This window comes from Bubalus bubalis, chromosome 18, assembly GCF_019923935.1.
Source record: "Bubalus bubalis isolate 160015118507 breed Murrah chromosome 18, NDDB_SH_1, whole genome shotgun sequence".
NCBI lineage: Eukaryota > Metazoa > Chordata > Mammalia > Artiodactyla > Bovidae > Bubalus > Bubalus bubalis.
This window is the reverse complement of record NC_059174.1, coordinates 56,365,246-56,425,503: the sequence shown is the minus strand read 5'-3', so window position 1 is coordinate 56,425,503 and position 60,258 is coordinate 56,365,246. Positions and strand designations below refer to the sequence as shown.

The 60,258-nt window shown below is 50.1% G+C and overlaps 3 protein-coding genes and 1 non-coding gene across 10 annotated transcripts; all 4 read left to right on the top strand.

Annotated features, from left to right (window-relative positions):
- The first annotated feature begins 226 nt into the window (after window positions 1-226).
- KLK6 (kallikrein related peptidase 6) lies at window positions 227-8,814 on the top strand. Of its 5 annotated transcripts, none has more exons than XM_006080020.4 (7): window positions 227-364; window positions 1,050-1,200; window positions 1,557-1,604; window positions 2,228-2,396; window positions 5,210-5,457; window positions 6,898-7,034; window positions 8,162-8,814. In XM_006080020.4, the coding sequence occupies exons 3-7, from the start codon at window positions 1,559-1,561 to the stop codon at window positions 8,312-8,314; spliced, it is 753 nt and encodes a 250-aa protein (XP_006080082.3). In that variant the 5' UTR covers window positions 227-364; window positions 1,050-1,200; window positions 1,557-1,558; the 3' UTR covers window positions 8,315-8,814. The 5 variants fall into 5 exon arrangements, with proteins under 5 accessions (XP_006080082.3, XP_006080079.3, XP_006080078.3 ...); XM_006080017.4 differs by having other exon boundaries at window positions 245-364; window positions 1,030-1,200; window positions 2,240-2,396; XM_006080016.4 differs by having other exon boundaries at window positions 245-364; window positions 1,030-1,200.
- Window positions 8,815-11,472: 2,658 nt separating this feature from the next.
- KLK5 (kallikrein related peptidase 5) lies at window positions 11,473-21,721 on the top strand. 2 transcript variants are annotated; one of them, XM_044931379.1, is made up of 7 exons: window positions 11,473-11,636; window positions 11,782-11,916; window positions 12,209-12,292; window positions 14,873-15,134; window positions 16,561-16,817; window positions 16,994-17,127; window positions 19,880-19,998. In XM_044931379.1, the coding sequence occupies exons 3-7, from the start codon at window positions 12,220-12,222 to the stop codon at window positions 19,943-19,945; spliced, it is 792 nt and encodes a 263-aa protein (XP_044787314.1). In that variant the 5' UTR covers window positions 11,473-11,636; window positions 11,782-11,916; window positions 12,209-12,219; the 3' UTR covers window positions 19,946-19,998. The 2 variants fall into 2 exon arrangements, with proteins under 2 accessions (XP_044787314.1, XP_025125863.1); XM_025270078.2 differs by lacking the exon at window positions 19,880-19,998 and adding an exon at window positions 21,224-21,721 and having other exon boundaries at window positions 11,484-11,636.
- A 19,426-nt stretch (window positions 21,722-41,147) lies between these two features.
- On the top strand, window positions 41,148-41,219 carry TRNAQ-UUG. The gene has a single exon. It is a non-coding gene; the product is annotated as a tRNA-Gln (tRNA).
- A 6,259-nt stretch (window positions 41,220-47,478) lies between these two features.
- Window positions 47,479-52,154, top strand: KLK4 (kallikrein related peptidase 4). Of its 2 annotated transcripts, XM_006080023.4 has the most exons (6): window positions 47,479-47,617; window positions 48,149-48,219; window positions 49,736-49,898; window positions 50,355-50,608; window positions 50,695-50,831; window positions 51,699-52,154. In XM_006080023.4, the coding sequence occupies exons 2-6, from the start codon at window positions 48,159-48,161 to the stop codon at window positions 51,849-51,851; spliced, it is 768 nt and encodes a 255-aa protein (XP_006080085.3). In that variant the 5' UTR covers window positions 47,479-47,617; window positions 48,149-48,158; the 3' UTR covers window positions 51,852-52,154. The 2 variants fall into 2 exon arrangements, with proteins under 2 accessions (XP_006080085.3, XP_044787334.2); XM_044931399.2 differs by lacking the exon at window positions 47,479-47,617 and having other exon boundaries at window positions 48,136-48,219.
- The last annotated feature ends 8,104 nt before the right edge of the window (window positions 52,155-60,258 follow it).

The window sequence follows — 60,258 nt, the reverse complement described above, 5'->3', positions numbered from 1 at the left end:
AGATGGACAGAGACATGGAAGAGGGGGACCAGGAGGGTCAAGAGCCCTGGTATCCGGCCAGAGGTGGACGGACAATCAAAGCACAGTCGGAGAGGGACAAAGGGAAGTTATTGATGAAGCCGCTGTTCGCCTGCCCGGAAGAGAGCTTGAGAAATGGAGGTGCCAGGAGCATGGCACAGGGTGCTGGGGGCGGACAAAGCCCGATTGTTCGAAGGCCGTTTCCCCATAGCGCCTGGCTCTGCACCCCAGCCTGGGGCCGGGGTGGGGACCGGCTTGGTGACACATGCTCTCTTGCTGGTCGGCTTGCTCTGTCTTGCGGGGACACGGAGGCTCTTGAACACCCACAGAGGCAACTTAAGGACAGGTGGGTGAATCACCCCAACCCCACTGAACCCTTGCCGCCTGGTGGCCCGTGCCCCGGGTACTGATGGCCCGCAGGCCCCAGAGTGCTCACAGGAGTGGTGGGAGGCCTGAAGGCCGGGGGTACTGCGTGCCTGCCAGGGACACAGGCCTTCTGGGGTCCTCCCAACCTGTCGTGCTAGAGGACCTAGAAGTCTAGGAACTGAGGACAAGCTCCTGCCCTTCCTGCCTTTAGATCCAGGTGTGCAGACTTCCAGCCCCTTTCTCCCTGGAGGTCCAGAATTCTCAGCCCCCAGCCCCTCCTCCCTCAGACCCGGGGGTCCAGCCCCCCAGCCCCTCCTTCCTTGACCTGGGAGTCGGGGAGTCGCCCCCCTGGTGCACTCAGGCACCTGCACCCCCTCCCTTGAACCGGGGACCAGGGGTCAGCAGGAGCAGTGCAGTGGGGGTGGGAGGAATGCGTGTGGGAGGCCCGGAGGAGGAGGCAAGGGCGGGGCCGCCTCCTGCTCCAGGGGCCCGGGGCGGCAGGGGTTAAAAGGAAGCATGGGAGCATCTGAGGACAGGACAGGCCTCTTCCAGGCAGGCCAGGGCACTGGGGTGTCTGTCCGCCAGGCCCTGGGCGCCCACATTCTCTGCTTTCGGCCCTCTATCTCTGCCTGCCTCTGCTTTCAGCGTGCCTTCTCTCTGCCCAGCTCCCTGCACTTCTGACTCTCTCGTCTCCCTGTCCATCCATCCGTTCGGGACACCTCCTGTCCCTGCCCCAACCCAAGAACCAGCCCATCCCACCCCCTGCCCCCTGCAGCTGGCCCCAGCAGAAGCCCCAGGTGTGGAGGCAAGTGACAGGTAAGCTCAGAGCCAAGGGGAGGGGGAGAAACCCCAGGGCAAGGGAAGAGCTTCAGGGGCCCTCCGTCCTGTTACTGAGCAGGCGAACCAGAGCCAAGAGGAGAAACAGAATGAGTGTAGAAACATAAGGAGAAGGGCAGGGTGAGCAGCAGGTCCTGGGCCCTCGCTGGCATCCCCGCCTTCGTGGGACCCTCAGATGGAAGGCATGGGTTGGGAAGATAAGAAACTGGGAGGCTAAATGGGAAGGATGGAAGCCAAGGATCAGGAGAGCATGGCCAGCCAGGGAGGATGGGGAGGGAGGAGCCTGGGTGAACCCTGAGGCTGGGACTAATGCAGGATTTGGCTTCCCTTCTCAGGAATGGCCGTGAAGATGCTGGTCATAGCAGTGGTTCTGGTCGCTGCAGGTGGGCAAAAGGGCGGTGGTGTGCGGGAGTCAGTTTGGGTGGGGGGTGGGGGGTGGTTGATGGGGAAGAGATTGGAATTGGGAATGGGGACACATACGGGTATGCCGGGGAGGGGGTTTAGAATGAGGAAGACATTGGGGAGTTTAAGTTAGGGATGAGGGATGCAGGTGGGGAAGGGGTGGGAGGTGGGCTTCAAGGTGGGGAAGAGGTTGAGGTTGGTTTGGGACATGGGGAAACTGGTCAGAGGTGGGTTTAAAGATGGGCTTCCCAGGTGGCCGCTAGTGGTAGAGAACCTGCCTGCCAATGCAGAAGACATAAGAGACACAGCTTTGGTCCCTGGGTCAGGAAGACCCCCTGGAAGAGGGCGGGGCAACCCACTCCAGTATTCTTGCCTGGAGAATCCCAAGGACAGAGGAGCCTGGTGAGCTATATATAGTCCATGGGGTTGCAAAGAGAGACAGGACTGAAGCGGCTTAGCAGGCATGCACAGGTTTAAAGACAGGAAAGTTTAAGGATGGGTTTGGCTCTGGCGCTGGGGATGGAGATGAAGTTGATGATCAAGGCAGCAATGGGGTTCAGCTTGGGGGGTGTAGCCGACACCTCCAGACCTCCCCTCTCACTAGACCCTCCCTCAGCCCAAGCGGAGGAGAAGGACAAGGTGCTCCACGGTGGGCCCTGTGAGCAGACGTCTCACCCCTACCAAGCTGCCCTCTACATGGCGGGCCACCTGCTCTGCGGAGGCGTCCTCATTCACCCGCTGTGGGTCCTCACCGCTGCCCACTGCAAAAAACCGTGAGTGTCCCCGCTGACGCTAGGCCCTGCGGGTTTCGTGCAGAAATGCATGGCTCTCACATCATGACACCGTCTGATAACCAGGCTCAACTGGACAGTATTTAATTGAGTACCATATCTGTGCCAGGCAGCGTTTGGGGCTCTGTGGGGTGCAGAGCGGTGAGGAAAACAAGCAAAACTGCTGCTTTAGTAAACCGACCTTCTAAATGGGGAAGGAGGACCTTACCAGGCCCTGTAGGGAGGGGTGGCTTTAACTCCAATTGCAGGGAGAAGCCTCGTAGGGTTTTCATCAGCGAAGCAGCAAGTTCCAGTTTACATTTTTAAGAGCACTCTGGAAAGGGCTTCCCAGGTGGCGCTAGTGGTAAAGAACCCTCCTGCCAGTGCAGGAGATGTAAGAGACATGGGTTCGATCCCTGACTCGGAAACATTACCTGGAGAAGGAAGCGTAAACCCGTTCCAGCATTCATTCCTGGAGAATCCCATGGATGGAGGAGCCTGGAGGGCTACAGTCTGTGGAGTCGCAAGAGTCAGACACGACTTAGCAACTAAACAACCACAGGTCCAGGACCAATCCTCAGGGCGCTAATAACCAGTAGCTGCAGGAACAACAGCCTCCATTTTTTTTCAGTGCTAACTATGGGCCATGTGTCTAGTTAGGCACCTGGAATCCCTCACAGTGAAAGAAAGCAAAGTCGTTCAGTCGTGTCCGACTCTTTACGACCCCATGGACTGTAGCCTACCAGGCTCCTCTGTCCACGGAATTTTCCAGGCAAGAATACTGGAGTGGGTTGCCATTTCCTTCTCCAGGGGATCTTCCCGACCCAGGGATCACACCTGGGTCTCCCGCATTGCAGCAGATGCTTTACCATCTAAGCCATCAGGGAAGCCCAGTAACAGACTTTTTAGACCCATTTTGCAGATGTCGAAGCTGAAGCTCAGAGAAGTAACAAGTGATAAACCAAGAGGTGTCACGCCCCAGTGGCATCAGGGGAAGACCTCAGCAGAGGTCTCCCCTTGCAGGGTCAAGGACTCAAGGACCTCCAGGGTGGTCTCCCCCAAACACAGGGAAACCTGGCATCACTCTCACCATCCTCATTCATTCATTCAGTGCTCATTGACCAAGGGCGCCCATGAATGGTAGATTTGAGCTGGGCCGTGGGGACTCAGCAAAGACGCAGCGAGCTGCCCAGAGTCTCTGCCCTTTGGAACGCAGGAGTAGACAGGCACCGGAAGACAGCTGTTGAATCCTTGGAGGGGGCGGGCGGGGGTGGGGGGTGGCGGGGAGAAATATATAATCACAAATTACTCTAAGTCCAATGAAAGGGAAAAACAGGGGTGGCTCCATGAGAGAAAAGAGCAGAAGTACCTGCTTTAGACTGAAGACGGTATCTGGAAGGACTTTCTGATGAGATGAAATTTAAGCTAAGGCCCGGAAAATGAATGAGAAAGGGGAACCAAATGAAGAAGCAGGCTGAGCATCCAGGGCAGAGGAAATAGAAGGCCCAAAGACCCGAGGTGGCAACAGTCTGAAGAGTTCTAAGGAAAACGACTGGTTCACTGAGGGTCAGAGAATAGTGGGATTAGGCACGTGAGCTTTATTCCGAGGGTAATAGGGAACTACAGAAAGTTTCTGAGCAAGGGAGCAACGCTTTGATCCATTTCACAAATATTTATTCAATGTCTGTCATAGGCCAGACACTGGTCTAGGTGCTAAGGAGGATATATCTGACTAAAACAAAAATCTCATCTTTTTTTTAAATAATATATATTTTTTATTTTTGGCCATACTGAGTCCTCATTGCTACGCAAGTGAGAGCTACTTTCTAGCTGCGGTGGGAAGGCTTCTCACTGATATCATTTCTGTTGTTGCAGAGCACAGGCTGTAGCGCGTGAGGGCTTCAGATGCTTCAGATGTTAGTTGTGGCTATGGGCTCAGTAGTTGTGGTGCATGGGCTTGGTTGCTCCGCAGCATGTAGGATCTTCCCAGACCAGGGATCGAACCTGTGTCCCCTGCACTGGCAGATGAATTGCTAACCACTGGACCACCAGGGAAGCCTGAATATTTGCACTGTGATTGAGTTTCCAGGGAAGGCCGCACTGAGAAGGTGACATTTGAAGGAGGTGAGGGAGTGAAGCATGCAGGTATCTGGGAGAAAGAGCTGCTAGCAGGTCGAACAACCAGTGCAAATGTCCTGGGGTGAGAGGATGACTATTGTGTTCAAGGAAAGGCCGGGAAGCTTGTGTGGCTGGAGCAGAAAGAGAAGGAGAGTGGGACACGGCTGACGGATAATGGGGACAGATTGTGCAGAGCTTTATGGACCACAGTGGGAATTTTGGACTTTACTCTGAGCAAGATGGGAGTCATGGGAGGGTGCTGAGCACAGGAAGTACACGGCTGGCTTGTATTGTTAAAATAGCCCTGGCTGCTTTGTAGAAGACAGAGAGGACTAAAGGTAGAAACCAGGAGTTCAGTGAGGCTGCAGTCCAGGTAAGAGATTACTGTGGCTCAGACCGAAATGGTAGCAATGGGGGAGGAGAGAAGTGGTCAGATTCTGGATATGCTTCGGAGAGACAAAAGGATTTCTGGACAGCTTGGATATGAAGCAACACATAAAGGGTCACGAATAGCCTTCGGGGTTATTCTGAAAGGATGGAGTTGTCATTTGCTGAGCTGGGAAGACCACGAGGCAAGCAGCAGGCCAGATGTTTCATGGTGCACCAGGCTACCCCATCTCCCACCGTAGTCCCCGACCCCGGAGTCTCAGCTGCAGTCCAAAGGCCTCCAGGTGAGACCCCGCCCTTTCCTTTCCCAGGAATCTGCAGGTCTACCTGGGGAAGCACAACCTTCAGCAAAGGGAGTTTTTCCAGGAGGAGAGCTCTGTCGTCCGGACCGTGGCCCACCCGGGCTACAATGCCGCCACCCACGACCAGGACATCATGCTGCTGCGTCTGTCACGGCCGGCCAGGCTCTCCGACCACATCCAGCCTCTGACCCTGGAAAGAGACTGCTCAGCCAACCACGCCAGCTGCCACATCCTAGGCTGGGGCAAGATGGCAGACGGTCAGTAGTGGGAGAATGATGCGGTGATCCGTCATCACTGGGTGATGGGTCATAGTGGGCGGAGGTGGTTCACGGTGAGAGTCAGTGGGAGAGTGAATTAGTGGGTCAAAGTTCAATGGGGAGGGAGGGCAAATACGAGAGCTGGGCTAACAAGTGAACAGCCAGAGAAGAGCGCAGACCAACAGTTGGTTGAAACGGAGTTGTGGGACATGACATGAAGGGTCAATGAGGAGGGAAGGTCACTGCAGAGATATCAATCAGGAAGGGGGCCAATTGTCAAAAAGGACTGATCAGGATGATCAAGAAAGGATAAACGGAGGAGGGACTAATGGAAGAAGAGAGATCAATAAAGCAGGGAAGCCAGCTGAAGGATGTGGATCAAGAAAGCGAACAGTGTAGAGAAAGCTGATAGTGGAGGAACCAATTGAGAAGAGTCAAAGGTCAATAGGGGTCAGTAGATAAAGGTCTAGAGGCAGAAAGAAACCCAATAGATCAGCAGGAACCGTGGAGGGTGGGCCTGTGAGTGAAGAGCCAAAAAAGAAGGGGGAATCAACAGGGGAACACGAGGCCATTTAGGAAACAACCAATGAGGGAGCACAACTTTGGATGAAGGGCCAATAGGAAGGGAGAACCAATGAGGAAAGAAGGGACCAGTTAGGAAAGGCACACAGTCAAGTGGTGACCAATCAGGATGAGCCAATGGGAAAACAGGTCCAGTGAAGGAGGACGGGATATAACAGAGGAGCGACTAATAGAGGAAGAGAATACTGAAGAAGGTGGGACCAGTGGAAAAGTGACAAGTGGAGGCAGGACCTAAGAGAAAGGAAAAACCAATAGGAAATGAAGACTGAACTGTAGTGCTGGAGAAGACTCTTAAGAATACCTTGGGCTGCAAGGAGATCAAACCAGTCAATTCTAAAGGCAATCAATCCTGAACATTCATTGGAAGGACTGATGCTGAAGCTGAAGCTCCCATACTTTCGCCACCTGATGCGAAGAACTGACTCACTGAAAAAGACCCTGATGCTGGGAAAGACTGAAGGCAGGAGGAGAAGGGGACTACAGAGGATGAGATGGTTGGATGGCATCACTGGCTCAATGCACATGAGTTTAAGCATGCTCCGGGAGTTGGTGATGGACAGGGAAGCCTGGCGTGCTGCCGTCTATGGGGTTGCAAATAGTCAGACATGACTGAGCGACTAACCTGACTGAGAGAAGGGGTAATTAATGAGGAAGACAGGCCAATGGGAAGGAAGAGTGATGGGAAGAAGGACCAATCAGGAGTCAGGCAGTGGAAGTGGGTGTTGAGAATGAGTGACAAACAGGAATAATGGAACCAGTGGGAAATAGGAATCATTAGGGGAGGGAGGATTTATAGATGTTGGAGGATCAATGAGAAGGGTGGACTGTGAAGTGATCATGGCCCATCTCTCTTTGCAGGTGAATACCCCGACACCATCCAGTGTGCGTACGTCCACCTGGTGTCCCGTGAGAAGTGTGATCATGCCTACCCTGGCCAGATCACCCAAAACATGGTGTGTGCCGGGGATGAGAAGCATGGGAAGGACTCCTGCCAGGTGAGGACGCCGGGACCCATTGGCTACATGGCCAAGGACGTAGACAGGCAGGAAGAGACAGACACATAGACCAAATGGAAGGGACAGGCACACATAGAGCCAGGTTGGGTGAGAATCAGAGGCATGAAAAGAGAGAGAGATTCAGTTCCATACACAGAAACACAGACAGGGACAGGCAGAGACAAAGAGCCAATTAGCAGAGACAGGAAGTGCAGAGACAAGGATGGAGATGAAGAGATCAAGAACCAGAGAGACACAGTCAGGAGGCAGATGGTGCCAGGAGACTGTCCCTCCTCTAACAGAGCCCCCACCGTCCTGCTTGGAAATAGCCAAGCTGTGCAGAAGGGAGACCCTAGCCAGGGAGCAAAGGGGCCCCATCCTCTCTTCCAAATACCTTTAACTTGGATTCCTGCCACGTCGTCCATTGGATCTCCCCTTCCAATGCCCAAACTGACCCCTCTGCATTGGAGGATCTGCAGAGACCAGCCAAGAGGGAGAAGGAGACAAAGCTAGAGAAAGGTGATGCCCAGTGAGTTGGATGCAAGGAAAGGGCAGGAAGAGAAGCTGCATTTCTGAGACTGTCCATCCTCCCTTTAGAGATGTCTGTGTTTCTGAGTCTCCCTCAGTCTCTATTCCCCTGACTGTGACTTTGTGTCTGTCTGTCTCTCTTTGTATATGAGTCATTCTCTCCATCTGAGTATCTTCACCTCCTCTCTACATGTCTCTCTGTCTCCTTCTGTCTGTTTTTCTTTTTTTTTTTTTTAGAGTAGGTTTTTAAAGTTATTTATTTGTTTATGGTTGCCCTGGGTCTTCGTTGGGGCTTTCTCTAGTTGCGGTGAGCGGGGGCTGCTCTCTCGTTGTGGATGGGCTTTTTATTGCGGTGGCTTCTCTCATTGTGGAGCACGGACTCTGGGCACGCGGGCTTCAGGAGTTGCGGCACTCAGGCTCACTAGTGGCAGCAGAACCTTAGCGGCTCTGTGGCACATGGACTCTTGCCAGAACAGGGATTGCACCCACCTCCCCTGCACAGGCGGATTCCCGGTCCACTGTACCCCCAGGGAAGTCGCCGTCTCTTTTTCTTTCTCCTGCAGGTCTGTGTCTGACTCTCTCCCCCTCTTCACCCACAGGGCGACTCCGGGGGTCCACTGGTATGTGGCGACCGCCTCCGAGGCCTCGTGTCGTGGGGTAACGTCCCCTGCGGCTCCAAGGAGAAGCCGGGTGTCTACACTGACGTCTGCAGATACGGTCACTGGATCCAAAAAGTCATTCAGGCCAACTGATCCTGACCTGTGACCTCCACCTCTTGACCTCTTCCCCTCCTCCTGCCTACACCTAACCCTAATGCTTAATAAAAAGCCGTGACACCACAGTGCAGACCCTTCCTGGTTCTACCCCAGCCCCACCCTCTCATCGCTAGGTGTGACGGTGGACACGGGCTTAGGTCTTACCCCCGCCACTAACAGAATACAAACAATTCCCTTCCAGTGATCTCTCCCTCCCTTGATGACCCCATGGGCTCAATTTCTTCCTACAGAGAAGTGGTCTCTTGTCTGGCCAGAGTCGAGTTGGGGGGTCCCACCTCCCCCACTTGCTAGCCATGTACCCACAGGAACTGCCCTCCTTCACTGTGTAGGTTTTCTCCTCTGTAAAAATGAAGATAAGAATCATACATGCCTCATAAGGCAGTGGCTGTGGTGGGGGAGATTGAAGGTTGTAAAAGTGTGAAACACAAGCAACAGTGCCTGGCACACCCACGTGAACAATAAAAGAGTGAATTTTATTATTTGTGGTGCTTTTTGCTTTTATCCTTCATCTGCCTCTCTGAAGCTCGGATATCCTTAGTCCTCTTTCACAACCCAACTTGATCTTCCTCCCCCTCAGGGAAGATGCCCTTGATTCCTCCACCTTGTACCAGCCCTGCCTGAAGGTGGATTTCTCCACTAAACTCCCCTTGTAACAGCATCAGCAGGGAGATGAGAGGGCTGGGAGGCCACTGTGAGTGGGTAAGACTGATGGGAGAGAAGAGGGAAGGAGAGCTCAGGGACCAGATCCTAAAGGACCCCAGACCCCAGGTTGGGAGTCTGGGGCTTCTCCTGAGGTAGTGCGGAGCCATGGAAAGAGTGTGAGTACGAACAGCTCTGGGACCACGTGCAGGATGGACCAGAAGGGAGAGATGATGTGAGGTGAGCAGGGGCTGGGGCTGGGAGGGCTGGAGAAGGGGGGCTGAATCTGAGTACACCGTATGAAAGTAATTGGGTCGGGAGCATTCTCAGGATGCTAATGACCTGTAGAAAAATCTGCGGGCGGGGGGTGGTGAGAACTTCCGATGTGTCCTCGACATGGTAAATTATCAAGGATGGTGGGGGCTAGGGTTTGAGGCTGGAGAAGTGGGTGATGGGGCTGGGAATGTAGGTCAGTGGAAGATGACGCTGGGTCCTGAGTGCCAGGCCGAAGAACTTGACCTTGATCCTGAGGGCCTTGAGAAAAGGACGGACAGGATCGGAGGCAGATATGTGAAAGATCGCGCTGCAGTCCAGTTGAGGGGAGAGGAGGGGGATGGGCATGGAAGTGGAGAGACCAGAGACACTCCCCCCAAATGAGGGGAGCAGACAGGCAGAACTGGGTAAAGACCCAGGCTTGCATGTGCCTGCTAGGCTTCTTCCACCCACATGCACTGCGCACTACCCTACGCCCTGTCCTCAGAAAGACCTTCCTCACTTAGTCCCACTGCACGAGCTCTGAGACAAAAGGCCATCTAAGCCAGCAATCCTCCCGGGAAGCTGAACGGAGCAGTAAGCGGGTCCCCAGAGAAAGGGAGATGAGGGTCCAACACGGGAGCTGAAGTTTGGAGCAGAAGTTAGGATCAGAGGGAGGGTCAGAGACCACGGTCTATTTGCTTCACCAACATGAATGGCAACCTTAGTTTTGCCCTGCAGAGTAGAATGATGTCAGAAATCATCACAGAGGGTCCATTCAGACTGTCTCTAGATCCTAAAGATCTTTAGAGCTGAGAAAAAACACACTTAGATGTCTCAAGAACCAAAGGAAGGTGAAATTTTATCAAGGCAAAATTTGAAATTAGCACAACATGGTAAATCAACTCTACTTCAATAATAAATTAAAATGCAAAAAAGAAGTCCCCGCAAACCAAAGCAAACAAGAAAAAAACCTTTCTGGAATTTGGAATTAAAAAAGGTGAGTGAGCTAAGCTTAAGAGACTAAGAAAGAAGTAGGATGCAGGGTTTGTCACATTAATGCATGAAATATTCATTGCAATAGGCAAAATAAGCCTCAGACTTATGCTTTGACTTTTTTTTTTTTCCCCTACACACTAAAACCAACCTCAGGGCTTTAAATCCTCCCAGTCAACGGGTTCTGGATTATAGAGGTGAACAAGACAGCTTGGGTTTTGCCCTCAAGGAACATGAGCTCTGCAAAAGCAGCATCTCCAGACGTCCTTGTCTGTTTTTGTTCACAGAGAGACCTGAGTTGGTACACAGTAGGTGCTCAGAAAGTAGGTGTCGGATGAGTCCTTGGCTCTTACATCCTAGCAGAGACAGAGACTTGGAGACACAGTTAAAGACAGATGCAGAGAGCTGGGGGGCAGACCGAAAGAAGAGCCTGGATGGTAAGAGGTCAGGAGAGGCAGCCCCAGATGGCCCGGAAGTAGGGAGGAAGTAGGCACCCTTTGGGTCCCCACCCAGCGCCCCATTTCCTGAGGGGCCAGGAGCCACCCACCCCTTCTCCCAGCCTCTTGGCTTCCTTCCCCATTGGCAGGTGGCCCTGCCCAATTCTCGCCCACACCTGGCTGTGCACAGCAGTCTGTGGAAGTCACCTGCGGGGGCCTCTAGACCAGATCCCTGCCCCTTTCTGCCCCCAAAGCACCAGGTCCTGGATGTGGGTCAGGAGGAGGCAGTGAGGGGGTCCCTCGGCAACGTAGCCAGAATTTTTCTGGCCCCAAATGGACAGCAAGGGAGACAGAGGGTCAGAGAGATGCGGAGATGCACGCACTCAATGATAGAGAGAGAGAGGGAAGGAGGAAGAAGGGGAAGAAGATGAAGAAGATGCAGAGACAGAAATAGAGATAAGAGACAGGGAAGGGTAGAGTCAGAAAAGAGAGAGGTAACAGAAAAGATACAGAAAGAGACCCAGGGTGTGGAGAAAGAGAGGTTAATTGAGAAGCACAGAAACATACAAAAGGGCATGAACAAATTTTGGAGGTGATGGATACATTTGTTATCCTGGTTGGGGTGGTGGTTGGATGAACGTGGGTCAGAACGCATCACGTTGTACATATTGAACATGAGCATTTTATTGTAGCCCAGTCATACCTCAATAAAGCTGTACGAAATAAAGCAGAAAGAGACACCGGTTAGGCGCCGTAATACTGAAAGAGACTCAGAAGGATTCCAAGGCCAGCGGAACACAGAGAGAAGCCTAGAGCAGAGGGAGGCGGGCAGGGGAAGCCGAACGAGATAAGGCACAGGGAAGACGGAAAACCGAGCCCAGCGCGCCTCCGAGCGTGCGAGGCGCTGGATTTGAGGCTGGAGAGGCCCCGCGGCCAGAACTCTGGAGACCCCTCCCCATCCCGGGGCCAGGGAGGTAGGGAGTGGCTTTCGGGACTGGGTGGGGGGATACTTTGGGGGCGGAGGTGGGGGGAAGGCCGGAGGAGTGGTTGCTAAAGCCCGGTAGGGCGCCTCACTACCCGGGAATGCGCCCCGGGGATCAGTGGGTGGTTATAACCCAGGCCGGTGCCGGGAGCCGAGGAGGAGGAGGAGGTGGCTGCTGCAGGATCGCGGCGGCGGCGGCGGCGGCGGCGGCCTGAGAGTCTGCGGCTGAGCCGGGACCCGGGTCCCCACCCGCCACCTGGGGGACGCGACAGGTGAGCCCTGGGGAGGGGCGAAGGGACGGAGAGACGGCTTCGCGTGGGCTCTGGTCTGGGAAGGATGCGTCCGGGTCCTCCATCCCATGTCCATCCTCGCTCGGAGACCGGAGATGGGAGGATGCTCCGAAGTCTAGAACTTCCCCCTTGTCTCAACTCAGCACTCTGGGTGGACCACGTGCTCATGGCCCCTCTCTGCTCTGAGCAACAGGATGTGGAAGGAGATGGGAGGTGGGATAAGTGGTCCCAGAATCACCCGCCCATCCTCTTCTCACCCACCCACCTCCATCAGGTGCAAAGACCATGGCCGCAGCAGGAGCCCCCTGGTCCTGGATGGTCCATGCCCTAATCGCAGCCCTGATTCTGGGGGCGACAGGTAACCAGGACCTCAGTGTGTGCACACAGGCCAACCGTGCTGGGGTGGGAGGAGAGGGCTGGGGAGCTGTCAGGGACTCTGTGATCCAGGGGGACCCCATGTGACCAGTTATGGCCACCAGGGTCGGGTGACTGCGAATCTGCATTTGTGATTGTGTGTGGTGGTGGGACTGCTACGTATGTGAGCGTGTGTGTGTGTGTGTGTGAGTGTAAGTGTGTGTGTGGTGCCTTTTCCCATATCAAGTGACTATCTTTGACAGGTAGGACTACCCTTTGAGACTGTACATGTGGTCGTGTGACTGAGTGTGTGTGCATCTAAGATGATGTGTGTGTCTCAATGATTGTGTGGGTGGCTGTGTGTGTGCTGTGAGTGCTACTGCATGTATGGCTGTGTGTGGCTGTTTGGCTGTGTGTATGGATGCCAGCTGGTTTCTGTCCCTGCATCACAGGATTGTGTCTGACAAAAGTGCTTGGCGCCGTGAAAATGTGTGGCTAGGTGCCTTCACATAGCAATCTGTGATTGTGTGATTGTGGCTGGGTGAGAGGTTATGGGTGGTTATGGGTGGCTCTCTTTGTGACAGCTACATGTATTGCTCACTGGTTTGACAGCATGGAGATCAAACCAATCGATCTTAAGGGAAATCAACCCTGAAACACTCATTGGAAGGACTGATGTTGAAACTGAAGCTCCAGTATTTTGGTCACCTGATGTGAAGAGCCAACTCATTGGAAAAGACACTGATGCTGGGAAAGATTGAGGGCAGGAGGAGAAGGGGATGACAGAGGACGAGATGGCATCACTGATGCAATGGACATGAACTTGGGCAAACTTCAGGAGAGGGTGAGAGACAGGGAGGCCTGGCATGCTGCAGCCCATAGGGTTGCAAAGAGTCAGACACAATTGAGTGACTGAACAACAACAACTTCGTGTGGTTGATTAAGGCTCTATGTATGAGTGACTGTATATGGCCATGTGTTTGTAGGATCTAGCTCCCTGACCATGGATCGAACCTGGGCCCCCTGCATTGGGAGCTTGGAGTCTTAGCCACTACTGGACCACCAGGGAAGTCCCATGACTGCGTGTTTGTAGGGGTTGTATAAGTGACCACGCAGTGGTGTGTGTGGAGTTCCCATCCCTCCTGTAACAGACCAAGTGTGCAGAAGAGGCTGTCACCATGAGACAGTGGCTGTGTGACAGTGAATGAGGCTAGGTGACTTGCCCTGTGTCATGCTTGGTCCACAGAGTCTATCTAACCTTGTCACTATGCTATCGTGCTGTGTGCAGAAGTGAGGGGCAGTCTCTACATGTCTGTGCACAGGGTATATATATATATATATATATATATATATATATATACACACACACACACAGGTCACTAAGATGCTGTGTGTGGGTGAGTGAGATCGTGTCAGTTCAGTCACTCAGTTGTGTCTGACTCTTTGCAATCCCATGGACTGCAGCACACCTGGCCTCCCTGTCCATCACCAATTCCCGGAGCTTACTCAAACTCATGTCCATCAAGTCGGTGACACCATCCAACCATCTCATCCTCTGTCGTCCCCTTCTCCTCCCACCTTCAATCTTTCCCAGCATCAGGATCTATTCCAATAAGTCAGTTCTTTGCAACAGGTGGCCAATGTATTGGAGCTTCAGCTTCAGCATGAATATTCAGCTCCTGTGAATATTCAGGACTGATCTCCTTTAGGATGGACTGGTTGGATCTCCTTGCAGTCCAAGGGCCTCTCAAGAGTCTTCTCCAACACCTCAGTTCAAAAGCATTGATTCTTCGGCACCCAGCTTTCTTTATAGTCCAACTCTCACATCCATACATGACCACTGGGAAAATGTCAGCCGCCCCCGAATGAGTGTACTTGGGGAGCGTCTGCACCCCGAGGCAGAGCTGCGTGTGGGGATGATTCATGTCGCTGTGTGTGTGCGTGTCTGTGACAGCCGTCACAGACAGGCGATGAACAGGCGATGGGAGAACCGGTGATGGAATAAGGTATCTGGGTCCCTTCGTGCAGGTTCGTGTGAGGAAGAAGGGTGCACATTTGTGTTTTTGAATTCACAAAACAACTCTGCTCCCCACCACCCCACTCCGATGAACCCCTTCCCCCTGCCCTAGTCTGAGCACTTTTCCTAGCTCTGTCTCTTTTCTTCAACCATACCCCTGGTTCAGACTTTTCTACACTCCGGGGTCCTTGGGCTGTGCCCCTCCACCACGAAAGGCCCCAGCTTCTTTGGGTTTACCTCCTTGAGCCAGGTTCTACCTCCGGTCCCGGCCACAGTTCCTAGAACCCAGCCCTGGCCTCTTCCTCCAACTCAGGGCTCTTTATAGAATCACTCCTCCCCGTGACCCTGGCCTTGGCCTCGTCCAGATCGATTTCAAGCCCCACCCATATCTCAGGCCCTGCCCACACAAGCCCAGACCCAGCTCTTTAGAAGGCTTGATTTCCTCACTTTTGGAAACTAGGCCCCACCCCTTAGGGCCCTAGCCCCGCCCCTCATCCACCGACTGGCCCCGCCCCCTGAGTTCAAGCCCCGCCCCCGAGCGCCATCCCGCCCACTTTCTGCCCCTAGACCCAGTTCTTGCAAACGATGTGGCTTCCTGCGACGACCCGTCTGCCTTCGGGCCCTCTGGGAGCACCCCGGACCTCAGGCCTGGGGCGACGGAGGACACCCGGGCGGATGAGAGCAGCAGCCGCATTGTGAATGGGACCGACTGCGAGAGGAACAGCCAGCCGTGGCAGGCTGCGCTGTTGTTGAGATACAACAAGCTCTACTGTGGGGCCGTGCTGGTGGACCCGCAGTGGCTGCTCACGGCTGCCCACTGCCGCAAGCAGTGAGTGGGGGCTCCAAGAGGAGGGCTGGGGGAGGGGCATGGGAGGTCTGGTGAGGATGGGATGGGGTCGAGGGAGCAGGAGGTGGCAGAGTTGGGGGCGGAATTTAGAATGGAGCTGGGGAGGAGAGTGGGGCGGGGATGACGTTAGACTGGGAGGGGGTTGTGGTAGGGGATGGGAGTTAGGGATGAGCTGGATTTGAGGCTGGAAATGCAAGCGCTGGATGGTTACGAATGCAAGGCAGGAGACACAGGAAACGCGGGTTCGATCCCCGGGTAGGGAAAATCCCCTGGAGGAGGAAATGGCAACCCACTGTCAGTATTCTTGCCTGGAGAATCCCATGGACAGAGGAGCCTGGAGGGCTACGGTCATGTCCAAAGGGCCGCGAAGAGCGGGATACGCCTGAACACGCCTTCTTTAAAGGATTAGGCCTGGGTGAGGGCTGGTTTGGGGTCGAGAATGGGTTGGGTTTGGGTTTGAGCATGCATATGCTGATGCTTTGGAATGGAGATAGTATTAGGTTTGGCTCTGGAATTAGAGCTCTGGATTTTGGCTCTGGTGAAGATGGGGATGCAGTGGAGACAAAAATGGAATTCAGATATGGTGGGGCTTGGGACTAGATGTAGGACTGAAAATGGAGCTGGGATTAGAGCTATGGGTGGGGTTGGAGATGTTCAGATTTGAGGTTGGACATGGTTAGATTGGGCTTCCCAGGTGGCACTAGTGGTAAAGAACCTGCCTGCCAATGAAGGAGACGTAAGAGACATGGGTTTGATCCCTGGGTGGGGAAGATCCCCTGGAGGAAGACATGGCAACCCACTCCAGTATTCTTGTCTGAAGACTCCCATGGACAGAGGAGCCTGGTGGGCTACAGTCCATGAGGTTGCAAATAGTTGGACACAACTGAAGCGACTTAGCATGCATGGTTAGATGTGAGATTGAGGATGGCTGTATTTGGGGTTGAGAATGAATTTGTTCATGGTTTTTGTGGGGGGCTTCCATTGTGGCTCAACTGGTAAAGAATCCGCCTGCAATGCGGGAGACCTGGGTTTGATCCCTGTGTTGGGAAGACCCCCTGAAGAAGGGAAAGGCCACCCATTCCCGTATTCTGGCCTGGAGAATCTCATCGACGGGAGCATGTTGGGCTACAGTCCATGGGGTCGCAAAGAGTCGGACATGACTGAGCGACTTTCACTTCACTTTCTGTGGGGAAAGGATTAGAGTTGGCGCTGGGGACAGGCTAGAGACGCGTTTGCCATTGTGACTGGGGTGGGGTTAGGCAAAGGGTTGGAGGCAAAGATGGTGTCGGGGATGGGTTTGAGGATGGGGGTGAAATTGGGGTTAGGGGTAGGTTTGGCATGGGAGTTGGCATTGCATATGGGTGTCGGGATCAGAGTCGGTGGGGTGATCAGCACCCACCTTCCTCAGATTTTTCAGAGTCCGTCTTGGCCACCACTCGCTGTCACCCATGTATGAGTCCGGGCAGCAGCTGTTCAAGGGCATCAAATCCATCCCCCACCCTGGCTACTCCCACCCCGGCCACTCCAACGACCTCATGCTCATCAAACTGAACAAAAGGATCCGCGAGACTCCGTATGTCAGGCCCATCAACATCGCCTCCCGTTGTCCCTCTGCTGGGACCAGCTGCCTGGTGTCTGGCTGGGGAACAACCAGCAGTCCCCAGGGTGAGTGTTCGGGTCTCTCTCTCGATGCCCACCTATGTCTGCCTTCTCTCCTTCGTCTCTGAGCACTCTGCCTTTCCCCCGTCTCTCCGCCCCGCCCCCGCCCTCCACCCGCCCTCCGGCAGCTCTTCCTCCATCACTCACCGCCTACCCCGCTCTGCGGTCTCTCTGTTCGACAGTTACCTTCCCCAAAGCCCTCCAGTGCCTGAACATCAGGGTGCTGAGTGACGACCAGTGCAAGAAGGCCTATCCAAATCAAATAGATAACACCATGTTCTGCGCTGGGGACCAGGCGGGCAGAGACTCTTGCCAGGTAAGGCTGGAGACTTCTCCATTCATTCCAGGGGACATGGGTTTGATCCCTGATTCAGGAAATAAACTCTCACATGCCGAGGGACAACTAAGCCCACTTGCTGCAATGAAGACCCAGCAAATAATAACAATGATAATGATGATAATAATAATAATGGTGGCTCAGTGGTAAAGAATGCGCCTGTCAGTGAGGAGACAAAAGTTTGATCCCTGAGTGGGGAAGATCCCCTGGAGAAGGAAATGGCAACCCACTCCAGTATTCCTGCCTGGAGAATCCCATGGACAGAGGAGCCTGGTGGGCCACGTGCAGTAATAATATACCCTATTTAATCCCACCATTAGTACCACCATTTCAAATGTAATTAATATGTAAGAATTAGGAATGAGGTGTTTTACATCCTTTGAGTCTCATAGTAAGTCTTTGAAAGCTAGTGTGGATGTTTTTCAATGGTTTTTCTTTTTCCTGTTTTTTTTTTCTTGTTTGTTTTTTTGTTTGTGCTAGTGTGTCCTTTTCCATTGACAGTATATCTCAGATGGGGCTAGCCGTGTCTCAAGTGCTCAAGAACACCGTGTAGCTAGTAGCCACTGCGTCAGACAGCACTCATCTCAAGGGAGAGATCAAGCCTGTGTTATATGGACAGGCAGGGTGTGCCCTGAAAAAAGATCCCACATCTAAGGGGCCACCCTTCGTACCACGTACATCACATGTGTTCAGTTGCTCAGTCATGTCTGACTCTTCGTGACCCCATGGACTGTAGCCCACCAGGCTCCTCTGTCCATGGGATTTCCCAGACAAGAATCCTAGAGTGGGTTGCCACGCCTTCCTCCAGGGGATCTTCCCCACCCAGGGATCAAACCCAGGTTACCTGCATGGCAGGCAGATTCTTTACCATCTGAGCCACCAGAGAAGCCCCGATAAACATCACAGGTTTGTCTTATTTATTTTGGCACTTTTCAGGCAAGTGTAGTCTTAAGAATCTTATCCCCACAAAATCTGTCGTAGGAATGTTTTCTGACAAATGCTTGTAAAACATCTCAAAAAAGGAAAACAGGAACTAGGGGTACTTTTTAAAAGGCAGTATTTAATAGACAAGATTGATCACAAAGTTATTGGTGTAGTAAATAAATTAAAAAAAAAATCCTATGGTCAAGAAACTGCATAAACAGTTTCAGAAAGTGGTAAGGACCATGAAGAAAATAAAATGTAGTTTTATAATAGCAAGTGATGGGGGAGCAACATACGGAAGGGTGGTTGGAAGGACCTTGAAGAGGTGACATCTGAGCAGAGATTGAATGACACACAGGAGCCAGCCTTGCAGAAGTTAAGAGCAAGAAAAGCATGTGCAAAGGCCCTGAGGCAGGAAGGAGTTCCACTGATTCAAAGAATAAAAAAAAAGAGCCAGCATGTTTAGGGGACAGAGGTTGAGAGTGGAAGGATGAGTGGAACCCAGTGTTCAGCAAATACTTCTTGATTCCCAGGACACAGCTTCTTTATGTTCTCATGGCCTCTTTATTTGTTGAGGATGACAGAAATTAATGTTATAGCTCAGGACCCTTCCCTGTAGTCAGGTCTGGATGCGTGCTAAGTTGCTTCAGTCTAGTCTGACTCTTTGTGATCACATGGATTGTAGCCCGCCAGGCTTCTCTATCCATGGGACTCTCCAGGCCGAGAATAATGGAGTGGCTTGCCATTTCCTTCTCTAGGGTATCTTCCAAACCCAGGGATCAAACCTGGATCTCTTTTGTCTCCTGCATTTGGCAGGTGGGTTCTTTACCACTAGCGCTACCTGGGAAACCCCCCTCCCTCCAAAGGAACCCTTTTCCCTCTAAAGGAATGTAAATTAACAAGCTCTCTGCTGGCAGGATGTATGTTCAGTAATACTGGTGTTTAGTAAGCTGTGGGCTCAGACAGCACTCCAGACCCATTCTGATGTCTTGGGAAAGCTCCCCTACCCCAGAAATCTTACAAATGTAACAAATGCAAAACCTTCCCAGGTCCACCCGCTTAATCTCTGTTCCCAGTTAACACTGGAAGCACACACATCTGGATGGAGGGATTTTTATGAGAAGAAAGCAATCTGATTCAGATACCAAAATCTTAAAAAAAAAAAAAAAAAGCTTTAAATTTTGTATTGGGGTGGAGCCAATTAACAATGTTGTGACAGTTTCAGGCGAACAGCAAAGGGACCCAGTCACACACATACATGTATCCATTCTCCCCCCACACTCCCCTCCCATCCAGGATTCCACATGACGCTGAGTTCTGCATTCTCTACTGTAGGTCCTTATTGGTTATCCGTTTGCACTAGAGCAGCATGTACATGTCCATCCCGAACTCCCTAACTATCCGTTCCCCTTGGCACGCGTAAATTGGTCTCTAAGCCTGTGAGTCTCTTTCTGCTTTGTAAATAAGATCATGTGTATCATTTCTTTTTAGACTCCACATAAAAGAGATGTTTCTCCTTCTCTGTCTGTCTTACTTCACTTAGTGTCCGGATGTCAACATCGTAAAATACGTAGCCTTTCTGTAGCCAAGGGTAGTACCTTGGTTTTTTTTTTTCCTAAACCTCAAGTGGCTTTTTCATACCCGAATGCTGTCTGGGTGTGGCCACTAAAAGCAAGAAGTAATAACAATCATACTAATACTATAATAATAATAGGAGCTAATTAATTGCCAGACACTCTTTTTAAGTGGTTCAGAAGCATCAGCTCAATTAACCCATTTAACCATTATTATTAACTCTGTTTTACAGACAAGGAGCCAAGGGTCAGAGCAGTTAACTCACTGCCGAGCGAAAGGAACTCTGCAGGGATATTAAACAACAGCGAACAAAAAAGGAGAGAAATTAAACCACAATAAAGTGGAAATTTAGCAATTGGGGCAGCAGAGCTTTTTTTGCCTGGAAAACAGCATCTGCATTATAATATGAGAAGAAGCCAGGTTGGAGGGATTTTGCATAAACATAAACAAGAAGTGACAGGAAAAATGCAGAGTATTATTATAGGAAGGGTAATTACAGGGAGCTAAGGGAATTAAGCACAGGCAACCCAAATTAGTCCTCGAGAGCGATCCTCAATTCTGAACCCCCGGGGGACATGTGACAATGACTGAAGATGTTTTTGGTTGTCTCAATGTGTCTGGGGAGGGAGGGAGAGCCTGGTGTGTAGTGGCTGGAGGGCTGCTGCTAAAGGTCTAACAATGCACAGGATAGCCGCCCACAGTGAAGAACTGTCTGGTCCCAGTGGGTTTCCCAGGTGGCTCAGTGGTAAAGAATCTACCTGCCAGTGCAAAAGCCACGGGGGACACAGGTTCCATCCCTGAGTCAGGAAGCTCCCTTGGAGGAGGAAATAACAACCCACTCCAGTATTCTTGCCGGGAGAATCTCATGGACAGAGGAGCCTGGCGGACCACAGTCCATGGGATTGCAAAGAGTCAGACACGACTACATGACTGAGCGAGGCTGCAGAATGTTAGCAGTGCCAGGCTGAAAAAGCTTCACCCAGGGGTTGATGACTGCTCCTCTGCAAAAGTGAGGTATAGGTACAAGGCGGATTGATGTCAAGGATGGGTAAAGAGTGAGGAAGGGAAAGGAAGGCGTGTCCAGGAGGAGAAACTCAGTTGGAGGGAAGAGGGAGAAAGAAATAGAAGGAAAGACAGGCCGTGAGGGAGACAGACAGAAAAGAGAGGCTTTGGGTAGAGAGGGACAAAGGGTCAGCGCATGTTAGTCACTCAGTCATGTCCGACTCTTTGCGACCCCATGGACTGTAGCCTACCAGGCTCCTCTGTCCATGGGGTTCTCCAGGCAAGAATACTGGAGTGGGTAGCCATTCCCTTCTCCAGGGGGTCTTCCTGATCCAGGTAATCAAACCCAGGTCTCCTGCATTGCAGGCAGATTCTATACCATCTGAGCCACCTGGGAAGCCCAGAGAGGGACAAAGGGGGTTTCTGAAGGGTGGACTTGGGGTGAAAGAGTAAAATGCTCTCCATGTGTCTCTTTACCTGTGTCTCGCCCTCTGGTGTCTTCCTCATCTGTGTGGCCCCCTCCCTCTACCTCCCCGCATCGCTGCCTCTCTGTGCCTCCCTCTCTCCTCCACAGGGTGATTCTGGGGGCCCCGTGGTCTGCAATGGCTCCCTGCAGGGCCTCGTGTCCTGGGGAGACTTCCCCTGCGCCAAGCCCAACAGACCCGGCGTCTACACCAACCTCTGTCGCTTCACCAAGTGGATCCAGGAAACTATCAAGTGCAATTCGTGATTCATTCCTGGATCCAGCATTCTGGACTCTCCTCATCCCCCTGATCCCCCCACAAGTCCCCGCCTGTGCAGGGACCCTGACACTCCTTCCAGACCCCAGTTCTTTCCTTAAAATGTTGAGGTTGCTCATCTCTCCAGCACCGCCCTCCACCTGGAGTCAAGATCCCCTCTCCCCAGTGGAGAGACCAGTCCTTCTGGTCAGATCCTGAAGACAGTCCCCATAACACCCAGGGCGAAGGCTGCACCTCAGTCTCCCCAGTGCTTCCTTCCTCAGGTCCAGAGTCCACCTTCTCTGCAGCTGTGACCCAGATTTGATCCCAGAAATAAAGCACCTGAGAAGCGGGCTCCGTGTGTACAGTCTTCCTTGAAAGGCCGGGTGGCCAGGAACAAGTCACTGGCCCTTCTGCACTGCTGTTTGCTCTGTTGGGTCATCTTTGCGACTGCAGGAAACAGATTCTTTTGATCAGCTTTTCAGTTTATTCACAAATGCTGATCGACTGACGATTTCCTGCTAGGAATGGGTCCACATGCTGGGGATACTACAGCAGGCAGAACAGATAAGATAGACACATTTTATACTCTAATAAGTGTGTAAGTGATATGAATAAAAGGAGAACAGGGCATGGGGGAAGAAAAGGAATGTTGGGGGAGGGGCGTGTTTATACCGGATGGTCCGAAGGGTGTGGGGGAGCAGTAGCCACCCCCACCCTCGTCCCAAGGTGTCCACATCCTAATCCTGGGAATCTGTGCATATGTGACTTCGTGTGTGTGTTAGTTGCTCAGTCGTGTTCAACTCTTTGCAACCCCATGGACTGCAGCATACCAGGCTCCTCTGTCCATGAGATTGTCCAGGCAAGGATACTGGAGTGTGTTGCCATTTCCTTCTTCAGGGGTTCTTCCTGACCCAGAAATGGAACCCGGGTCTCCAGCATTGGGGGCAGGTTCTTTACTGTCTGAGCCACCAGGGGAGTCCCATGACTTTACATGGCAAAGGATGTTGCAGCTGTGACTAAATTAAGGATTTTGAGAGGGAGAGGCCAATACAATCCAAAGGGCCCTTATAAGAAGGAAGCAGGGTAGGGCATCAAAATGAGAGAGAGACTGGACGATGCCATGCTGATGGCTTTGAAGATGAAGGAAGGGGCCATGAGCCTAGGAATCAGTTCAGTTCAGTCACTCAGTTGTGTCCGACTGTTTGCGACCCCATGAACCTCAGCACACCAGGCCTCCATGTCCATCACCAACTCCCGGAGTTCACCCAAACCCATGTCCATCGCGTCGGTGATGCCATCCAACCATCTCATCCTCTGTCATCCCCTTCTCCTCCTGCCCTCAATCTTTCCCAGCATCAGGGTCTTTTCAAATGAGTCAGCTCTTTGCATCAGGTGGCCAAAGTATTGGAGCTTCAGCTTCAACATCAGTCCTTCCAATAAACACCCAGGACTGATCTCTTTTAGGATGGACTGGTTGGATCTCCTTGCAGTCCAAGGGACTCTCAAGAGTCTTCTCCAACACCACAGTTCAACAGCATCAATTCTTCTGTGCTCAGCTTTCTTTATAGTCCAACTCTCAAATCCATACATGACCACTGGAAAAACCATAGCCTTGACTAGACAGACCTTTGTTGGCCAAGTAATCTCTCTGCTTTTTAATATGCTGTCTAGGTTGGTCATAACTTTTTCCTTCCAAGGAGTAAGCATTTTTTAATTTCATGGCTGCTGATGGCTTTGAAGGTGAAGGAAGGGGTCATGAGCCTAGGAATGCAGATAATGAAAAAGGCTCAGAAACGGATTCTCCCTGAGAGCTCCCAAAAGGAATTCAGTCCTGTCTGCCAGTGCCTTGATTTTAGCCCAGTGAGACAACACTGAACATCTGACCTCCAGAACTGTAAGACAGTAATTTCTGTTGTGTGCTACTAAGTTTGTGATCATTTGTTACATCAGCAATAGGAAACTAATGTAAAGAGCCTCTCAGAGAAGGAGGTATTTGAGCTGAGACCTGCGAGATGAAGGGTTTCTCTGGTGGCTCAATGGTAAAGAATCCGTCTGCTAACGCAGGAGACGCAGGTTCTATCCCTGTGTTGGGAAGATCCCCTGGAGAAGGAAATGGCAGCCCACTCCAGTATTCTTACCTGGAAAATCCCATGGACCAAAGAGGCTGGTGGGCTACAGTCCATGGGGTCCCAAAGAGTCAGACACAACTTAGCGACTTAACAACAGCGTGTGAGATGAAAAGTGACCAGCCCCAAGAATGTCTGGGACCTGGAATTCCAGATTAAAGGTTAAATGCTTGGGCTGCAAGATGGTGATAGAATGGGTATTTCTGAGAATGCAAAGAAGGCCAGTATATCTGGAAGCTGGTTTGTTTGTTTCCCTAAAAGGTCGGGAAGTCACCAGAGGTTTTAAAGCCGGCTGGTGACAATGCTGAGCAGATCATTCCAGATATTGGTGGAAAACAAAACGGAGCTGCTTATGGGCCAAAGTTAAAAAGGGAGGTGCGTTATCAACAGACTGTCCATGACTTGCAGTTGGAAAACGATGGGACAGATAGTTGCCTCTAGGACGGCTCACTCTTTCCCCATGCAATCTTGCTTTCATGGTCTCCTCATTTTCTGCAAGGGGCCTCTGTTTTCTCATCACTTCTGGGACAACTGGCTCCAGTGATTGGGTTGTCTTAGTTCACAGTCAACAGAGAGGAAAAAATCTGATTGGCTGCTCGTGGGTCAGGTGCTGACTCTGGATCCAATCAGCTATGGTTAAGGAGGTGGGGCCACCTAATACGGGCCAAGCAGTCCATCACCCCACCTTCAGCAGCAACCCGAGGGGCAGTGCCCTTGAGAAGGCTGCAGGGTGTGGCGGTGGAGGAAACAGACCCATCTGGGGACAGGAGTTTTGGTCTTCAGAATCCAGACTTCAATATTGTATTTGCTCTCAGTTCACCCAGATTTTTGTCTATAGATGTGAACGTTTCCTTCTCACCGTTGCCCTGTATGTTATTGTGTAAACGTGCTTCAACTTACTTACTCATTTTTACTTTGGATAAGTACTGGAGTAGTTTCTAGGTTCTTCAACAGTTTTAAACAGCTTACCTTTTTCCTGATGTAACATCTATTGGTCCAGTGGCTAAGACCACTGCCCTCCCCACATCCCTGGTCAGGGAAATAAATCCACGTGCGGCAACTAAGACCCGGTGCAGCCAAATAAATAAATATTACGCCCCTAAAATTGCAAAAAAAAATCTATGGTGAAAAGAGTTTAGGAGAAGCCATGTGCTTTGATTCTCCACCCACCCCATCCGCATTCTTCTTTCTGCTGATGGTGGAATCCAGAGACGTCCTGGATGGATTTAGACTCCAGGGTCAGCAGGAGATCAGAGGGGAAGTGTGTGGGCCAGAAGACAAAAGTCGAAGAGGTGGCTGTCATTCTCTGCACCGCATCACCACCTGAGACCCTCTGTTTCCATGGCATGGCACGTGACCTAAGTAGACTTTCACCCTACCTCTGGGTGGCCACGTGATCCAGTTTTAAGCAGTAAGACAGCAGCTGAAAACTAGCAGCTGGATTTTCCCGGGAAGTTTTTGTTCTGCTGATAAAATGGAGAGCATCATGTTTGGACTTTCCCCCTCTTCCCACCTGGCATGTATGTGCCCGGAGGCAGACCTGCCACTATGAGGATAAAAATCACAGGATAAAGATTGGGTCGCAAGAAGCAAGAGGAATCCTGCATTCTTGGTGAACTGCTTAAGTATCTGCTTCAGGCATGGACTTCCAACATCTGGGCTTGAAACAGAGAGAATAAAACCTTAAGTGTCGGGGCTTCCCTGAGGGTCCAGTGGTTAACAATCCTCCTTGGAATGCAAGGGCCACCGGTTCGATCGCTGGTCTGGGAAGATTCCATGTGCCGCGGGGCTACTGAGCCGGAGCACTGCAACTACTGAGCCTGCCCGCCTAGAGCCCCGTGCTCTGCAACGAGAAGGCACAGCGGGGAGAAGCCTGTGCGCCACAGCTACACAGTAGCCAGCACTTGCCGCACCTAGAGAAACCCCAGTAGCAGCAACGAAGACTGAGCGCAGCCAAAAATGAAACAAGTAAATAAATGTATTTTTTAATAAACCTCAAGTGTCTGAGCTACTGGAGTTGGTTTTTAGTATGCTGATACGGCGGAGATGGTGGAGGGAAACGTTTCCAGGAACTAAAAGCCAGCAAAGACATTGCGCAGATTTTCCTTGGCAGGTTCGACTTTCTCTTCCTGAGTGAGGATGTATCTTTTCGGACAGGGAGGCCAGGATGGGGCAGGCGTCAGTAAACAGTTCCCATGAAGGGTGGAGAGGATCAGTGTGTTTCCTGCACGGTGATGTAAGCGGTGAGAATAGAGTTATGGTGGTGCAAGAAATAAGCTTCTTGCCCTACTAGACATACTGCAAAACAAAAGGAATGTATTTTTTAAGTGAGGCATTAGTGAAAGAACAGATAAATGGGTCAGTGACACAGAGAAGGAGCTCAGAAAGAACTCATGGGAACTCGATGTAATATTATATACTATATATAAAATACGGTAAAGTAGCAACTCAAATTAATAGGGGAAATTTTAATGGGGAATTTAATAGTTTTATTTAACCCTATTTATTAATAGGGGAAATACGGTACACTTAACTATTGGTATTAAGAAAACTGGCTCACTATGAGGAGGAAAATAAACCCAGATTTCTATCTGACACCACACAAGAAAGTGAAGTCTAGAAGTATTAGGGACCAATATGGAAAAGATATCATTATAAAGTCAGTAGGAAAAAATCAAGGAGAATACCTTTGAATCTCTGGGACAAGGAATAACTTCTTAAGACTTTAAAAGCAAAGATATTAGAACAAAACATTGGTTAGGTTGATTATGACAAAATTAAGAATTTGGGTTTAAAGGAGGGTAAAACAGACCTTTGATGGGCATTTGTCAGAATGGGAGAAATTATTTGTAAAATCAAACATGAACCAGGGGAAAAGATGGAAAAGAGACCAATGCCTATAATAGGCTGAACACTGAAGAAACGATGCTTTCAAATTGTGGTGCTGGGGAAGACTCTTGAGCATCCCTTGGATTGCCAGGAAATCCAACCAGTCCATCCTAAAGGAAATCAGTCCTGAATATTCATTGGAAGGACTGACGCTGAAGCTGAAGCTCCAGTACTTTGGCCACCTGATGCGAAGAGCCGACTCATTGGAAAAGACCCTGATGCTGGGAAAAATTGAAGACGGGAGGAGAAGGGGGTGACAGAGGACGAGATGGTTGGATGGCGTCATTGAATCAATGGACATGAGTTTGAGGAAAGTCGGGGAGACAGTGGGGGACAGAGAAGCCTGGCATGCTGCAGTCCATGAGGTTGCAAAGTTGGACACGACTTGACTTGTCGACTGAACAACAAGGAGAACAGCCTGTGAACTGATAAGCAATAAGATGGACACCCTTAAGGGAAAATAGGTAAAGGACTTGAATAGGCAATTTGCAAAAAAGCTATGCAAATGAGGGGATGTTCAAACTCATTAGGTATCATAGAAATGTAAACTGAAACAACAAGATACTACTTTACGCCCATGAGGGTGGAGGAAATTAGGAGGATGCGTAGCGTGAAGTATTGCTAGGGATGTATAGACATTAGAATAGTCAGGCGCCGCTTGGGTACGTGTGGTGGTTTCAATTCTCTGAGGAAGGATTCTGGCACTATTTCATCAAATTAAGCATACCCACACCCCATGATTCAGCCATTTCTATCATGGGTATCCATCCCAAAGAAATTCTTACACACCCACAAGGGGACACGTACGAGGATGTGCCTCACAGTCTTCTTTGTGGTGTCTCGGAGTTGGCAGCCATGGCGTGTCCGCTTCCAGGGAGACTCTTGGGTGAACGTGGGGACAGCCTCCGTGGAGTTCCTGCGATGAGGCAGATGCAGGAACACAAAAAGCGTGGTCGAGTCTTAGAACCACAGCGCTTGTTTGAAAAGCAACTAGGAAGCGAGGGAGAGGTGTAATCCAACATCAGTGACATCAGTTAAAAATACATATAAGAGCTACATGACATGGTTGTGAGGCTGAAGGAGGAAGAAAGGAAGAGGGAAGGAGAGAAGACAGAGAAAGAAGGATGGAAGGAGGGAGGGAGAGGAGACAGATAAAAGAGGGATTCCATGTAAACCAGCGATGATAATGTTAATAATCATGTGTGTATGATATTCAACCTCTGACCTAAGGTCTAAAGGCAGTAAAAGAAAGAAAGAAATGAACTCGTCAAATGATCGAGCAGCATCTTGCCCAGGGAGGCGCTGAGCCTCTCCTGCAAGACTGTGGAAGCTGTGTGTGCTGTTTCTACTCCATGGCCACCTTCTGATACTGCTCTATATCCCTCACTTGTTACTTAAGTCTCTCAATCTAACCTGACATGGCAGCCCATCCCTCCCAGCACACACACCAAGGGAACAGGGTTGGCTCAGGACATCAGAGAAGCCGAGACGAAGGGCGAAAAGTGTCATCGGGTGTGTCCACAGAAAGCTGGTGTGTCCTCCGCCTGGTGCCCTCGCTCTTGGGGGTGCCTGATCCAGGCTAGAAACCCAGGTCAGGGAGTGGCCCCAATTTTGGTGGTGGGAGGATCTTCCTCATGCATTCCACACACCAGATAAGCACCTAATTGTTGGCCCCAGAGAGGCTGGCAGTGGGTTACCTTGTATTAGTAATAATAATAATGATGCTGATGATGACAGCTCGCATTTACTGAGTGCCAGACACCTCGCCGCATGCGCGGCGAGCCTCGTCTCTCCGGTTCTGACAGCAGCCTCTCTGGAGGGAGGCTCTCAACAAATCAGGAGGCTGAGGGGCAATGAGATTGGGTAAATCCAGCTCCATTTCTGCAGCTGGTACGTGGCAGAGCTAGGATGTGACCCAAGGAGTGGGAGTCCTGAGCTTGTGCCCGAAACCACAACGCACTTGGGCCAACAAAAGCAAACAGAGGGACATAGAGCCAAACAAGAGATGACAATGAGTGATGACGGGAGGGGTGCGGAGGGATGAGGGGAGAAAGAGAGGAGGCGGGAGAGACTGAGATCTTTAAAGAAAGAGAGGCTGAGCCTTCCCTGGTGGTCCAGTGGCTAAGACTTCACCTTCCAATGCAGGGGTGTGGGTTCCATCCCTGGTCAGGGAGCTTAAGATCCCACATGCCTCAGGGCCAAAAAATCTAAAACATAAAACAGAAGTAATAGTGTAACGAATTCAACAAAGACTTTTAAAGAGGATGAGATGGTTGGATGGCATCACCGACTCAATGGACATGAGTCTGAGGAAGCCCCTGGAGATGGTGAAGGACAGGGAAGCCTGGCCTGCTGCCGTCCATGGGGTGGCAAAGAGTCGGACGTGACTGAGTGACTGAATAACAAAATGGTCCATATCAAAAAAGAGAGAAAGAGAAATCTTTAAAAAAAAGGGGGGGGGGGGGGGGGGAGGGGGGAAGATAAAAGAGGTTAGAATTTAAAATCAGACACAGATTTCAAGAGTGGGGAAGAAGGAGCCAGCCCTTTGGGAAACCTCAGAGAAAGACTAAAACAGAACTACAGAGAAGGACTGAGGGGGATGGAGACAGAGACTTGGTAAGATAGATACTAGATCGATAGGCAGAGGATGGTTAGATAGAGGAAAGAGAGGCACAGGAAGAGACAGTAAAGTAGGAAGGATTCCTGCAGTGAGCTTTAGTTGGGAGAGGGGCAGTCGTTGACCCCAGATTTCCTTGGCTGACCCTGATCTGGTTCTCCCTGCACTTCTAGATGCCTAAGTCTCTCCGCCCACCGCCACCCCCAAACGCTGTGGCCTTGCCACCAGCCTCCAGAGCTCCCATCTCGTTTCCCTCGGCTCCTGCGCTGAGTCTCCCCGTGGGTCGGGTCTGTCTGGTAGTAAAGAGGGGACGGATGTGCAGACTGGCATCCGCTTCCTGTTTCGTTCCCGTGGGACGATTTCACAGAGCTACTATGAGCACTGAAGGAGAGAACGTACCCTTAAAAGTAAGCGCAGAGAGCTGGGCACTGAAAGACCGTGTGAAAAGAGTTGTTTCCCTAACGATTATTAACATTACTGAGTTCCCTAAGCTGCCCTGTTCAATTGCTCAGACAGGCATCGATCCTTCAGCCCTCGCCTATCGGCATCCTCTGGGTGCCTGTTAAAAGAATCAGTTCCTGGCCCCCTCCTCGGACCAACTGAATCAAGAGTTGCAAGATTCCCCGGTGATTCATGTTCAGGTCTGAGGTGCGCCCAGGAAGAAGGCGTTTTAAAAGCCGCGGTGTTAGAATCCACCGTTTGCTCTACGGCGCCACCTCGAGGCCCCTTGAGGAAACGCCTAGGGGAAGCCATGAACGTGGCCGGACATTTTTTGGAGTCAGGATTCTGAGCACCAATTCCTCCGCTAACTTTGAGCAAGTTCCTCGACCCGTCTGAGCGGTGGATGGAATCAAACTCCTTACGGGTAACACCGCGATGACAGTGCCACCTCCTGCCCAGCGTCTGCCCCAGAGTTGGTGCAGAGAAAAATATGCCACCACTTTGAGAATGCAGCCCAATTTCGAAGACAGCGAGTGCCTACACATAATTGGGGGGGGGGGGGGTGCAGATCACCGTATCGATAATATTATGGGTTAAGTGGTGTTCCCCCGGAAGATATGTCAAGGTCCTAATCCCCAGTACTTCAGAATGTGACCGTATTTGGAAATAGGGTCAGTGCAGATGTAATTACTTGAGTTCATACCGAAGTAGGGTGGACCTGAACCCAATAAAACCGGTGTCTTTATGAGAAGAGGGAAGATGATGTGAAGACAGACTCACGGGGGAGAACGCCATGTGAAGACAGAGGCAGAGATGGAGGGGTGCAGCTGCAAGCCAAACACTGACGGCCGCCAGCAGAAGCTGGAAGAGGCAAGGAAAGATTCCACCCCGAGTTTCCGAGGGAGCTCAGCCCTGCAGACACCTTGACTTCTGGCCTTCAGAACTGTAAGAGAATGAATTTCTGTTGTTTTCAGACACCCAGCTTGTGACACCTTATTACAGCAGTCCCGGAAAAAGAATATTCACGGGAAGGTTAATCATCTGTGTAAGTTAGATTAACTGTTAGTCGCTCAGTCGTGTCTGATTCCTTATGGCCCCATGGGCTGTAGCCCACCAGGCTCCTCTGTCCATGGGATTCTCCAGGCAAGAATACTGGAGCGGGTTGCCGTTTTCTTCTCTGGGGGATTTCCTGGCCCCAGGATCGAACCCAGGTCTCCTGCATTGCAGGCGGATTCTTTACTGTCTGAGCCACCAGGGAAATTAAATAAGGGCATTAGAAAATGTATCAAGACCCCTTTCTTTTAAATTTTTATTTATTTATTTAGGCTGCGCAAGGCTTCCTCTTGCCAGGCGCGCGGGCTTCTCGTTGCTGTGACTTCTCTTGTTTGCAGGGCACGGGCTCTAGGCACACAGGCTTCGGTATTTGCATCACTCGGGCTCAGTCACGCAGGCTTAGGTGCCCTGCAGCAGGTGGGCTCTTCCAGGACCGGCGATCTAAACAGTGCCCCCTGTGTTGGCAGGCGGATTCTTAACCACTGGACCACCAGGGAGGTCCAAGATTCCTCTCTTTGAGAGAAAAAAAAATCAAAGATAGGTCTACTTTACAACAGAAAGTTTGAGCAAGCTTGGGGAGTTGGTGCTGGACAGGGTATTGGAGAAGGAAATGGCAACCCACTCCAGTGTTCTTGCCTGGAGAATCCCAGGGACGGGGGAGCCTGGTGGGCTGCCGTCCATGGGGTCACACAGAGTCAGACACGACTGAAGTGACTTAGCAGCAGCAGCAGCAGGGAAGCCTGGCGTGCTGCAGTCCACGGGGTCACAAAGAGTCGGACATGACTGAGCGACTGAATTAAACTTACAACAGAAGATAGGCAAATGGGCAAAAAGCAAGTGAAAAGATCGCAACATCTTTAATCATGAGAGAAATGCAACTGAAAACCATCAGAGAGTTGTTCATAGCGGCTTTATTCGGAGAGGACTGGAAGCAGCCCAGGCGTCCATAGATGGGAGAACGTATAAACGAAACTGCGGTAGAGTCCAGCAATGGGATATGCCATTGAAAGGAACAAATTACCACTGAGTGAATCTCAAGATGAAAGCGCCTTACACTAAAGGGATGTGTTTATATCTCCATTTATATGAACAGCAAGCAAAACTAACCTATAGTGGAAAGAAATCAGAATACTGCTTGCCTGTTGGGTAGGAGTGGGGATTGATAGGGCACTGGCATGAAGTGACAATAAATGTTCTACGTACTGATAAAGGTTTTATTGTTGTTGTTCAGTCACTAAGTAGTGTCCCACTCTTTGCAACCCCATGGACTATAGCACGCCAGGCTTTCCCGTCCTTCACTGTCTCCCGGAGTTTGCTCAGACTCACGTCCATCAAGTCAGTGATGCCATCCAACCATCTCAACCTCTGTCATCCCCTTCTCCTCCTGCCTTCAATCTTTCCCGCATCAGGGTCTTTCTCAATGAATCGGCTTTTCACATCAGGTGGCCACAGTATTGAAGCTTCAGCATCAGTTCTTCCAATGAATATTCAAGGTTGATTTTCTTTCAGATTAACTGGTTTGATCTCCTTGCAGTTCAAGGGACTCTCAAGAGTCTTCTCCAGCACCACAATTTAAAAGCATCAATTCTTTGTCTCTCAGTCTTCTTTAGGGTCCAGCTCTCACATCCATACATGACTACTGGAAAAAACATAGCTTTGAGTATATGCACCTTTGTCAGCAAAGTGATGTGTCTGCTTTTTAATATGCTGTCTAGGTTTGTCATAGTTTTTCTTCCAAGGAGTAAGCTTCTTTTAGTTTCATGGCTGCATTCTCCATCCGCAGTGATTCTGGAGCTCAAGAAAATAAAATCTGTCACTGTTTCCACTTTTCTCTTAGTTTTAGGAATATTGAGTTTTAAGCCAGCTTTTTCACTGTCCTCTTTCATCTCCACCAAGAGGCTTTTTAGTTCTTCACTTTCTGCCATTAGAGTAGTATCACCTGCTTATCTGAAGTTGTTGATATTTCTCCCAGCAATCTTGATTCCAGCATGTGATTCATCCAGTCAGGCATTTCACATGATGTACTCTGCATAGAAGTTAAATAAACAGGATGACAATATACAGCCTTGACATACTCCTTTCCCAATCTTGAACAATTTTATTGTTGATGAAAACAGGTTGTTCATCCTGGAAGTTTGCACATCACAGATTCTCTTGATTGGCTCCCTGTAGGCCTATTTAACATGTTTCTCCATCCTCTGGTAGTTGGAGCAAAAAGCACGATCTCCTTCAGGTCCAAGCTGGGAGCAAAATATTTCAAAGCTGCAGCCGTGTCTTTACTGTCACAATAAATCAAGAGATACTTGCTGTCAAGTTGTCTCTCTTTGTGATGTTAGGATTCCAGTGTCGTCAGCCTGACCCATATATTATAAGTTCCCATCTGCTTTCCACCTACTGGCTTTAGCAGTCAACCGTGACCATAGCCCAGAGGCACTGTTTCGTTACGGGTTGCAAAATGGTGATTTTATAACTTTATCACTCCCCTATATTTATGATCTGGAACTCTTCTATTTATAAATTATCTCATCAACTATTTAGTTACACAGAGGAACACGTGTAAGGAACACGTGGAACACGGAGGAACACAGTACACGGAGGTATGTGAATGAAGAAAATAAAACCACATAGTGATTCAACCATCCAGAGAAAGCCGATGCGGACATTTTCCTATATGTGCTGTTGAGGCATTGAGTGGTAGTAGTGGTAATGCCAATAGTAATTGGCACTCCTGCCAATGCAGGAGACTCGAGAGACGCAGGTTTCATCCCTGGGTCAGGAAGATCCCCTGGAGAAGAGAATGCCCACCCACTCCAGTATTCTTCCCTGGAGAATCCCATGGACAGAGGAGCCTGGAGGGCTACAGTCCATGGGGTCGTGAAAAGTCAGACACGATTGAGCGACTAACACACACATACACACTCAAGAAAAACTGTCAAGAACTGACTCTACCAAAACACCCCTGCAGGGCATTAGACAAAGAAGAGTGAAACTGTTCACCTTCACAGTGAGGGGTTTGTCCAGAGCTTTATAGCTTTTAAAAACAATGTACCTTAAGAAATATGCCAGGGAAGCTTTGGGGCTGTATCATTTACCTGCAGTGATAACAAGAGAGTCATCTCTAATTTTCACTCTTAGTCATTGTTTTGTAACTCATGTTAACTAACTGAATGATGTGTCACAAACTTTGTAACCAACTCCAGCATCAGGAGGTCTTTTTTAATATTTTGTGGTAAAAATACATAATGTGAAATTACGTACCATCTTGGGCACTTGTAAGCGTGCAGTTCGGTATGCTAAGTACATTCACATTGTCGTATGACCGATCTCCAGAACGTTTTCATCTTGCAAAACTAAAACTTGGGGACTTCCCAGGTGCTCCAGTGGCTAAGACTCCATGCTCCCAATGCAGGGGGTGCAAGTTCGATCCCTGATCAGGAAACCAGATCCCACTTGCTGCAACTCATGAGTTCACATGACTTTAGAGCTTTAGACCCAACTAACGCTCCCACATACTGCAACCAACAATGTAGATATTTCTGCATTGAACGTGTATTGTGATCACTGTTCTAGATCTCTCTATGTGCACCTTTCACTGTCTTCTTTGTTCTATTTTCAGTGTTCTCTTTCCACCCACAGGACAGTGACTGCAGCCATGAAATTAAAAAAAATGCTTGCTCCTTGGAAGGAGAGCTATGATGAAACTAGAAAGCGTATTAAAAAGCAGAGACATCATTTTGCCAGCAAAAGTCTGTATAGTCAAAGCTATGGTTTCTTCCACTAGTCATGTACCGATGGGAGAGTTGGACCATAAAGAAGGCTGAGCACTGAAGAATTGATGCTTTTGAACTGTGGTACTAGAGAAGACTCTTGAGAGTCCCTTGGACTGCCAGGAGATCCAACCACTCCATCCTAAAGGAAATCAGTCTTGAATATTCGTTGAAAGGACTGATGCTGATGCTGAAGCTTTGATATTTTGGCCACCTGATCCAAAGAGCCAACTGATTGGAAAAGACCCTGATGCTGGGAAAGATTGAAGGCAGGAAGAGAAGGGACGACAGAGGATGAGATGGTTAGATAGCCTCACCAACTCGATGGACATGAAATTGAGCAAGCTCTGGGAGACAGTGGAAGACAGAGGAGCCTGGAATGCTGCAGTTCATGGGGTCACAAACAGTCGGACAGGACTGAGTGACTGAACAACAACAGTCACCACAGAATGAGTAGCAAGCTCCCTTGGGCATGGGTGGAGGAATGCCTCCCACTGAGTTCTCCCAGACTGGAAGCCTTCCCAGTAGAGAGCTTTATGTTCATAGATATAATTATGAATCATCTGTAATTTTCACACCAGCCATTGTTTTATAACTTACGTAATTATCTAAACAGTGTTGCACAAACCTTGAAACTAACTCAGCATCATAAGTTTTTTTGATGCTTATATCACAAAAAAGAATTCACCAAATGTTTATTTTTTTTCTCATGTACCCTTATTGTTAGCTGCCTGTGACTCTTCAGTTCAGTTCAGTCTCTCAGTCATGTCCTACTCTTTGCGACCCCATGAATCGCAGCACGCCAGGCCTCCCTGTCCATCACCAACTCCCGGAGTTCACTCAAACTCACGTCCATCGAGTCGGTGATGCCATCCAGCCATCTCATCCTCTGTAGTTAACAAAAAAATCATTTGGGGACTTCCCTAGTGGTCCAGTGGTTAAGACTGGATTCAGATTCAATCCCTAGTTGGGGAACTAAGATTCAACATGTTGTACAGGATGACCAAAGAAATCAATAAAAAAAAGTCATTTGAAGCAAGAGGTCAAGTTTTGAAAAGATACATACATTAAGCATTTTAACTTAAAACATATGCATTGACATTCATCAACCAATCTTCTGAGCAAATGCAAGGCTGGGGACATGGATCCTTTGATGATCTTTACCAGTATATGTTGTCTGTCAGCATAAACCACACCTATAATAACACACCATATACATGTGAAACAGTGCTGGAATGAGCGGAAAGTACATTGAGGGGGAGAAATAAAAAACTGGCTTGGACTAGTCTGCAATGACATGGCTCACTCCTAAGAGAAGTATTGTGTTGGATGAGGTAGAGCAAAAGCTGCAGAGAGCAAAAAACACCTGGAAAAGTGGCCGCCCAGTCCTGGGGTAGAGCTCTCTTTTTACATGTATTAAGTGAAGGTGATTTGTTGCCTGCATTGCTGAGGAAAGCACCGACAGTGTTCAGACTGTCCTCCCCAAATCATGAGTCCTAAATTATCAAAACATAAACATAATGTCAAAGCTCCTACAAATCTGATATGGTTTTCACTTTTCCTTTCATCTAATAAGACATTTCAGTTCAGTTCAGTCGCTCAGTCGTGTCCGACTCTTTGCGACCCTATGAATCGCAGCATGCCAGGCCTCCCTGTCCATCACCAACTCCCGGACTTCACTCAGACTCACGTCCATCGAGTCAGTGATGCCATCCAGCCATCTCATCCTCTGTCGTCCCCTTCTCCTCCTGCCCCCAATCCCTCCCAGAATCAGAGTCTTTTCCAATGAGTCAACTCTTCGCATGAGGTGGCCAAAGTACTGGAGTTTCAGCTTTAGCATCATTCCTTCCAAAGAAATCCCAGGGCTGATCTCCTTAGACCAGCCTTAAAGATACAGTTAATCAGGCACTCTTATCTATCAGATTTAGTCTCTTAAATCTATTTCCCACTTCCACTGTATAATCATAAGGGATTTGATTTAGGTCATACCTGAATGGTCTAGTGGTTTTCCCTACTTTCTTCAATTTAAGTCTCAATTTGGCAATAAGGAGCTCATGATCTGAGCCACAGTCAGATCCTGGTCTTGTTTTTGCTGACTGTATAGAGCTTCTCCATCTTTGGCTGCAAAGAATATAATCAATCCGATTTCGGTGTTGACCATCTGGTGATGTCCATGTGTAGAGTCTTCTCTTGTGTTGTTGGATGTTTGCAATGACCAGTGCATTCTCTTGGCAAAACTCTATTAGCCTTTGCCCTGCTTCATTCCGTACTCCAGGGTCAAATTTGCCTGTTACTCCAGGTGTTTCTTGACTTCCTACTTTTGCATTCCAGTCCCCTGTAATGAAAAGGACATCTTTTTGGGGTGTTAGTTCTAAAAGGTCTTGTAGGTCTTCATAGACCTGTTCAACTTCAGCTTCTTCAGCGTTACTGGTCGGGGCTTAGACTTGGATTACTGTGATATTGAATGGTTTGCCTTGGAAATGAACAGAGATCATTCTGTCGTTTTTGAGATTGCATCCAAGTACTGCATTTCGGACTCTTTTGTTGACCATGATGGCTACTCCTTTTCTTCTGAGGGATTCCTGCCCACAGTAGTAGATATAATGGTCATCTGAGTTAAATTCACCCATTCCAGTCCATTTTAGTTCGCTGATTCCTAGAATGTCGACGTTCACTCTTGGCATCTCTTGTTTGACCACTTCCAATTTGCCTTGATTCACGGACCTAACATTCCAGGTTCCTATGCAATATTGCTCTTTACAGCATCAGACCTTGCTTCTATCACCAGTCACATCCACAACTGGGTATTGTTTTTGCTTTGGCTCCATCCCTTCTTTTTTTCTGGAGTTATTTCTCCACTGACCTCCAGTAGCATATTGGGCACTTACTGACCTGGGGAGTTCCTCTTTCAGTATCCTATCATTTTTCCTTTTCATACTGTTCATGTGGTTCTCAAGGCAAGAATACTGAAGTGGTTTGCATTCCCTTCTCCAGTGGGCCACATTCTGTCAGATCTCTCCACCATGACCTGCCCATCTTGGGTTGCCCCCATGGGCATGGCTTAGTTTCATTGAGTTAGACAAGGCTGTGGTCCATGTGATTAGATTGACTAGTTTTCTGTGAGTATGGTTTCAGTGTGTCTGCCCTCTGATGTCCTCTTGCAACACCTACCGTCTCACTTGGGTTTCTCTTACCTTGGACGTGGGGTATCTCCTCACCGCCACCCCTCCTGACCCTCAATGTGGAGTAGCTCCTCTAGGCCCTCCTGCGCCCGCGCAGCCACGGCTCCTTGGACGTGGGATAGCTCCTCCCGGCCACCACCCCTGACCTTGGACTCTGAGTAGCTCCTCTCAGCCGCCCCTGACCTCCAACTTGGGCTAGCTCCTCCCGGCCGCCCCTGACCTAGGACGCGGTGTAGCTCCTCTCGGCGGTTCCTGTGCCGTCACAGCCGGCACTCTCGGCCGCTGCCCCTGACCTTGGACGCGGGGTAGCTCCTCTCAGCCGTTCCTGCACCGTCGCAACCTGGCACTCTCGGCCGCTGCCCCTGACCTCAGGGGTAGCTCCTCTTGGCTCCTCATCTCACACGCTAGTAAAGTAACACTCAAAATTCTCCAAGCCAGGCTTCAGCAATATGTGAACCGTGAACTTCCAGATGTTCAAGCTGGTTTTAGAAAAGGCAGAGGAACCAGAGACCAAATTGCCAACATCCGCTGGATCATGGAAGAAGCAAGAGAGTTCCAGAAAAACATCTATTTCTGCTTTATTGACAATGCCAAAGCCTTTGACTGTGTGGATCACAATAAACTGTGGAAAATTCTGAAAGAGATGGGAATACCAGACCACCTGACCTGCCTCTTGAGAAATTTGGATGCACGTCAGGAAGCAACAGTTAGAACTGGACATGGAACAACAGACTGGTTCCAAATAGGAAAAGGAGTACGTCAAGGCTGTATATTGTCACCCTGATTATTTAACTTATATGCAGAGTACATCATGAGAAACACTGGGCTAAAAGAAGCACAAGCTGGAATCAAGATTACTGGGAGAAATATCAATAACCTCAGATATGCAGATGACACCACCCTTATGGCAGAAAGTGAAGAGGAACTAAAGAGCCTCTTGATGAAAGTGAAAGAGGAGAGTGAAAAAGTTGGCTTAAAGCTCAACATTCAGAAAACGAAGATCATGGCATCTGGTCCCATCACTTCATGGGAAATAGATGGGGAAACAGTGGAAACAGTGTCAGACTTTATTTTTGGGGGGCTCCAAAATCACTGCAGATGGTGATTGCAGCCATGAAATTAAAAGACGCTTACTCCTTGGAAGAAAAGTTATGACCAACCTAGATAGCATATTGAAAAGCAGAGACATTACTTTGCCAACAAAGGTCCTTGTAGTCAAGCCTATGGTTTTTCCAGTGGTCATGTATGGATGTGAGAGTTGGACTGTGAAGAAAGCTGAGCGCTGAAGAATTGATGCTTTTGAACTGTGGTGTTGGAAAAGACTCTTGAGAGTCCCTTGGACTGCAAGGAGATCCAACCAGTCCACTCTGAAGGAGATCAGTCCTGGGTGTTCATTGGAAGGAATGATGCTAAAGCTGAAACTCCAATACTTTGGCCACCTGATGTGAAGAGTTGATTCATTAGAAAAGACTCTGATGCTGGGAGGGATTGGGGGCAGAAGGAGAAGGGGACGACAGAGGATGAGATGGCTGGATGGCATCACGGACTCGATGGATGGGAGTTTGAGTGAAGTCCGGGAGTTGGTGATGGACAGGGAGGCCTGGTGTGCTGCGATTCATAGGGTTGCAAAGAGTCGGACACGACTGAGCGACTGAACTGAACTGAAAGATACAGTAGAAACAAATGCAGATCTATTGTAATTCTCATAAACTGTGTACTGCCATTTCCAAAAACTTTTCTGTTTATAATCCATTTTGACAGCAGTCACATGAGATAAGGAGCTATTCTTTATTTACATTCATCATCTCCCCTGGAGATGTAGCAAAGACCCAGTTCATTTATGCAGGCCCAAGAGTTAGACTTTCTCAAATTCAATTTGTTTTCTCAGCTTCTAAATTGTTCATTTCATCACATGTTTTGAACACCAGGAGACAACTTACTTTACAAGAAGCCCAGCCTGGTGGCTAAAACCAAGGCAAAAATGAGACGACATATCTGCGTTTAATGGTTCACGTGCAGTGAAACCCTTGAAGATGACCCAAGAAAGACATTCTAGTCGTTATGCTTGGAAGAAGGGGCGAGGACAGGATCAAAGGCGGGCAAGGTCACGATGGAGGTTCATCGCTCTGTACGTTTTTAATAAACATACTTTGTTTCTGTGCCATGTGGAAGCAATACCTATTCAAAAATGAAGTTGGAGAGACGTCCCTGGTGATCCACTGGTTAAGAACCCGCCTGGAAGATTTCCCTGGTGACAAGTGGATAGGAATCCACCTACCAGCGCAGGGGACACGGGCTCGATCCCTGGCCTGCGAAGATCCCACATGCCATGGAGCAGCTAAGCCCGTGCACCACGACTACTGAAGCCCGCACACCCAAACCCCCGTGCTCCCACAACAAGAGAAGACACCGCAAAGAGAAACCCGCGCCTCTCAACTCCAGAGTCACCTCCGCTGGCCGCAACTAGAGAAAGCCTGTAGAAAGCAATGAAGACCCAGAGCAGTCAAAAATAAATATAAATAAATAAATTAAAAGATTTTAAAAATGAAAAAACCCAACATTAAAAAAAAAAAAGAATCCGCCTTGCAACGCAGGGGACTCCGGTTTGATCCGTGGTCAGGGAACCAAGATCCCACGTGCTGCGGGGCAGCTAAGCCTGGGTGCTGTAAAGCCCTGGAGCCGCAGCTAGAGAGTCCCTGCTCCCCAAGGAAAATCCCGCAGGACACAGTGAAGATCCCACGTGCAGCAGCTAAGACTTGATCCAGCCACATAGATAAATAAATCTATTTTTATTTAAATAAATCTACTTGTTTCTACTTTGGAAAGTGAAGTGGGAATGACATTACACACACACACACACACACACACACACACACACAGATTCTCATGCAACTCTCCCTGGATTCAAATCCAGCTATTTGTTTCTGTGATAGCCTCGGAAAGTGACTCTAGTCTCTCTTTGCCTGGGTTTCTCCCTGCTTAGAGTGGAGACAGACAATAGTAGCGACTTCTTAAGGTTAATGGGCACATTAGCAAGTTAATCTGAGTGAAGCTGCTGAAACAATTTCACAGAGCATGCACTCAGCATATGGTAACCATTAGTGTTAACATGTTCCCCCAAGTATGTAAAAACAAAGAAGGACTGTTTCCACCTCCCCCGCCACCCTAACAAATATAGCCAGCGAGGAGTTTTCTGAGAAAACCTGATTTCCTTTTGTAATGGGGGAAGTCACATTTCTGAACCTATCTCTCCTTTTGTAAAAAGACACGCTCATAATTTTATCTCCTGAGATTAAGAACAATAACACAAGTGAAACCATGACTAGAACCACTCAATGCATGCTGGTTTAATCGCTAAGTCACGTCCGACTCTTGTGACCCCATGGACTGTAGCCCGCCATGCTCCTCTGTCCATGGGATTTTGTAGGCAAGAATACTGGAGTGGGTTGCCATTTCCTTCTCCAGGGGATCTTCCCAACCCAAGAATCAAACCCAGGTCTCCTGCATTGCAACCAGATTCTTTACTGACTGAGCTATGAGGGAAGCCCACTCAATGCATGGGAGGGATTTATTATCCTCATTAATTTCATTATCCTCATTATTTTAGCATGATCCTTTCTGGGTATCTGGGTGCACAGAGGACATGGTTCTGGAAGACACCCAGGGTCACCATGATTCAAGAATAAACAGAGATGGGAATTCCCTGGAGGTCCAGTGGTTAGGACTCAGCACTTTGACTGCTGAGGGCCTGGGTTCGATCCCTGGTCCGGGGACTAAGCTCCCACAAGCTACACGGTGTGGCCAAAAAAAAAAATAAATAAACAGAGATAAAGTAAATAAATAAACAGAGTCCTCTTTGACTCATTGTATTAGTAGCAATAATTGGAGAAAACAGTGGCTGACCTCTAAGACCAGAAACACTCAGCTGCTCACCCAAGCTCTTGCTGGAGCAAATCTGACTCCAGAGGTCAGATTTCTGAGCCCTTCTTTTTAGTTCCTGACACACCCAAGGTCAGGATCAAGACCCAAGCTCACAGAGCGCAAGGCTCCGAGCTCACCAGAGGTAAAGCTCAGGTGGTGGTCCCTGCTCCTGCACCAGTCGGGGTTGCACCTGCCTCCTCTGCTCCGACGTCTGGGTCCAGAGCTGGGTGCCGGGGCCCAGGGCGACCGACGCAAGAGACCCTGGGGTCCCGCCTTTGTCCCTGACCCCCTCCCAACCTCGGAACTCTCTCCGTGTGTGTCTCCGGATCCACAAGGGGGCAGTGTTGCACAGTCGTTGGGCATCTTCTCAGCTTGATCAACTGCATATGACTCGTTGCTTCTCTGTGCATAATTTTTTTTCATCTGTAAAGTGGGGGTGATAGCACTATTTCATAGGATACTGAGGACATTGAATTAACGTTTGTGGAAAACCTAGAACAAAGGTGCATAGAGTGTGGTTGGGCCTTTGGGTCCTGGTAAGTTTTCTAATTTCTATTCTGAGTGTGATCAAAAGTCTTTGGATCAGGTATATGCCTTAGAGAGGTCTCTCCTACAGTTGAAGGCTATTTGTGGATCAGCCCAGACAAAAGATCTGCCATTTCCAGAGCTTTTTTTTTTTTTTTTTTTTTTTTAGATCAGTGAAACTCATAGGTGCCAAGAACAGCCCGGAAAAAAAAGAAACTCACTGGTCCCCCGTCACGTTGTCGTTCAGTCACTCAGTCATTTCCGCCTCCGCAAACCCATGGACTGTAGCTTGCCAGGATTCCCTGTCCTTCACTATCCCCCAGAGTTTGCTGAAACTCAAGTCTATTGAGTCGGTGATGCCATCCAACCATCTTACCCTCTGTCACCCCCTTCTCCTCCTGCCTTCAATCTTTCCCAGCATCAGGGTCTTTTCCAGTGTGTCGGCTCTTTGAATCAGATAGCCAAAGTATTGAAGCTTCAGCTTCAGCATCAGTCCTTCCAATGAACATTCAAGGGTTGATTTCCTTTCAGATTGACTGGTTTGATCTCCTCGCAGTCCAAGGGACCCTCAAGAGTCTTCTCCAGCACCACAAATTGAAAGCACTCAACCTTCTTTATGATCCAACTCTCACATCCATCTCATGTCTCCAATCACACCAGTTTACATAGTACTTAAGCTTTTTTGTGTTGCTAATTTTTGATTCCTATTCCCTCCACACTGGCACTGTCCAATCAAAATATAGCAGCAACTCCCTAAGTCCTTTAAAATTTTCTAGTAGCTACTGTTGCTACGCAACAAGAGAAACCACCCCCAATGAGAGGCCCGGGCACAGCTACTAGAGGGTAGTCCCCACTCACTGCTGCTAGAACAATCTCTCAAGCACAGACAAAAATAAATAAAGTAAATTTTAGAAAACTAAAAATCCAGTGACTATTTCACACCTTACAGCAGCATCTCCACTAGAATGCTAAATTTTCATTTGGAATTCTAGGTCTTTATTTTAGAGCCTGTAAAACTTAAAGAGTTGAAAAGGTGGATTCAGGTACCCGGCTGGTTCCAAAGGAACTTAAAACTTTCCCAATAATTGAACCAAGTGTTGGCATTTCCACTGAAACTCGCTGAAATTATCTAAACGGTGAAAGCCAGTTCTTTAACCACACACTGGCCACGTTTTAAGTGCCCAATAGACGCCGATGGTTGCTGCTGTTTGGGCAGTGAAGATCGAAATGGATTTTAACCTGCTTCAAGCCCACTGGTCCTCCCCCAACCCCATATCCCACCAGTCTGGCCAGAAATGTCTGTCACTTGCAGGGTCCCATTTTCTTCTACAGGGGGATGACATAACTTGGCTTGAAAATAGCGGGAAAAAGAGAAATGTCCAAGCTGCTGGTCCATGGAGGCTACTTACTGCCTTTTTTTTTGGCTGTGCCGGCTCCTAGTCGCCACACTCAGGATCTATGGTTGTGGCATTTGAGCTCTTAGTTCCAGCATGGGGTATCTAGTTCCCTGCCCAGAGGCTGAACCCAGGTCCCCAGCATTGGGAGCATGGAGTCTTAGCTGCTGGACCACTAGGGAAGCCCCATGAGGGCTACTGTCTTAACTTCTGCTCCTTTGACATTCACTGAGACCCCCTCCAGCCCCAGCCCCTGTCTCTGTGTTCAGGAGACACCCCAGTAGTGGTCCCCATAACCCACAGCCATCTCCCCAGCTCACAAGTGGGCAGGCTGTGGCCTCTGTAGTTCTCCATGCTCCAACTCTCTCACCCCTCCCCAAATCCCTGTCTCCGTTGTCCCTGCTTCGGGGTGGACGCCCACCCGAGGTGTTGGCCTCTCTCTCCCCCGGGAGAGAAGCAGGAAGGGGAGATGCTTTCAGCAGGCAGTTTTCCTACCGAATCCCCCATCACCCGTGGTAAGCGGAGAAAAACCACTTCTCTTCAGGGAATACAATCTATGCCAACGTGGTTTTAGTTATTGACTGAAACAGGGGCAACCCCTCCACCCACCACCCTCAAGTTGGTTCAGAGCCAGCCTGAAGGCGTTTCCTGAGTTTACCGGGTAGAACTTGGGGGTGAGTTCCCTAAGGCAAGGGTCCCCAACCTCCAGAATCTAATGCTTGATGATCTCAGGTGGAGCTGATGTGATAATAACAGAAATAAAATGCACAATAAATGTAACGCACTTGAGTTATCCTGAAACCACCCTCCCTGCCCCCCACGCCTGGTCTGTGGAAAAATTGTCGTCTGTTAAACTGGTCCCTGGTCCCCAAAAGAATGGGGGAGTGTTACCCTAAGGGCTGGGACAGACGCCCCTGAAAATGTGGTGAGGGCTGCTTTGGGCCTTAGAGCAGATGACATCTGTAAGCAGGTGGCCAGCCTCCACTGTGTCCAGGAGATTTAAGATTCTCTTCTTAGCTCCATCTATGGGAGGGGAAGGGGCTCGCTCTTCCAGTTACGCAGTGAGAAGGGTACTTGGGGCTGGCACGGCCGCATCTCATCCCCTCCCCAGTGATGCTCTATGTCTTCTCTGGCCGAGGCTGCCCCTCACCTGCAGGTGGGGATGAGGGCAGATGGCTCAGGTGAGGGGCCGTGGACCCAGGTGTATTCTAAACCCCCATGACCTGTGTCCCGAGACAGCACACCCATTCCTCAGCTTCTTTTCTGTTTCTTAATGTGCATGAAGAAGGCTGCATGGCAGAGAGCTCAAGATGCGGGCTCTGGATTCAGATGCCTGGATTCACTGCCACTTTGCTGTGTGACTTTGGGTTAGCCGATTGACCTCTCTGTGCCTCCCTTTCCACCTTCATAAAATTAAGCATAATAATGGGTACCTCGTGGGATTATCGTGATGATTAAAACTAGTTGGTATGTGTAAAACTGTTATGAAGGCACATAGTAAAAAGTGATATATAACTGTTAGATCTTTTTGTTTTTAATCATCATTATCCTGAGATGTGTGTCTTTCAGCATCTACCTTTCGCTGTGTTTCCAGCTCTCTCCTGCTCTGTGTCTGTCCATCTCAGCCCATTTGTCCATCTCCACCTTTCCCAGACTCTGTGACCTTGCTGCTGCAGCTAAGTCACTTCAGTCATATCCGACTGTTTGTGACCTTATGGACTGTAGCCCACCAGGCTCCTCTGTCCATGGGATTCTCCAGGCAAGAATACCAGACTGGGTAGCTGTTCCCTTCCCCAGGGCATCTTCCCCACCCAGGGATCAAACCCAGGTCTCCTGCATTACAGGAGGATTCTTTACCTGCTGAGCCACCAGGGAAGCCCATCTTGCTCTCTGTCTCTCCCTATACCTTTATTTCTCTGCCTCTGGTCCCAGTCTCCTTGCCTATCTCTGCATCTCGTGGTCTCTGCCTCTCTCCACCCCCAACCCCAGCCTGGGTTTTCACCCATGGAGTCCCTGTTCCAAACCCTTCCCACTTGCCAGGCTGGAGGCATCTCCATGACATGACCTAACCCCCCCAAACACAGACACACTCACTCTTGGATTCATCTTCAAATAACTGGGTCACCTCTGCCTAACCTCAAGCAGGACAGGACAGAAGTGAGGCTGCAGAGCAGGGCAGAGGGATGCCGCATCCACCCCCTTCTCCCTCATTCCAGCCGCCCCATCCCTGTCCCTCCCTCTGGCTCCAACCCCACTCCTCCCACTGCCCAGACCTAAGTCACGTCTGGGCAGCTGTGAGGTCTGAGCCCACCCTGCACCACCCACCCGCCCCACACACACACCCCTCCTGCTGACCTCCTCCATGTTCATGGTCAAAGCTGCAGGTCCCTGGATCAGAGGGGTCTGGGGTTTCTGTGCCCCCAGGTGACCAAACACCGCAGGCAGGTAGATGGAGACAGGGTTGGAGAACCAGACGCTAGGGAGGGGCCAGAGACAGAAAAAGCAGAGGGAACCGGGGCCCGAGAGAGACGGAGGGAGGCCCAGTCATCCCTCAGCATCATCTCAACTGTCCCTGCAACCCCTCATCAGAGCGGTCCACACCTGCTTCTTGGATGATTTCATCCAACCCCATGGCTCTAAACACACGTCTCCTCAGGTGACTCCTCACGGTTCCTCACCCACCCCGACCTCTGTCTGCCTCCTGGGGCTCACACGTCCAACCGCTTGGCTCCCGATGGGCGCCCTCAGCTCAGCCCTTCTCCCCCACACCCCCTCGCACCTCCACACAGATGGCGCCACAGATGTGACCACCAGCAGACCAAGGCGGAGACACCCTCCACGCCTCCTTTCTCCTCCCCCCACACCGTCCACCCATCGGGTACTTGACTCCTTGCCCCTCCCCTTTCTCTTCACCCAGGGGCCACAGCCTCTCTCATCTGGGGGGCTGTTGCCACCTCCCACGTCCTCGCTGGTTTCTCCACTTCCATCTCACCCCTACTCCCATCATTCTCCACCCAGAATGCTTTTTAAAAAGAAATCAGATCACACCACTCCTATCTCATGCTTAAAAATCCACCGCACTGAGGGACTTCCCTGGTGGTCCAGGGGTTAAGATGTCACCTTTTTAATACCAAGGGTGCAAGTTCAATCCCTGGTCAGGGAGCCAAGACCCCACATGCTTTGCAGCCAAGAAAATAAATAAAAATAAAAACCGAAACATAAAACTGAAGCAGTATTGTAATACATTCAGTTAAGACTTTTAAAATGGTCCACAGCAAAAAAATAATAATTTTAAATCCATTGCATTTGAAAATAAACCCAAACTCTTTCCCCTTGCATGCAAATCTCTCAGGGATTGAACCCAGGCCATTGCAGCGTGAATGCCAAGTCTTAACCACTGGACAACGAGGGAATTCCCCCAACTTCTCTCTCTTTTTCCTGCCAAGTTCACTGCCTCTCAGCCTAAAAGTCCCCTCCTCTGAGACGCCCCGACACCTCCTCATTTGCAGTTAGCCCACCTGGTCCCAGTCCCTCTCTAATATCAGCCATGTTCTCTGCACACACATGACTACCAGATATCCCTTGTCCCTGCGTTTTTTTCTGTTGGTCGGTCTCCCCCGCTGGGACATGTGCCCCTGAAGCATCAGAATGTGCTTGTCCCTTCCCGCAGCTTGGAGCCTCGGAGGGGCGCAATTGCTCTTTGACTAGCAAAGGCTTCATCCTATCCCCCACTCTCTGGGTTCCCATGGCACATCTGGCTTGGTGTCCAGGCATTTTTCCCCCGCAGAGTCTTTTGGAAGAATTTTGAGACAGAGGAACAATGATCACCCTGACTTTATGGATGGGAAACCGGAGGCTCACAGGGGTGCAGTCACGTGTGCAAGGTTCCAAAGGCAGAATGTGCTGCAGGGAATTTGAATCGGGGAGGTTCTGCTGGGGCAACACAGCCGGGAGAGGAAGGAAGGGAGGATGAGAGAGATTTAATGAGAGGGAGAATAAGAGAAAAAAAAAACAGAGAGTGTGTGTACGTGTGTGAGAGAGAGAGGGAGGGAGAACCAGAGAGAGAGAGGAGAAAGCTGACAAGCCACCAAGCAAGAAGGGGGCAGTGAGACTGGGGTCTCCTGGCCCGTCTGGCTCACTGAGCTCAGCCTGGCACCAGGCAGCCTGAGAGCTCTGAGCTGGAAGCTGGCAGCACCTCGCCCCAGGAGTGTGTCCCTAGGGGGCAGGCCAGCCCAGCTGGGGATGCTTATAAGCTCCCCAGGGGGCCCCTGCTGGAGGCAGCAGGCAGAAGCCCAGCCCAGTGTAGGATCCCAGAGCCCAGAGGCAACCAGGTGAGCGTCCCACCCACTACTCCCCTAAGAGCAGTCTTCATGATCTACTCTCCCTACAGCTCCGTGTCCCTGTGGTTCTCAGCCTCCGGACCTTGGGTCTTCAGGTCTGTTTCTTCCAAATAGGTCTCTAGTTAGGAGGGTCTCTCCAGTCCTCCCTGTGTCTCCCCTGGTCTATTTCCCTGAATCTCTCTCTCCCGGACTCTGACTCTCAGCCAGCCTCTGATGTTCCCTCTTCTCTGCATCCTTGAGGGCCCTGTCTCCATCCTCCTACATCTTCCAGTCTACAGATGGAGAGGCACGTTCTCCATCTCTTCCTCTCCACCCACTACTCTCTCTCTTTTCCACTTCTCTCTCAGCCTCTCAGTCTCTCCAGGCTGTGGGTCTCTGGGCCATGAGCTCAGACACTGCGATGTGTGTGTGTGTTGGAGAGGGGGTGGTATATCCAATAATATCCTGGGGGTGGGGGGGGGCAGGAGTGGAGAGAGAGACTGATGGAAAGACTTGGTTCCCTAGAGACTGACCCTCATACAGGTGCTGAAGGATGACCACAGCAGGAAACCCCTGGGGCTGGTTCCTGGGGCATCTCCTCCTCGGTGTCACAGGTATCTGAGTGAGGTGTGTGTGTGTGTGAGATTGTATCTGAGGCTTGTTACTGGGTGGGCACGACTCAGGGTCCTCCAGGACCCGACTGAAGCTGCGTGGGTGACAGTACGGTGTGACGGTTGCTCTCTGGATGCACACATGTGATTCCCTGTATCACAGGGTGTTTGCATGGGTGCCACCTGTGTACTGGCGTGTGTGTGGCTTTGCACACCTCCGTGTAGTCATACCCATGAGAGTCGGTGCATGATTGGGGGAACGGCTCTGACAGTCTATGCCTCTGGATACCCTGTGGAGTGACAATGCTGAGAGGACCTGAGTGATGAAGCTGCAAGGATCTGTGGAGCCGGAAAGTGTGAAAGTGTCAGTCGCTTCAGTCGTGTCTCGTTCTTTGCAACCCCATGGACTGTTGTTGCCCCCCAGGCTTCTCTGTCCATGGGATTCTCCAGGCAAGAATACTGGAGTGGGTAGCCATGCGCTTCTCCAGGGGATCTTCCCGAACCAGGGATGGAACCCTGGATCTCCTGCACTGCAGGCAGATTCTTTACCGTCTGAGCCACCAGACCTTGCTTGGGGTACCCCTGAAAGGGAGATTACGCTTCTAGGAGAGTCACCCACTGCTGGCAATCTGCGCCTGCTTCTTGGGTCTCCAATCCTGAGAGGCCCCAGGGACCCACATTATGACAGTGTGATGGGGTTTCTGTGTGAGCTGGCTGTCTGCTGCCCTGGGGGGACGGGACTGAGCCGAATTGGGCAAGACACCAGGGCTACAGATACTGGCACTGCCTCCCTGAGCGTCTTCCTCTGTCGCCCTTGCCTCTGCCACTTTGTGTGGAGGGGTCTGCTCGTGTTGGGAGATTGACGCCCCAGCATTGCACAGGCCTGCTGTGGTGCTTGTGTGTGTGAGAGAGAGAGCGATGGAGTGTGGGTCTGGGAGATGGCTGTGACGAACTCGAAGCTGAAACTCTTCCCCGACAAGTGACCCTACCTCTGTGAACCCGAACCCCCCCGCCAAGGAACCTGATGCGTGGAATTAAAGCCCCGGACTGTGACCCCTCCCCCGTTTCCTCACTAATCCTTGACCCCGCCCCAGGACTCTTACTGCCCGCAGGATCCCTGACTCCATCCCTGCGGTTCTGACCACACCCGCCCACCGAGAGGTCTAGTCCCATCTGACCGCCATTCACCGCAGGGCACTGTGACCCCGCCCCAAGAGGCAGGGTCCCGCCTCCTGTTTGTCTCCCAGCTCTGACCGCGCCCCCGTGCACCGAGAGCCCCGCCCCCAACCCCTCTCCCGCAAGTCCGGCTTCCACCCTGAGCTACGCCCCCTCACCGCGGCAGAAGCCCCGACCACGCCCGTCATCAGTGGCCACGCCCCTAGAGCCAAGGCCTCAGGAGTTAGTGTCCTACATTCTGGGCCTCTGGCTCAGTCCTGACCACGCCCCCACACCGAGCCCTGCCCCCAGAAGTCCAGTTTCGGCTCAGAGCCGGGTCCCCCAGTCCTGCCTCCGCCTTCAGGATCCCTCGCCTGGGGCGGCAGCAGCCGCATCATCAACGGCGAGGACTGCCGCCCGCACTCGCAGCCCTGGCAAGCGGCCCTGTTCTTGGAAAATGAATTTTTCTGCGGGGGAGTCCTGGTGCATCCGCAGTGGGTGCTGTCCGCTGCGCATTGCTTCCAGAAGTGAGTGCAGGGCGCGGGGCAGGGGGGGCGGCGCGGGGAGGAGGGACAGGGGCGGGGCTTGGGTTCTAGGGAGGGTCTGGATGCACTGTTAGCTGAGAAGAGGGGCTTCATAGGTTCAGCCTCCGGGTACTAAAAGTGAAAGCCGCTCTCAAGGAAGGCTCTGTGACGGAAGCGGGAGCTCTTGCTTTGGAAAGACTCAGAATCCTGGGTTGAAATCTCAGTTCCACTGCTGAGTATCCAGTAAATTAAGTCAAGTTCTTGCCTCTGGATTATTGCTTGTGCATTAGGATTTGAAATCATGACTGGGTAGTGCAGAACTTAGCAAGGAAGATGGGGTGGGGCAATGGACCGGAGATGGGGTTGTGGTTGAAGACAGGAATGGAGATAATGGCGTGGCTGCCACAGAACTAACCTGTCCCCACGCTACCCCCGCACCCTCGACCCCGTGGCCCTTAGGTCCTATACCATTGGGCTGGGCCTGCACAGTCTTGAGGCCGACCAAGAACCAGGCAGTCAGATGATAGAAGCCCACCTCTCCATCCAGCACCCAGAGTACAACAAACCATCATTCGCCAACGACCTCATGCTCATCAAGTTGGAAGAATCGGTACCCCCATCTGATACCATCCAGGACATCAGCATCGCCTCCCAGTGCCCGGCCGCAGAGGGGGATTCCTGTCTGGTTTCTGGCTGGGGTCGGCTGGTGAATGGTGAGCTAGGGAGATGGATGTGTCTGGTCTCTCTGAGGGGTTCTCCACCCAGCCAGTAGAGGCTGATCTGATGTTCTGCGTCCCAGGCAGACTGCCCAAAGTGCTCCAATGTGTGAATATCTCAGTTGTGTCGGAGAAGATCTGCAGTGAACTCTATGCCCACGTGTACCACCCCAGCATGTTCTGCGCTGGCGGAGGCCAGGACCAGAAGGACTCCTGCCATGTGAGAGATGGGGGAAGGGAAGAGGGGAGAAGATCCAGGGAGAGATGGAAAAGGGAGGGGACAGGAACCCCATAGTGAGAAGAAACAGAGATATGGGAGAGAGACTGAAAGAGAAATAGACACAGAAATAAAGAGAAGCAAGGAAAGTGAGAAATAGAAATAAAGACAGATGCAGTAAGGCAGAAACAGACATACACACATGCACACCCAGAGAGAAACAGATACATTGACACACAGAGATGAAATTTAAAGTGAAATAGGATAAAAAATCAACATACAAGGAGGTGAAGAGTTGCACAGAGACTCAGAGAGTCATTGAGACGGAGAAGTAAGCTATAGTGGGAGAAAAAGAAGGAGAGACACAGAGATGGAACAGCAGCAAATGCAAGAGAATCGGCCAGCTGTTAGGACGTAGGGAGCCGAATTGGGTGTGATCGGGGCTCTGTAGTAGAACCTTTAAGGAATATGTTGCTATCTTTTGTCCTCTCACTCTCCTGTCTTTGCCTCTCTTCATTTGGCTCCTTTCTGATCTCACATCTATGTCCACTTCTCTGTGTTTTGTTTGTTTTTAACATTCATTTGTCTGTCTATTGGCCTGACCCAGGTCTTAGTTGCATCACGCAGGATCTTCGTTGCAACACGCTGGCTTCTCTACTTGTGGCGCTCAGGCGTCTCTCTAGCTGTGGCACGGTAGTCCGTTGCCCCACTCTAGTTAGTTGCCCCACCGCATGTGGGAGCTTAGTTCCCCGACTAGGGGTCGAATTTGTGTTGCCTGCCTTGGAAAGGGGATTCTGAACCACTGGGCCGCCAGCCGCGTCCCCACCTCTCCGGGTTTTGGATTCTTTATTCTCTGTCTCTCCACAACAGGGTGACTCTGGGGGCCCCCTGGTCTGCAACGGGTCCCTGCAGGGCCTGGTATCCTTTGGACAAGCCCAGTGTGGCCAACCCTACGTGCCAAGCGTCTACACCAATCTCTGCAAGTTCACGGACTGGATACAGAAAACCATCCAGGCCAGTTAACTCCTGCGACTGGGATTCATGAAATTGAACCCCAAAATATAAGCTGCTGAAGGAATTCAGGAATCTGGGTTCCCAGTGCCTTCCACCCTCAGACCCGGGAGTCTAGACCCCCACCCCCAGCTCCCTCCCTCAACCCCAGGAGTCCTGTCCCATCAAGAATCTTTTCCTGTACATGATGCTCCCTAGCGGCACGATGTTGACACCACCTTACCATTGGTAGACAAAGCTGATTTTTCACCGTTTTTGTCCCTTCACCTAAGCCCTGAAATAAAGTCTAAGAGAGCACCAGCTCTGTTCATACTGTCCTCCTTGCTTCCTTTCCCATCCAAGGGATTCCAGCAGATAGTTTGCCTTCTTTGTGCCTCAGTTTTTTCATCTGGGAAATGGGACCGTGACCAGGAGAGTCACAGGATCCCCTTGGAAGAAGACATACCTGAGAGAAGGTTAAGAGAAACTGATTCTGTGGATGTTGTCTAGTTTCTGAAAAGTTGAATCAGCAAACGGCAAATTAATGGGATTTCCTTATTTTGTTTAATCAACTTTGCTACTGCTGCTGCTAAGTCACTTCAGTTGTGTCCGACTCTGTGATCCCATAGACAGCAGCCCACCAGGCTCCGCCGTCCCTGGGATTCTCCAGGCAAGAACACTGGAGTGGGTTGCCATTTCCTTCTCCAATGCATGAAAGTGAAAAGTGAAAGTGAAGTCGCTCAGTCGTGTCCGACTCTTAGCGACCCCATGGATTGCAGCCTTCCAGGCTCCTCCATCCATGGGATTTTCCAGGCAAGAGTACCGGAGTGGGGTGCCATTGCCTTCTCCTGAAATCAGTAATATACTTTTGTAAAAATGCTAACTCTGGTTCTGCATAATTACTTGAAAAAAAATAGAAAAAAAGCAAAGTTGAAATGCCAAAATATCTTCATGACATTCTGACATTATTAATGATAAATGACAAAGAGCATGGTGATGTTTTTCATTGCTGTGAAATAAAATGATACTGCCAGAGCTTTTAATCTCTTTCGGAACACAGCCCTTTATATTTCAGAGTAACTAAAAAGGAAACTTTGAGATTTGCTGTGATTTTTGCTTGTTTGGTCGATTGGAGAACAAAGGTGACAACCCGTTTTATGACTTCTGAATTGGCCTATAAACATCATGGTCCACCAGATCCGTCAGTAGCTAAAAGTTCCACGGCCAAATTCCATTTTCCCCTTGAGAAAGTAAAACAGTGAATTCCCAAACTGCTTGACTTATTTTGGTTTTGACTTCTTCGGTGCATTTTAAGAATTTTTCACTTGTGGTTGCCTCAGGACCCACCTGCTGTAGCTGGAGACTGGTGGCAAGAATCTGGGGGGCAGGGGTCGGGGAGTCTGAGGATGGAGAGAGGGGTGAGTTAGGACAGAGAGAGAGAGAAGACTGAAGCCCCAAGAACATAAAAAATTGTTATTATACTAAATACAGTGGGGCTTCCCTGGTGGCTCAATGGTAAAGAATCTGTCTGACAATGTAGGAGATGCAGGTTCAGTCCCTGGGTCAGGAAGATCTCCTGGGGAAGGAAATGGCAACTCACTTAGTATCCTTGCCTGGAGAATCCCATGAACAGAGGAGCCCGGTGGCAGTCCAGTTACAGTCCATGGGGTGGCAAAAAGTCAGACACGACTTATTGACTAACCAACAACAACTAAATAGAATATACTGATAAGAATTTTTATCCAGGAATATCTTCATAAACATATTGTGAACCTGTTCTTAAGGAGATATTAAAATTTCTCTGTATCTCTTCAGTATCCTCAAATATATAAAGTAAGTGATGAGATAACTAAGAGAGACAAATCCCCACTCATGATAGAGGACTTGGGGAAATCCCTGGTGGTCCAGTGGCTAGGACTCTGTTTTCACTGCTAATGGCTCAGGTACAAATTCAATCCTTGGTCGAGGAACTAAGATCCCACAAGCCACTCGGTGCGACCAAAAGTAAAAAAAAAAGATTTTAAAAAACGTAAAGAGGACTTTAAGGAGCCTCTTAAAAAATAATAGAACAAACAAGATAAAAGTGGATAAGGACATATATGATTTGAACAATGTGATTAACAAACTTTATTTAGTCATCATATATAGAATATTGCACCCAGTATCTGAAGAATATACAACCTTTTCAAATTGCACATATCTACCAGAATGGCTAAGACTAAAAAGAAGGACAGCATGGTGTATTGGTTGTATGTAGAGCAGCGGTAATTCTCACATATTTCTGGGGGCGGGGGAGTATAAAATGGTACAACTGCCTTGGAAGACAGTTTGGCAGTTTCTTAGAACATAATCATACGTTGTCTACCCCATAACCGGCAAGTCCACTCTTAGGTATTCATGTAAGACCAATGGAAAAAAAACCAGCTCCCATGAATGTTCATAGGAGCTTTATTCATAGCAGCCAAAGTAGAAGCAACCCAAATGTCCATGAAGGAGTGAATGAGCAAACAAACTGTGAACTATTCACTCAATGCAAAATGCTACTCAGTAATAAAAAGCTGAGGTCTTGATACATACAACAGTATAAGTGCACCTCAAAATCAGGATGCTGAGTAGGGACTTCCGTGTGGTCCAGTGGTTAAGAAAGTCCAGAACCACAGACTCTTAGTTAGTCCAGAATCCTAGGGTCTCAGTCATTCTAGAACCATAGACCTTCAAAATCTCTAGATTATCAGACCTTCAGATTCTAGAATAGAAAGGCTTGTTGTTGTTGTTGAGTTGCTAAGTCATGTCTGACTCTCTGTGACCCCATGGACTGCAGCACCTGAGGCTTCTCTGTCCTTCACTATCTCCTGGAGTTTGCCCAAGTTCATGTCCATTGAATCGCTGATGCCATCCTGCCATCTCATCCTGTCACCCTCTGTATGGATATACATATCCACTATTTTTAGATTATTTTCCCATATACATCATTACAGAGTACTGAGTAGAGTTTCCTGTGCTATACAGTAGACTGCAGTGTTTTATAATTTGATGGGATTGAGAGTTACCTGGGCGGATGCATTTATCAAAACTCATTGAACACGAAATCTATACCTTGAACTGTGTACACCGTGATTTTAAAAATATACCTCAAGGCCTCATCCAGTAAGGCAACCCCCTCGCCCCCTCCAAGATCGTCTTGCACCCCACGTCCCACCCAGGTCAAGTGTCTACAGAACTTAAGCCTTGTTTTCCCCTTCAGCGCTTCAGTTGGTTATTTGTCACTGTTGTCTCTCAGTCACCTTTTTGTAGAATGGGGTTTCAGTTTTGTCTTTTTTTTTAACACCGGTAAATACTTGCATTCAAGCCGGGAAGGGGAAGCAGAGGTCTGGCCCCCTGCTCTGCTCCTTTGATGCTGTGGGGCCTACCCCTGGAGCAGACCCTCCTCTTTGGGTTCTGGGAGCTTCTTTGCTTGTAGTTATCTCAGATTCTACCTGTCCATGTCGTGCCGCTCAACCCCCTTCAAGATGCCTCTGGAGGGCAGGGGAGACCTGCCTTCCACTGTGACTGGGCTGTGGAGTTCTGACTACCTTGCTGCTTACAGGTTCATGACTTGATTAATTTGTTGTATTCGAAAACTTGAAATGTAGGACGCCATTAAGTGTCTGTTTCTATTTTTGGAATATTTATATTACTTACAATCAATGAATAAAAGTGGGTTTAAAAACCTAGCCATGAATGGGGTGGGGGGGGGGGGAGAATATATATACACACACACACACATTTGCGCAGCATTTACAAAAATTGTACTGATACTGAGCTATGAAGCAAGTCTCACCACATTTCAAAATGTTAAAATACCGAGGTTATTGTCTGGCCACAATGTCATTAAGCTGCTGCTGCTGCTAAGTCACTTCAGCCGTGTCCGACTCTGTGCGACCCCATAGACGGCAGCCCACCAGGCTCCCCCGTCCCTGGGATTCTCCAGGCAAGAACACTGGAGTGGGTTGCCATTTCCTTCTCCAATGCATGAAAGTGAAAAGTGAGAGGGAAGTCGCTCAGTCGTGTCCGACTCTTAGCGACCCCATGGACTGAAGCCTACCAGGCTCCTCCATCCATGGGATTTTCCAGGCAAGAGTACTGGAGTGGGGTGCCATAGGAATTGACAAAATACCATAACCCGAACTCCAGAATTCGGAGTTGGTCCCCCACACCCCGCTCCGTCTGACCCAGGAGTCCCCGCCCTCCAGCCCGCCCCCAGCCCGCGCCGTCCCTCAGAGCCGCGTGTTGGCACCGCCTAGCTGTGGAACCCTCCCAGGACAGGAGAAAAAGAGGTTCTTTCCGGTTCCGCCCCGCGCAGCTCAAGAAATATAAAAAGTCTCAGGGAAAAACCTAGCCGTACGTGGGGCGTCCCCCCCTCCTCAGAGTCACACTTGCAAGCTGGGGCCGCACACATGTTTTAACTCCCTGGGCCTCAGTTTCCCCATTTGTAATCTGGGAAAAGGGGGGGTTCAGAAAAAGAGGCCAAAATTGAGAGACGGGAGAGCCCTTGCTTCTTCAGGTCCTAATCTGCTCTGAGAAAGACCCCAAAACCACCCCTCCCCAAGATTCTCGGAAAACAGGACTGATGATAGCCTGGATTACTCGTTAAGTGCCAGGCACAGATTTCACACACTAACACCTCAAAACACTCCGAACAGGCAGAAGCAATTATTAGTCTCATCTTACAGATGGACAACTGAGGCACAGAGAAGCCAAGTGACTTGCCTAAAGACACACAGCATTATGTGTTGGAGGTAGGATTTGACTCTAGGCTGCCTGGAGTCAGAGTCAACGTCTGAATCACGTCCTCTGTTAACCTGTCTTTCACACACCAGCCTAATTCTGATTTACACACCTGCTCTATGCATATCAACTTGTCCAATCCCATCCATTCTCCAGTCCCTCCCCCACCCTAAGGCCCCATCACAGATGAGCAATGATAACTAGAGAGAGGTGATGCTTCACACTCAAAGAGCCAAGGACTTCTGGACCATTCTCTTGTCCCACTCTCCAACTTCTGCAGCCTGGGTGACCTTGAACTTCTGGGGTGCTACCCTCCCCCCCATATATCTGCTCCTGTGTGGGATTGTTTACTCTTAGCTCCTTACATGTATCTGTCTTAGATACTCCTTGTAAAACTCTGTGATTTTATCTGATTATTATTAAACAAAATTACCTGGTTTTAAGGATGAGAGACTGAAAGCACTTACCAGAATTTCCAAAATAGTAAGCCGTGGGGCAGGGGCCTGAGCCCAGGCTGTCTGACTCCAGGGCCAGGACCCTTAAACACTACTTTTGACTGGTTCCATAATGAAGGGGAGGGGGTTGTGGAGAGATGAAATTAGAGGAGACCCAACACCACATGGGGAGTTCCCTGGGGCATCAAGAGTCCAGTGCCCCTTGGGGAGGGGGACAGGATGCAGTGCCTGTCTCCCTGGTAGAGGGGGTTCAAGAGACGTTTGTTCAGGGGTGATGGGGAGTCGCCCCTGGAAGTGCCATGAGCAAGGAGGGGGCGGGGTCGGCTCTGAGTGTCTGGAGAGACCCTCTGAGGCCAACAGCTGAGGGACAGGAGGGGACAGAGTAGAGGATGGGAGGCCAGGGTGGAGGTGGGGGCGAGGTCCAGGAGTAGAGCGGGGCACCTGAGCCAGACCAAGAGGACGGAGGGGAAGGACAGGGGTGGATGCCACTGGGCCGTAGGGAGTGAGGGGAGGGATGGAGTCGTCTGGCCACATGACTGGGTGGACACTGGGGGCTCTCCCTGAGACGGGAAACGTGGGAGGAGGGAGGAGGAGAGTTTGGGGAAAGAGAGAAATGAGTTCTGACACACTGAGTGAGACAGACCTGGGGCCTCCCCGGGGTGGGTTGGGGGTGCCTCCCAGGAGCGTGGCTGCCAGAGGCTGGAGTATTAGGGTCAGATGGAGAACTCCTTGGAGTGAACCATGGAGCTGATGAAAGAAAGACTCCAGGGAGTGTGCGCAGTTAAAAGACTAGGGCGGGACGAGGGCCTCAGTGGAGGTGAAGAATGTCTGGGGAGATGCCCAGGGGGACATTGATTCCCCACGTCTGACTCGGCCGAGTGGGCGGGGCTAGGGGTGGGGCGTGGACACCACGGCGTCGGGGGCGGGGTGAGGAGGGGCGCCCTCCCCAGGAGCTTGAGCTCAGGTCAGGCAGGAACCTGGGCGGCGCGCTGGTGTGAGCTCAGAGTTCCATCTGTGTCAGGGAGACGCTCAGAATACGTGCCTGTGAGAGCTAGTGGGAGGGACAGGTACACGTGTGGTGGTGATGCAAAGCGCTTAGCCTGGCACCTGGGATGCCCTTGCTATGATTACCCCTCGCCACCACCCGGCTAAAGCAGAGGGAGGTGGCTCCAGGGGTGGAGTTGAACAGACAAACTAGGTGGCAGAAGGCAGGGTTCATCTCACCCTCCTTGGTGACCTTTGCTGTGATGCCCCTCTCTGTGTCTCAGTCTCCACTGTATGGTATATGTGTGTGAGTCACTCGGTCGTGTCCAACTCTTTGCGACCCCATGGACTGTAGCCCGCCAGGCTACTCTGTCCATGGAATTCTCCAGGCAAAAATACTGCAGCGGCCATTTCCTCCTCCAGGGGAGCTTTCCAACCCAGGGATCGAACCTGGGTCTCCTGCATTGCAGGCAAATTCTTTACTGTCTGAGCCACCAGAGAAGCCCCAATATTAAGGAGGAAGCCGTAATAATATCCACCTCAGGGGGCTGTCAGAACGATAAATGAGATCATGCGAGGCCAACACTCCATAAACAGCAGTCGCTCAACTGCCAAAGCAGTGACCCACTGTGAGTCCAATGGCTTTGAGCACAAATTTGTGGCAAGAAAAGGAGACAAAATAGTTCTAGAGTAGATTCCAGCCTGGGAAGTCAAACTATAGACAGGGTCCCAGAACATCTGAATATGACAGGGTTCTAGAATGCCTAGAGATGTGCAGTTCTAGATTATTTTACTATCTTGGGTTTGAGGGCAGGAGGAGAAAGGATCAACAGAGGATGATGGTTGGATGGCATCACTGACTCAATGGACATGAGTTTGAGCAAACTCCAAGAGATGGTGAAGGACAGGGAAGCCTGGCATGCTGCAGTCCATGGGGGTCACAAAGAGTCAGACACAACTTAGCAACGAAACAATGACAACAAACCTTTCTAATCTAGAATCAGAAGGTCTGACATTCTAGAGATTTTGAAGGTCTATGGATCTAGAATGACTGAGACCTTAGGATTCTGGAGTAACTAAGAGCATGTGGTTCTGGAATGTCTGAAAGACATCTGGAGGGCTTAGATACCATCATTCTCCCATATTATCTGTGCGGAAGTCAAGGGCTAGGCATTGGCACTAACGTCCTTAACAGTCAGCCCCAATCATGCAGCCCCTTCCTGTACACGTGATGGATTTCCAGAAACATGGAAGAACTATGCCTATAACAGTTCCCATCTTTTGCTGGGTGATCTGAGGTCAGTACCTCCTTCTTCTTGTGCCTCCTCATTAAACTAGCCATGATAGTCTCGAGACAATTTCCCAGGATCCTCTATGGTCCTGAGACACTAGAAAACAAATCTAAATTTCCAAAGCTTTGGGTTATCTTAGTGATGATCTCCATTCTCCAGAAAACCAGAATCCAGATTTCAAGCACAATAAAGACCATAGGATCCAGAATAGACTCCAGCGTCCCAGTCTCTGAAGTCATGCTCTAGAGTCAGGATTCTAGGAATCTCAGATTCATGGGAAGCCAGGCCCCTGTCTCCCAGTCCAGTCTTTTAAATACACAATACAGATTTGAAACTCGAGACTTCACATTTCAGAGTCTATCCATGTAACCTCAGAGTCTAGACCCACACTCTAGAACTCCAGACCCCCAAAACTGAAAATCCAAAATTTATCATTTATATTCCAGGCCCCAGGGCCTCAAGTCCTATATTCCAAACACCAGACTTCAGTCTCTTAATCTGGACTCGAGTATTCAGAGACACCAGATCTAGAATCTAAGCCTGAGACCTGGCACTCAAACGCCAGGGTCCAGGATGCAGATTCCAGAAGTCAGACTCCCAAATCCACCCCTGACTCCAGGTCATGAGTGCTTGATTCTAGGCCCCAAACTCAGAATTCAGAATTGGAGATCCAGAATCAAAGATCCAGAATCCAGAATTGGGATGTTCAGACTGCAAGATCCAGAACTGGGTGTCTAGGTCCAGAATCCAAGATCCAGAACTGAATATCCAGATCCAGAATCCACTGTTCAAAATCCACAATCAGAGATCCACGATCCAGAGCAGAGAGTTCAGAATCCAGAATCAGGGGTCCAGAACTTGGGGGATCCCTGTCCAGCTCCAGAGTCCAAGATCCAGAACTCTCATCCAGGCACAGGAAGCTGGGCTCTAGAATCCAGTTTC

Excerpts from the sequence above, each read along its gene's own strand:
- KLK6 (XM_006080020.4), top strand. The coding sequence starts at position 1,559 with ATGGCCGTGAAGATGCTGGTCATAGCAGTGGTTCTGGTCGCTGCAG. Across the intron at positions 1,605-2,227 it reads AGTGGTTCTGGTCGCTGCAG|ACCCTCCCTCAGCCCAAGCG; the intron begins GTGGGCAAAAGG and ends CCCTCTCACTAG. Across the intron at positions 7,035-8,161 it reads ATGGGAAGGACTCCTGCCAG|GGCGACTCCGGGGGTCCACT; the intron begins GTGAGGACGCCG and ends CTTCACCCACAG.
- KLK5 (XM_025270078.2), top strand. The coding sequence starts at position 12,220 with ATGGCCGCAGCAGGAGCCCCCTGGTCCTGGATGGTCCATGCCCTAATC. Across the intron at positions 16,818-16,993 it reads AACAACCAGCAGTCCCCAGG|TTACCTTCCCCAAAGCCCTC; the intron begins GTGAGTGTTCGG and ends TCTGTTCGACAG. Across the intron at positions 17,128-21,223 it reads CGGGCAGAGACTCTTGCCAG|GGTGATTCTGGGGGCCCCGT; the intron begins GTAAGGCTGGAG and ends TCTCCTCCACAG.
- KLK4 (XM_006080023.4), top strand. The coding sequence starts at position 48,159 with ATGACCACAGCAGGAAACCCCTGGGGCTGGTTCCTGGGGCATCTCCTC. Across the intron at positions 48,220-49,735 it reads TCTCCTCCTCGGTGTCACAG|GATCCCTCGCCTGGGGCGGC; the intron begins GTATCTGAGTGA and ends CTCCGCCTTCAG. Across the intron at positions 49,899-50,354 it reads GCTGCGCATTGCTTCCAGAA|GTCCTATACCATTGGGCTGG; the intron begins GTGAGTGCAGGG and ends CGTGGCCCTTAG.